The 69,512-nt window shown below is 52.6% G+C and overlaps 1 protein-coding gene across 11 annotated transcripts; it reads left to right on the top strand.

Moving 5' to 3' along the window:
- The first annotated feature begins 14,921 nt into the window (after positions 1–14,921).
- Positions 14,922–68,654, top strand: BRD1 (bromodomain containing 1). Of its 11 annotated transcripts, none has more exons than XM_063663100.1 (14): positions 14,927–15,304; positions 18,430–19,810; positions 33,032–33,154; positions 38,231–38,387; positions 42,922–43,053; positions 43,354–43,482; positions 43,923–44,235; positions 47,758–48,018; positions 54,320–54,817; positions 64,165–64,300; positions 64,822–64,943; positions 65,807–65,916; positions 66,206–66,360; positions 67,521–68,654. In XM_063663100.1, the coding sequence occupies exons 2-14, from the start codon at positions 18,444–18,446 to the stop codon at positions 67,702–67,704; spliced, it is 3,687 nt and encodes a 1,228-aa protein (XP_063519170.1). In that variant the 5' UTR covers positions 14,927–15,304; positions 18,430–18,443; the 3' UTR covers positions 67,705–68,654. The 11 variants fall into 11 exon arrangements, with proteins under 11 accessions (XP_063519177.1, XP_054325691.1, XP_063519170.1 ...); XM_063663099.1 differs by having other exon boundaries at positions 14,929–15,304; positions 64,816–64,943; XM_063663102.1 differs by having other exon boundaries at positions 14,930–15,304; positions 54,713–54,817.
- The last annotated feature ends 858 nt before the right edge of the window (positions 68,655–69,512 follow it).

Below are 69,512 nucleotides of genomic sequence, written 5' to 3'. Positions count from 1 at the left end.
GTCAGACAGGGGGTGTGCAAATGATTTTTCTCAGGCTGTAGCTTGTCTTTTCATCCTCTGAACAGGGTCTTTCACAGAGCAAAAGTTTTTAGTTTTAATGAGGTTCCATTTATCGATATTTTATTTTATGGCTCACGCTTTTGGTATCAAACCTAAGAACTTTTTGCCTAGCCCAAGATCCCAAAGATTTTCTCCTGTGTTTTTCCTAAAAGTTTTATAGTTTCACATTTTAGATCTATGGTCAATTTTGGGTGATTTTTTTTCCTTTTTTTTTTTTTTTTTTTTTGAGACAGAGTCGTGTTCTATCGCCCGGGCTGGAGTGCAGTGGCGTGATCTCGGCTCACTGCAACCTCCGCCTCCTGGGATCAAGCGATTCTCCTGCCTCAGCCTCCTGAATAGCTGAGATTACAGGCACCTGCCGCCATGCCCGGCTTATTTTTGTATTTTTAGTAGAGATGGGGTTTCACCATGTTGGCCAGGCTGGTCTTGAACTCCTGACCTCAAGTGATCCACCCACCTCAGCCTCCCAAAGTGCTGGGATTACAGGCGTGAGCCACCACACTTGGGAAACTGGCACTTTTTCTATTTGAGCTTTCCAATCTGTGAAGATGGTTTATCTCTCCACTTATTTGGATCTTTGATTACTTTCATCAGCATTTCATAGTTTTTAGCATGTTCTATACATCTTTTGTTAAATTTACACCTAGCTGGCTGGGTGCGGTGGCTCATGCCTATAATCCTAGCACTCTGGGAGGCTGAGGTGGGTGGATCATTTGAGGTCAGGAGTTCAAGATCAGCCTGGCCAACATGGTGAAACCCCATCTCTACTAAAAATACAAAAATGAGCCAGGTGAGATGTTGGGCACCTGTAATTCCAGCTACTTGGGAGGCTGAGGCAGGAGAATCGCTTGAACCTGGGAGGTGGAGGTTGAGGTGAGCCGAGATTGTGCCACTGCACTCCAGTCTGGGTGACAGAGTGAGACCCTGTCCCAAAAAGAAAAAAAAAATTTACACCTAGCATTTTATTTTGAGCCATTGTAAATTGTGTTGCATTTGTAATCTCAGTGTCTCTGTGTTCATTGCTAGTAAGTAGAAATACAATTAATTTTTTTAAAAAGTTTTTCTTGGCTGGGCGTGATGGCTCGTATCTGTAATCCCAGCACTCTGGGAAACCAAGATGGGCGGATCACTTGAGATCAGGAGTTCGAGACCAGCCTGACCAACATGGTGAAACCCTGTCTCTACTAAAAATACAAAAATTAGCCAGGTGTGGTGGCGGGCATCTGTAATCCCAGCTACTTGGGAGGCTGAGGCAGGAGAATTGCTTGAACCTAGGACGCGAGGTTGCAGTGAGCTGAGATCAAGCCATTGCACTCCAGCCTGGGCGACAGAGCGAGACTCCATCTCAAAAATAAATAAATAAATAAAATAATAATGGTAAAAATAAAAATAAATTAAAAAATCATGGAATTGTCTATTTTCTATATATACTTAGTGCCACATCAGAGAGTGTTATAATTTTGCTTCAACCATCCAACATGATTTTAAAAACTTATGAGAAGCCAACCTAGTGTCTTTACCCATGCTTACTCATTCTAACACCTTGTTTCCTCCCTGAACATTCGTTTGTTGTCATTTCTTTTTTTTTTTGGAGACAGAGTCTCGCTCTGTTGCCCAGGCTGGAGTACAATGGTGCAATCTCAGATCACTGCAGCCTCCCTCCACCTCCCAGGTTCAAACAATTCTCCCTGCCTCAGCCTCCCAAGTACCTGGGATTACAAGCACACGCACGCCACCATGCCCGGCTAATTTTTTGTATTTTAGTAGAGACAAGGTTTCACCATGTTGCCCAAGGCTGGTCTTGAACTCCTGACCTCAGGTGATCCACCCACCTCGGCCTCCCAAAGTGTTGGGATTACAGGTGTGAGCCATCACGCCCCGCCTGTTGTCTTTTCTGTTCAGAGAACTTCCCTTAGCTGTTCTTCTTCTTTCTTGAGACAGAGTCTCACTCTATCACCCAGGCTGGAGTGCAATGGCGCAATCTCCGCTCACTGCAACCTCTGCCTCCCGGGTTGAAGAGATTCTCCTGCCTCAGCCTCCCGAGTAGCTGGGATTACAGGCGCCCACCACCACACCTGGCTAATTTTTGTATTTTTAGTGAAGATGGGGTTTCACCATGTTGGCCAGGCTGGTCTCAAACTCCTGGTCTCATGTGATCCACCCGCCTCGGCCTCCCAAAGTGCTGGTATGAAGGCATGAGCCACAGCGCCCAGCCCCCCTTTAGCTGTTCTTTAAGGGTAGTTCTGCTAGTGACAAATTCTTTTCATGTGCCTTGGTCTGTGAATATTTTTATTTCTCTTCGTTCCCGAGGGACATTTTCACTCCACGTAGAATCCGTGGCTGAAAGTTCTTTCAGCATGTGAGAAACACCAGGCCGTTTCTTTCTGGCCTCCGCGGTTTCCAATACGAAGCTATGTTCTTCCCCATAGGCAATGTGTTGTTTCTCTGTCAACTTTCAAGGGTTTTTTTCTTTGTCATTAGTTCCCAGAAGTTTAATCATGATGTGTGCAGCATAGATTTCTTCGGATTTCTCTTATTTGGGTTTTCTGAGTTTCTTGAATTTAGAGGTTTATGTCTTTGGCCAAATTTGGGAAGATTTTGCTGTTCATTCTTCACATATTTTTTTCAGCTCCATGCTCTTTCTCCTCTCTGTCTTAGACATCAATGACACAAAATTTAGATTTTTATTTATTTATTTATTTTCGAGACAGAGTCTTGCTCTGTCACCTAGACTGGAGTGCAGTGGCGCAATCTTGGCTCACTGCAACCTCTGCCTCCCGGGTTCAAGCGACTCTCCTGCCTCAGCCTCCCAAGTAGTAGGGATTACAGGCGCCTGCCACCACGCCCGGCTAATTTTTGCATTTTTAGTAGAGATGGGGTTTTGCCATGTTGATCGGGCTGGTCTCGAACTCCTGACCTCAAGTGATCTGTCCACCTTGGCCTCCCAAAGTGCTGGGATTACAGGCAAGAGCCACTGTGCCCAGCTAATTTTTGTATTTTTAGTAGAGACAGGGTTTCACCATGTTGGTCAGGCTGGTCTGGAACTCCTGACCTCAGGTGATCTGCCCTCCTCAGCTTCCCAAAGTGCTGGGATTACAGGCGTGAGCCACCACACCTGGCCTAGATTTTTAAAAATAGTCCCACAGGTCCCTGAGGCTATGTTTCATCAGTTTTTTTCAGTCTATTTTCCATCTTTTTTTCAGATTGGGTTACTTCTATTGTTCTGTCTTCCAGTTCATGCATTCTTTCCTCCGTCATATTCATGCTGCTATTGAGCCCATTCAGTGAGTTTTTTAATTTGGCTTATTGTACTTTTCAACTCTACAATTTCCATCTGGTTCGTTTTTCTTTTTTCTTTTCTTTTCTTTCTTTCTTTATTTCTGAGACAGAGTCTCTCACTGTCACCCAGGCTGGGGTACAGCGGTGCGATCATAACTCACTGCAGCCTCAGCCTCCCAGGCTCAAGCGATCCTCTTGCCTCAGCCGCCTGCCCCCATTCCCCACACCCCGATTTCATTAAAAAAAAAAAGCAAAAACTTTTTTTCTCTATTTTTTCAGTTGTTCAAGATAGTTTGTAATTGCTCGTTGAAGCATTTTTGTGACGGGTGCTTTACAATCATTTTCGGATAATCCGATATCTGATTTATCTCAGTGTTGGCATCGTTATTTGTCTTTTCTTAGTCAAATTATGAGTCTCCCGGCTCTTGGTGTGATGCATGATTGTGGAATTGTAATCTGGACAGTTTGCATAGTAGCAGACTCTGAATCCTACTTAAACCTGCTATTTTAGCAGGCAGTCACCCTGTTGAGGTGCAGCACATCCTGGCCTACTTTTGTGGGTTGTGGTTCGTACGATAATTTAGTTTATCTACTAGATCTGCTATTTAGGCGTCTACGTAATTAGGCTTGTGCTGCGGGTGGCGGGAGGGGGGGGCGTGGTTAGAGGCGCCTCTCCAGGCTTCTCCGAGCTGTTAGGTGGGGAGTGGGCTGACCTGGTGCCAGCAAGTTCCAGCTCCGCCTCTGCTGATTCCCCTATGGGAGGGCTGTGGGGCGTCCCCCAGCTACTGGGGAGGCGTGGGGAGAGGCCGGGGAGGAGAGGAGGCCCTAGGCCTGGACCCCCTTCCACCACTTGGGGTCAGGAGATACTGGACCTGGACTGCCTTCCACTGCCGGGCGGGGATGGGAGGCTCCAGGGGGCCGCGCTTTTTCCAGTCCGCGGTCCCCACCGGCCAGTTCCCCTCTTCCCACCGCTTCGAGGCCTGCAACTGTCTGCTGTACTGGCTCCCAGTGCTGAAAAGTGTGTGTAGCTGGAGGAGCACGGAAAGATGAGTCCGTTCCATCTCCTCTTGAACTAGAAGTCTCTGGTTTTACTTTTAATTTTTATTTATGTACTTTTTTTTTTTTTTTTTTTTTTTTGAGATGGCGTCTGGCTCTGTCGCCCAGGCTGGAGTACAGTGGCGCAATCTCGGCTCATTGCAAGCTCCACCTCCCGGGTTCACGCCATTCTCCTGCCTCAGCCTCCTGAGTAGCTGGGACTACAGGCGCCCGCCACCACGCCCGGCTAATTTTTTCTTTTTTTTTTTTTTAGTAGAGACGGGGTTTCAGCGTGTTAGCCAGGATGGTCTCGATCTCCTGACCTCGTGATCTGCCTGCCTCGGCCTCCCAAAGTGCTGGGATTACAGGCGTGAGCCACCGAGCCCGGCCTATTTATGTAATTATTTATTCTATGGATTTTAAAATAGCTTCATTGATAAGGAATTCACAGACATACCATGCGGTTTACTGTATATTTAAAATGGACAGTCCAGGTGCAGTGGCCCGTGCCTATAATCTCAGCACTTTGGGAGGCTGAGGAGAGCGAAGTGCTTGAGTCCAGGAGTTTGAGACCAGCCTGGGCAACAAAGCGAGACCCTGTCTCTACAAAAAAATTAAAAAAAAAAAAAAAGTTTAGCCGGGTGTGGTGGTGTGCATCTTTAGTCCCAGCTACTCAGGAGGCTGATATGGGAGGATTCCTTGAGCCCAGGAGTTCAAGGTTGCAGTGAGCTGTGATTACAGCAGCTGTGATTTACTCCAGCCTGGGTACCAGAGCAAGTCCCTGTCTCAAAAACAAGTTCAATGAAATGTTTTTAGTATATTCACAGGGCTGTGCAGCCCTAACCATAGTCAATTTTAGAACATTTTCATCATCCCCAAAAGAAACCTCATACCCATTAGCATTCACTCCCTGTTTCCCCTCCCTGAGACCCCGGCAACCTATTTGCTTATTCTGGGCATTTCATGTAAACGGAATCATTACAATATGTGATCTTTTGTGGCTGCATCATGTTTTCAAGGGTTCTTCATGATGCAGCACATGTCAATACTTGGTTTTTACTGCCAAATTATATACCATTTATGTGTATGCCAGATTTATCCATTCATGACCTGTTTTCACTTTTCAGCTATTATGAGAAATACCACTGCGATGAGTCTTCACATACAAGTGTCTATGTGGACACATATTTTCATTTCTTGGGGATATGCCTCAGAGTGGACTTGCTGGGACCTATGGCCGCTCTGTGTTCAGCATTTTGAGGAATTGCCCGACCGTTTTCTAAAGCAGGTGCACCATCTGACAGTCCCACCAGCAGCACGAGAGAGTTCTGGTGTCTCCATATCCTTGTCAACACTCACTACCTGACTTTTTGGGTCTAGCTCTCCAGGTGGGTGTGCAGTAGGATGTCATTGTGGTTTTGATTGGCAGTTCCCTGAGAACTAATGATGATCATCTTTCAATGTGCTTATTGGTTATTTGTAGTTGTCTATTCAAGTCCTTTGTCCATTTTAAAATCAGGTTCTAGCTGAGCGCAGTGGCTCACACCTGTAATACTAGCACTTTGGGAGGCCAAGGCAGGCGGATCATCTGAGGTCAGAGGTTCAAGACCAGCCTGGCCAACATGGCGAAACCCTGTCTCTACTAAAAATACAGAAATTAGCCGGGCGTGATGGTGTGCGCCTGTAATCCCAGCTACTTGGGAGGCTGAGGCAGGAGAACCACTTGAAGCCAGGAGGCAGAGGTTGTAGTGAGCCAAGATCGCGCCATGGCACTCCAGCCTGGGCGACAGAGTGAGACTCCGTCTCAAAAAAAAAAAAAAAAAAAATCAGGTTCTGTGTTTTTTGTTGTGGAGTTGAGGACTGTGGCTTTTATTCCGAGGGAGATGGGAATCCAGTGGAAGGTGTTAAACACAGGAGATGCTGTCACTTGGGCTGCTGTAGAGAGGAAGAGGCAGAGGGGTACAAGGGTGAAGCAGAGAGGTGGGTCAGGCTACTGGGATAATCCAGGTGAGAGGTGTTGAGGGAACAGAGGAGGCGGTGACACAGGGCTGGCTCTGGACTTATTTTGAAAGGGGAGCCGACAGGCTTTGCCAGCGGGTCAGACATGAGCAGTGAAGGACTGCCTCTCACCTAGGAAGCCTGGAGTTGCCTTAGCTGAGAAAGTGGATTCATGTCCTATGGCTGCTATGACAAAGCACCACAGCCTGGGGGGCTGAGAATGGCAGCAACTCACTCTCCCACCGTTCTGGAGGTCAGAAGCCTGAAGTCCAGGCATCAGCAGGACTGTGTTCCCTCTGAAACCCATAAAGAGGGGTCTTTCCTGCCTCTTTCAGCTTCTGGTGGCCATCAATACTTTGCATTCTTTGGCTTGTGGCCACATCACTCCACTCTGTCTCCATTGTCACATAGCTGTCTTTGCTCTGTGTGTCTGCGTGCCAATTTCTCTTCTTATAAGAATACCATGTGCTTGCTTCACTAGCACATATACTAAAATTGAAATGATACAGAGAAGGTTAGCAGATTGTAATTTAGAAAGGGATACCAGTCATTAGATTAGGGCCCAACTCAATGACCTCATCCTAACTTAATTATTATTATTATTATTTATTCTTTTTTTCTTATGTCCTTTTTTTTTTTTTTTTTTTGAGATGGAGTCTTGCTCTGTCGCCCAGGCTGGAGTGCAGTGGCGCGATCTCAGCTCACTGCAAGCTCCGCCTCCTGGGTTCACGCCATTCTCCTGCCTCAGCCTCCCAAGTAGCTGGGACTACAGGTGCCCACCACCACGTCTGGCTATATTTTTGTATTTTTAGTACAGACAGGTTTTCACCGTGTTAGCCAGGATGGTCTCCATCTGCTGACCTCGTGATCTGCCTGCCTCGGTCTCCCAAAGTGCTGGGATTACAGGCGTGAGCCACCACACGCAGCCTATTATTTATTCTTATTTATTTATTTTTTGAGATGGAGTCTTACTCTGTCGCCCAGGCTGGAGTGCAGTGGCTCAATCTCTGCTCACTGCAACCTCCGCCTCCCAGGTTCAAGCGATCCTCTTGCCTCAGCCTTGTGAGCAGCTGGGACTACAGGCATGCGCTACCATGCCCGGCTAATTTTTGTATTTTTAGTAGAGACGGGGTTTCACCACCTTGGTCAGGCTGGTCTTGAACTCCTGACCTCAGGTGATCCACCCGCCTCAGCCTCCCAAAGTGCTGGGATTACATGCGTGAGCCACTGCGCCTGGCCTCATCCTAACTTTATATCTGCAAAGACCCTATTTCCAAATTATCTCATATTCCCAGGTACTGTGCTTAGGACTTCACCATACCTTTTGCGGGGGGACACAATTCAACCCATAACCGAGGAGGGAGACAGCAGAGAAGTTTGGGGATGAAGGCCAAAAGCTGAGTGCCAGACACGTTGAGTTCGAGATGCCTACAGGAGATCCTGGAGGAGAGGCTGAGAAGGCAGCTAGATGTTGGAGCTGTCAAAGCGTACTTTTTAAAAAGTTAAAAACAGGGCCAGGCGCGGTGGCTCACGTGTGTAATCCCAGCACTTCGGCAGGCCGAGGTGGGCAGATCACGAGGTCAGGAGGTGGAGACCATTCTGGCTAACATGGTGAAACCCTGTCTCTACTAAAAATACAAAAAAAAAAAAAAAAAAAAATTAGCTGGGCATGGTGGTGGGCGCCTGTAGTCCCAGCTACTTGGGAGGCTGAGGCAGGAGAACGGCGTGAACCTGGGAGGTGGAGTTTGCTGTGAGCTGAGATCGCGCCACTGCACTCCAGCCTGGGTGACAAAGCCAGACTCCGTCTCAAAAAAAAAAAAAAAAAAAAAAGTTAAAAACATGACTCATACAACTCTAAAGTGAAGACGTGTCAAAGATTTATTTTAATCATTAATGAGGAAACCAGCACGATGGTGAGGCTGATTCAAAAGATTGGAGAGAGGGAAGTATTTGTAGTGACTTAAAAAAAGTTTGAGTAATTCTGCTTATTTAGATTTTTTTAAAAAACTAGTTAATGTTCTACAGGGCCATAAACCTCAACTCTTTTCTTTTTTTCTGAGATGGAGTCTTATTCTGTCGCCCAGGCTGGAGTGCACTGGTGCGATCTCAGCTCACTGCAACCTCCGCCTCCCAGGTTCAAGCAATTCTCCTGCCTTAGCCTCCTGAGTAGCTGGGATTACAGGCACCCGCTACCATGCCCGGCTAATTTTTGTATTTTTAGTAGAGACAAGGGTTCACCATGTTGGCCAGGCTGGTCTCGAACTCCTGACCTCAGGTGATCCACCCACCTTGGCCTCCCAAAGTGCTGGGATTACAGGCGTGAGCCACTGCGCCCAGTCAAACTGCAACCTTTTTTACTGTAATCTTTTCCACTGGACAGAAATAATTTCTATCTCTCACTACTGGGCAAAATTTATTTGCATTGCTGTCAGACAGGAATAATTTTACTTAGCCATCTGTCTTCAACAAATTAAAATCTACCCTTGCTGAGTTGTAAAATATCATAATCAATAGTATGTAGCAAGTTAAACAGGTGCTAGCTCCAGAGGATCCAAAAATCTGCCTGGCAGGCTTGCTCAGGAACACAGCCTGCCACTGAATGGACACACTCATTTTGGGGTGTCTAATCCTCAATTTGGGACAGTTTTATTAGCTCCCTCTTGGGATGATAAATAATCTCCGAAGGTTATTCTTGACCACAGAAAGCTAGTCTTGCATTCTGACCTAATTCATCTACACAGGCGCTGCAAGAGGTGGTAATTACCACGCACGAGTATCCTTGTTAGGTGACACATCTAAACCAGATGGCGTTATGCAATGACCAAGCCAGAAAATCAACTTCTGTCTGGAGGTGTCATCATAAGGAACGTAGGACTGAGCCTACATTACACCTGAGATTTTTCGTTTTTTAATTTCTCTTATTTGCTCTTCTCTTCCTAGGCCAGGAAGCTGAACCAAGTCGACCTCCCTCAGGTGTGCCTGCAGGACCTGTGCATGTGCAAGTTTCTATCTTCCAGAAGGTTCCAGTGTCTGCCACGGCTCTTGGCCTGCCAGGAAGTGTCCTTCTTACTACTTGTGATGCTGAGGCCTTGTGTGCCAGAGTACAGGTGCCTGGCCAGTATGGGTCTGAGGGTTGTGTGGGCATTGGTTCAGCACACAAGCCACAACCCTTGTTCCTTAATGGTGGGCGTGTTGTGGAAGCACAGGAAAGTTATTCTCAAATATGACACCCATGTAAGGCCTGGGCTCCACTATTAATTTGTCTGATTATATCCTGGTGACAAGGAGGACAAATTTCTATTGCAACAATGCAAATTACTACATTTTTTTTAAAAGTAAATGTCAGTAAAACTATTTTCCCTGAATTCTGAAGTGAGAAAAACACCATTTAAAGAACGTTTTATTTGTTTGTGAAAGGATAGTCTCCTAAATTAAAGTTGATCGTTGCAGACACCGGGTAAAAATAAAAATTAAATAAATTAAAGGTGAGATAGATCAAAGAAAAAGGGTTTTGTCTTATTCCTGCCAGAAACAGAATATCAGAAACAACATGAGCATCCTCCTCCTTGCCTTTTATTGGGCTGTGCTTTCAGCCTGCAGACATAACCATTCTGGAGAGCAGGGATGCCCCCAGAACTGTTTTTGGCTGGTGCAAAATGGGGGGCAGTGGTTGTGTCTGGGCCAAGTTTCTGTCCTGTATAGCCTAGAGATTGTTATGTAGCGGGGGACTGAGCTACTAAGTGAAGGCATAGATAGTTATGTAGAAACAGAGAAGGGTAAAATCAACTCCATGCTAGATTGTAACTGGAGGTACAGGTATCAGTATGAACTCAAGGTTTGCTAAGAGGTATCAGAAAAGATATGGGTGTGTGTGTGTGTGTGTGTGTGTGTGTGTACATATTTACATATTTCCTAGCTCTGTCTGCTGAGTGTAAATGGAATCATATTCTGTAATCTTTTGAGATTTCTTTCTTCCATTTAAAATTATGTGTTTGAGATTTGGCCACGTTGGTGATGGAATTCATTCATTTCTGTTGCTGTGTGCTATTCCATTGCGTGGATACACCTCACTTTGTCCATTTTACTGTCCTTTGATATTTAAGATTTCCCCCAGTATTTGCTATTAAAACAGTGTTAAAATAAAAAAAAAAAAACACCAAAAACAGTGTCGCTCTGAACATTCATGCACATGCCTCCTGATGAAGAAGTTTCTTTTTTTTTTTTTTTTTTTTTTTTGAGATGGAGTCTTGCTCTGTTGCCCAGGCTGGAGTGCAGTGGCGCAATCTCCGCTCACTGCAAACTCTGCCTCCTGGGTTCACGCCATTCTCCTGCCTCAGCCTCCTGGCTAATTTTTTGTATTTTTAGTAGAGATGGAGTTTCGCCATGTTAGCCAGGATGGTCTCGATCTCCTGACCTCATGATCTGCCCGCCTCAGCCTCCCAAACTGCTGGGATTACAGACGTGAGCCACAGCGCCCGGCCCTGATGAACAGGTTTCTTAGGCACACACCCAGGCATGGAATGCACCTAGGAATACAAATTGACTTAACCCTACAGCCAGGAATGGGTATGCACACTGGGGGAGCTTCCATCTTCTCAAAGTGGCCACAACAACTTCTCCCATACAGCATGCCTCTCTTAAAATGTGATGATGACACATGTCCCAAGAGGTGGGGTCTGTATTCTCCCTAACTCTTGAATCTGGACAGGCTTGTCACTATGGCAGAAGTGATGCGTGTGACTTCAGAAGCTAGGATGTGAAAAGTGATACAGGTCCCACCTGCTTCTCTTGAGACCCTTGCTACTGGAGCATGGCTACTGTTCCATGAGGATGTTCCCAAGGCCCTCAGCCCAGAGCCTGGATCAAGGTCCCAGCCACGTGAGTGCACCATCTTGGAAGTGGCTCCTCCAGCCCCTAGTGGAGATGCCCCAGATAAGGATGCAGGAAGTAGTCTAGTTGTGCCTGCTGAATCCTGCCCAAATAGCAGATGTGTGAACAAAAGGAATGACTGTTGTTTTCAGCTACAAAGTTTTGGGGGTGGTTTGTTTTGCAGCAAGAGGTAACTGATAAACATGTCCACTTTCACTGGGTAATGCCATACGGCCAAGATATTTACCAAATAATTGTCCCACTTGACATTCTGGCCAGCAGGGTATTGCTCTGCCATCTTGCCATCGCTGAGTATTGCCACATATGAACGCTGGTGCCTATTTGGTGTGGTTTTAGTTTGCATTTCCAAATTTACTAGTAAGATGATTGGCCTTTCCATGTTCTCTGCAAGAAGCCTGATTATGACACGGGTTTGTCGATTTGGGTTTTGTGCATCATTTTATTGGCTTGTTTGTCTCTTTCTAATGGATCTGAAGGGGTTCTCTATATATTCTAAATACTAATCATTTGCAAGGTGTACATATCTTTTAGTTTTTCATTCTTGTCTCTTTATGGTGCTCTTTGAGGAACAAATATATGATAATTTCCATCCTTTTATTTACGAAATGGAGTCTTGCTCTGTCACCCAGGCTGGAGTGCAGTGGAGCAATCTTGCCTCACTGCAACCTCAGCCTCCTGGGTTCAAGTGATTCTGCCTCAGCCTCCCGAGTAGCTGGGATTACAGGCACGTGCCTCCATGCCTGGCTAATTTTTCTATTTTTAGTAGAGATGGGGTTTCACTATGTTGGTCAGGTGTTGAACTCCTGACCTCAGGTGATGCACCTGCCTCAGTCTCCCAAAGTGTTGGGATTACAGGCATGAGCCACTGTGCCTGGCCCCATCGTTTTATTTTTCAGGTGAATTTCTTGTAAGAGTATTTCACCATATTTATATTCCATTCAGAGAGGTTGTCTTTTAATAGATGCATTTAATCCAATCACATTCCTCTGATTACTCAAATGTTTGAACTTAGTTCTGCCAACTCATATTATGTTCTGTATTTATCATGGTTTTATCTTTTACTCATTCCTGTTTTTTTTGTTGTTGTTGTTGCTGTCATTTTTCATTTTGCTTTTTCCTCAGCTGTTCTGAAAGTGGTAAATTCTTTTTCCACCATTCTTGTGGAAACTTTCTGATAGTTAAAATTTTTTTTTTGTTTTTTTGAGATGGAGTTTTGCTCTTGTTGTCCAGGCTGGAGTGCAATGGCGCCATCTCAGCTCACTGCAACCGCCACCTCCAGGTTTCAACCAATTCTCCTGCCTCAGCCTCCCAAGTAGTGAGATTACAGGCATGCGCCGCCACACCCGGCTAATTTTTTTTTTTTGTATTTTTAGTAGAGATGGGGTGTCTCCATGTTGATCAGGCTGGTCTTGAACTCCCGACCTCAGGTGATCTGCCCACCTTGGCCTCCCAAAGTGCCGGGATTACAGGTGTGAGCCACTGCGCCCAGCTAAAGTTTTTAACCTTTTTTTCTATCGATTCTAAAATCCTCGAACCAAACAATACAAGAGCTTTCGTGCACTTTCACTTCCTTCTGCGCCCCGCCTTGCCATGTGTCACGTTGAGTTCATCTGGGATTTCTCTCAGGTTGATTTTCTTTTAACAGACCAGACTGATCTATTTGCTGGCATCCACGTCTTACTCTTGGGTCCACTTTTCACTTTGTTAAGGTATTTCTTCTAGTACTTTTACAGACTGCATGTGTGGGAAACGTGGATGTTCACTGGCCGTGAAGACACCTTTATTTTGCTGTCTCACTGGAACGCTAGTTTCGCTGTGTATGAGTTACGGTTCAGTTCTCTTAGTATTTTGGCAACCCCTCCTCTGTAGGATCAGTCTGAACTCTAAAGAAGATCCTCTCTGAAGGCCTTCCTGAGTATCCCTGTAACACGCCTACGTTCGAGGCTTTGTTCTTCACTCCTCTGAGCATCACCTCCATTGTCTGAGAGGCCACTGTCCCCATCTCCTGTTCTGTGAAGGGTTTCGTGTCTTTTCATCTTCTCTTTCATGAGACTGTGTCTTACTTTTGCTCTGTGTTGTGGAGAACCTCCAGCTTGGTTTCCATCTGGCTTCCCTGAGGTGGAGGAGAGAAGGGTTCGGGCTCAGCTTGCTTGTTTGGCCATAGGTAAACAGACATCTGTAGAATGGAGGTGACACGAAGCTCCTGAGTCTGGTGCAGAAGAGGTCAGGGCCCCAGTGGCCTGCACCCCCTCAGCTCAAGGGTGTATCTGCAGGGAGTCCCAGATCAGGACTGACCACCCGGGCCTTGGCTGAGGTCCTACCTGCCCTTGAGTCTTCACATCACAACCCACACACTGGGTGCCATGGGCACGAGGACTGGCCAGGAAAAGGCCTGTGGGGCTTTGCCTCTATCAGGGACACTTGGGTGGACAAGGCCACCCCACTCCCAATAAGGTGTTTGGTGCAGTGCCCCGAGCAGTGGGGCCGCTCTGCTGCCCCCGTGGGGAAGGTCTGTCCCAGGGTGGACAGCTGCTCTTCCTGAGGGGCCTGCCTGGATGCCACAGGCTGGGCTACTGGAACCCAGGGATTCCACAGCACCATCGTCCTGATCGCAAATTCTCAAGGAGAGCAAGGAGCTCCTGCCTCACCTTAAAACATTTGGGATTTAATCTTGGAGTGAAAATTGTTATGACCCCACTGAATTTTAGAGTTCACACAAAAGGCCAAAGTGAAGAAAGAGACTCAAGCCTCTCAACTCCCACCCGCAGGGGCCTTTTCTTGCAACCTTAAAGGGCGTCTGCTTCACGCCGGCCTCGGCAGGGCCCTCACACTGGCAGGGCTACTTGCACACCGGGCCTGACACTCACTACGGGAGGCTCCCCAGCCCGGCTGCACCACCCACCTCTACCTAGTCGCGTGCCCCGGCCAGTGCCCCTTCCACTCCCACCCAGTGCCCCCGCAGGGCCCCCTCTGTCCTCTTAGGGACCTCCACTCCCGGACCAATCGCCTCCTGCCTCAGGGCCCCCCCCACTCATGGGCCAATCGCCCCCTGCCTCAGGGCCCCCCATTCCTGGGCCAATGGCCTTCTGCCTCAGGGACTCCCACTCCCAGCTGGTCCCCCCCTGCCTCAGGGACCCCCACTCCTGGCCGTTCCGTCAGGGCCCCAGACTCGCGGCTGCTCCCCCGCTCCTGCCTCTGGGCCCCCCACTCCCGGCCTGTGGTAGCCCCTGTCTCAGGGCCGCCCACTCCCGGGCCGTCTCCCCTGCCTCAGCGACCCCACTCCTGGGCCAATGCCCTTCTGCCTCAGGGACCCCCACTCCCAGCCGGTACCCCCCTGCCTCAAGGCCCCCGACTCCCGGCTGCTCCCCACCTGCCTCGGGGCCCCCCACTCCTAGGCCTACGTCCCCCTGCCTCAGGGCCCCTCATTCTCCATCCTCCTGACCCCCTCAGGGATCTTCCGGACCGGTCCCCCCTAACTCAAGGGCCCCCACTCTTCATCCTCCCGACCCCGCACTCCCAGCCCCGTCCCCGCCGCCCCAGGGCCCCCTTTGGCCCCGGCTCCTCGCGGCGCCCCCTCCCCCGCGCGCGGCCGAGGCGGCGGAGTCCGCGCGTCATGGCGGCGGCGGGCGGGGCGCGTCTCGCACGCAGCGCGCCGGGCGGAGCGCTCGCCGCATTGTTTGCTTCGCTGGGGAGCGAGCGAGCGACCCGGCCCTGGCGTCCGAGCCAGCCCCGCGTCCCGCGCCCGCCGCCCGCCGCCCGCCGCCCGCGCCCGCGCCCGCCGGCCGGGCCCCCCGAGCCGGGCCTCCAGCCGGGCCCCGAGCCCGAGCCCGCGCCGCGCGAGCCGCTGCCCGAGAGTCCGCGGCCGCCGCTGCCGGGCCCGGAGCCGCCGCGGCCGAGAAGAGCCCGCGCCCAGGAGCGGCGGCGGGGCCCGGCCTGCGCGGCCGTTGGCGGAGGAGCCGCGGGCGCCATTAGCGCCGCCTCGGCCGCGCCGGCCCCCGCGCCCGCCCGCTTGCCGGGCTCCCGCGGCCGCGGCGCCCCGAAGGTGAGTGGGCGGGGGCCTGGCCGGGGAGGCCTCCCCGCCGCCTCGCGGGCCGGCCGGTCGCCGCCGCCGCCTCGGCCCGGCCTCTCGGGGTTGTGGTGCCGACGCCATGTTTGGCGGCGGCGGCGGCGGCGGCGGCTCCGCATTGTCTGTGGGCCGGGAGCCCGGGATGCCGGGGAGGCCGGGCGGGGAGACCGGGGAGGTCGGGCCGGGCGGCCGGGGAGACGGGCGGGAAGACGGGGAGGCCGGGCGGGGAGACCGGGTAGGTCAGGCCGGGGAGTCGAGGGAGGCCGAGTCGGGCTGTGGGTCTCGGCGGCCTGGGCCGCGGCGCCTGCCCGGAGTCCGCGCTCGAGTCGGGTCGGGCCTCGGGCAGCCGCCGAGCCGGCCGGGCCGCCCCTTATGTAACAGACAGGCCCGCCGAGCTCTGCCAAGACGGGAACTCCCTGAGAGCAGGGACGCGCCCCGAGATCGCCCAGGAGCCGCGCGGCCTGCGGCGGCCGGGCTTGGGAACCGGCACCGCGGCCTCCCCGGGCGTTTGCAGGGAGACGCCTCGCGACGAACGCGAGGCTTCCCCGGGTCTTTTAAACGAGTGACACGATTGAGGCGCAGTTCACGGGAAACGCGGCTCTTGTGAGCGGACGCGGGAGTTCTGAGAATCCGTAGCAGCGGGAGCCCCTGCCCCGCGGGTGCGGCCCCGTCTCCCCAGAAAGCGCGGCCGCCCGTGTCTGTTTCTGAGGGTCTGTCGCCAGGTGGTTGTGTAGTTAGTGGAATCGGCGGATGTTTTTGTTTGGCTGGCCCAGCGCCGTCCCGAGTGCTGTGTGTTTCACACAACTTCGCACAGCTCAGCGGCCGCGGCTCCCGTGGCCTTTACGGAGAGGCCCGGCGCGTGGCCGGCTTCTCCCTGGGCGGGCGGTGGGAAGATGGAAGCGGCCGTGGTGTGGGCAGCCTTCCCCGCTTTTGGCCCGCAGGGCTCTTCAGGATGTACTTAAGGGCATTATTTCTTGAGAAGCTACGTGTGTGCCCCCGCGGATCCCTCCCAGTGGAAATGCTTGTCCCAGCACGGAAGGGCCAGGGACAGAACCGGCCCAGGGGGGAAGCAGTGAAGCAGAGGAGGTCGTGGGTCGCCCTGCCCTGCTGAGGGCCTGCTTTCCCCGGGTCCCAGTTACATGTTGAGGGTATAGAGCTGCTGTGGCCGTGAAGCCTTCGGTTCAGTTCTCCCCTTGTGGAAAGTGTTGCGATGAAGAGCTTCACGGCTCCCTGGGAGAGTGGGTTTCCAGGGGCTGCTTATCGTTAGGGCGACTCAGGACTTTACTGTCGAGGGGAAAATTACAGGTTCTTTTCTGATCTGGTGAGTAACCAACTGTTGCTTCTGCCCCACCTCAGTAGTGACGCGTGTCGCCGTCCCGGGTGCACTAGGGTCGCTCTCTGCAGGCTGTGGTGTCACCTCTGCAGGGCTCACAGGGCCGGCTGGGGGGTGGCTGTGCTGACAGCTCCGCAGGAATCCAGGGTTGAGTGGGTACCTGGAGGCCCTGGAGATGCAGGGGGGCTGAGGTTTGGCCGACCACATTTTCTCTCCTATTCCTTTCTGTAGGTGATTGCAATCTAGTTTCAACATACAATGAGGATTTCTGTCTGATACAGAGAGAGATACCCAGTGTCTGGAGGGTCTGTCTTAAGAAGTGCTCTTAAAGTCTGCTGGGATTTCCTTTCGGGACTCACATAGGGAAGGCTGCTCCCTGAGGGCTTTTTCTCAGGCCCAATAGATCAGGGCAAGGCTGCTGTGGGTGCCCCTGATCCCCCTGGGCCCCGAGGCCAGGCGTCCCTGACCTGGCAGGGCGAGATGCAGAGTGGGCCTTGGGCTTCAGCTGAGAGTATTTGTTTCGCGAGTCAGTCACTGAAAAATCATTTTGCTTCCTGTCAGTGAAGTGTGGCGCTTTGGAGGGAGGCACTGCCCAGCGGGTGGTGGTCTTCACAGGAGGTGTCCACACACCAGGCACCCTGGGGACAGCTGGGAATAGACGTAGTCCGTGGTGTTTGGACAGCAGAGGCCTCTGCCACAAGGAGCTGGAGGTATGGGTGGCAGCTCACTGGTTTTGCCCACCTCTGGAAAAGCTGATTCTCTGTGGCCAAGTCTTCAGGCACCTGAGCCAGCGCTGGCGACCCTCCTGGTGAGGGTCTCTGCAAGCAGCGAGGGGTTCCTGGGGGTCACCCCTCGCTGTGGAGCCTGAGTGGAGCGTCTGCCTTCACGTGTGCTGGGGAGAACAGAGATTCCCTTTGGCGTAATGCACGTATCTGAATTCACTCAGAAAGGAGGAGGACATGGCCAGCACCATGGTCTCAGTGGGGATTGAGGAGTGCCCCTGAGGGGAAGGGGCAGGTTGGCTCAGCCTGTGGTGGTTTCCATGGTGGTCACTGCTAAGGCTCTGCAGAAGCGGGGTTGGGGCCTCCCAGGGGCGAAGACTGTCCCCTCAGACCAGTACAGGGCTCCCCTGTTGGTCCCCTGTGCTGTGGTGTGCGTGTGGAGGGCCTGTCTATAGAGGATGGACGGGCTGTGATCTGTCTCCTACACCTGGCCCCAGCAGGAATGCTGCAAGGACCGTGGTGACTCTGGGCTCATGGGAGTAGTGGGGAGGGGAAGAGTGGTTTAGGGGGAGCATCCGATAGGATCAGGTAGCCACTGAGCATGCCTGTCTCGTGGGCATAGCCTCTGTGCCTGGTGGGGTCCATCCCTGTGTGTGGACTTCCTGGGGGACTGCCTGCATGCCGGGAAAGTCCTGCAGCTGTGGGCTCTGGGCCGGACCCCTCCTCCTTGGGGAGCGTTGCTGTGGTCTCCGCAGCCTGTTGGTGTGGTCTGAGAGGGGACTGGTGCGTGGTGGTAGGGACGCAGGTGCTCAGGAGGGCTCCTCAGGCTGCCTCTCTGCCTGTTACCGCTGCTCTCTCCCTGGTCCTGGGGAGTCGCTCAGGCCTGGATGCGTGGTTTTTGACACCTTGGAAAGAGGTTAGCTGTGAGTTTTGCTTTGATTGGGCTTTGAGCTGCTGAACTAGATCTGCCCAAGCGTACTTTTGCGGCTTTCTCGAGTCTTTGGTCACCCTGCGTAGAATTAACTTTACTTTTGCCTTTATTTTAGGTAATCATTACCAAATGAGGAGGAAAGGACGATGTCATCGAGGCTCTGCAGCGAGGCATCCTTCTTCCCCATGCAGTGTTAAACACTCCCCCACGCGAGAAACGCTGACCTACGCTCAAGCTCAAAGGATGGTAGAGATAGAAATTGAAGGGCGCTTGCACAGGATCAGTATTTTTGATCCCCTGGAGATCATATTGGAAGATGACCTCACTGCTCAAGAGATGAGTGAGTGCAACAGCAATAAGGAAAACAGCGAGCGGCCCCCTGTCTGCTTAAGAACTAAGCGTCACAAAAACAACAGAGTCAAAAAGAAAAATGAGGCCCTCCCCAGCGCCCACGGCACGCCGGCCTCGGCCAGTGCCCTCCCGGAGCCCAAGGTGCGCATCGTGGAGTACAGCCCTCCGTCCGCCCCCAGGAGGCCTCCGGTGTACTACAAGTTCATCGAGAAGTCGGCTGAGGAACTGGACAACGAGGTGGAGTATGACATGGACGAGGAGGACTATGCCTGGCTGGAGATCGTCAATGAGAAGCGCAAGGGCGACTGCGTCCCCGCCGTGTCGCAGAGCATGTTTGAGTTCCTGATGGACCGCTTCGAGAAGGAGTCGCACTGCGAGAACCAGAAGCAGGGCGAGCAGCAGTCTCTGATCGATGAGGACGCCGTGTGCTGCATCTGCATGGACGGGGAGTGCCAGAACAGCAACGTGATCCTCTTCTGTGACATGTGCAACCTGGCCGTGCACCAGGAGTGCTACGGGGTGCCCTACATCCCCGAGGGCCAGTGGCTCTGCCGCCACTGCCTGCAGTCCCGGGCCCGGCCCGCCGACTGTGTGCTGTGCCCCAACAAGGGTGGTGCCTTCAAAAAGACAGATGACGACCGCTGGGGTCACGTGGTGTGTGCCCTGTGGATCCCAGAGGTCGGCTTTGCCAACACGGTGTTCATCGAGCCCATTGATGGGGTGAGGAACATCCCTCCAGCCCGGTGGAAACTGACATGCTACCTCTGTAAGCAGAAGGGCGTGGGTGCCTGCATCCAGTGCCACAAAGCAAACTGCTACACAGCATTCCATGTGACGTGTGCCCAGAAGGCTGGCCTGTACATGAAAATGGAGCCCGTGAAGGAACTGACTGGCAGTGGCACCACCTTCTCCGTCAGAAAGACCGCTTACTGTGATGTCCACACGCCTCCAGGCTGCACCCGGAGGCCTCTGAATATTTACGGGGATGTCGAAATGAAAAATGGCGTCTGTCGAAAAGAGAGCTCGGTTAAAACGGTCAGGTCCACATCCAAGGTCAGGAAGAAGGCAAAAAAGGCTAAGAAAGCTCTGGCGGAGCCCTGCGCGGTCCTGCCGACCGTGTGCGCTCCTTATATTCCCCCGCAGAGGTAAGCGTGTCCAAGGATTGAGTCCACAAGGAGCTTGCAGTGCGGGACCCTAGGAGGACGTGGGCACAGCCTGCAGGGCCCGTGCTGCGTGGTCGTGGCGTTTCCTGTTGGCGCAGCTTCCTGATATTCCCCTGAAGTGTAGTTCTGCTTGTTTACCACATCTTTTTGGGGAATAGATGTTGTAAAAGATTTTAATCTGTAGGCTTGGAATGATCTATAGTTTTCTAGTTGTTTTTTCTGGAGGTGGAGTTTTGCTTTGTCGCCCAGGCTGGAGTGTAGTGGCGCAATCTCGGCTCACTGCAACCCCCGCCTCCTGGGTTCAAGCAATTCTGCCTCAGCCTCATGAGTAGCTGGGACTGCAGGTGTGCGCCACCATGCCCAACAAATTTTTGTATTTTTTAAATAGAGATGGGGTTTCACCATGTTGGCTAGGCTGGTCTCAAACGCCTGACCTCAAGTGATCTGCCCGCTTTGGCTTCCCAAAGTGCTGGAATTACAGCACTTGCTCAGCCTTTTTTTTTTAAATAGGGTTTTGCTCTGTTGCCCAGGCTGGAGTGTAGTGGCATGATCTCAGCTCACTGCAGCCTCTGCCGCCAGGTTCCAGCAATTCCTGTGTCTCAGCCTCCGGAGTAGCTGGGACTACGGGCGTGTGCTGCCATGCCCAGCTAATTTTGTATTTTTAGTAGAGGCGGGGTTTCACCATGTTGCGCAGGGTGGTCTGGAACTCCTGAGCTCAGGCAGTCTGCCCACCTCTGCATCCCAAAGTGCTAGGACTATAGGCGTTAGCCACCATGCCCAGCCGTGAGTGAAGATTTTTAGGAATTTCAGTGACTAAACTTTAAGAAGGATGAAGCCCACGCAGGAGCTCTGTATGACTTTCAACCCGAGGGGCTCTGGCCTGGGCTTCGCAGTGACCGCCGGCATCGGGACATCCACTGCTGTGGCCTTGGCCCCGTTTCCCGTGCTGTGCCCCCCACTTGCTGCACATGCCCTGAGGAAAGGGTGGCCAAACAAGGGGAGGAGCTGTGAGCACAGATGGGGCCTGCCGGTCAACAGAGCGGGTAGAGCCAGCCTGGTGCTGAGCTTGCAGCTTGGCTGGGGGAGATGCCCGGAGCCCCAGTACCACACAGACCCTCCAGGACTGCCAGGGGTCAGTGAGCAGGGCCCTCTGAGGTGTCAGACCTGCCCCATGTGTGAGGGGAGGGCAGCACAGGTGGGACGCATGCAGGCTGAGCTGCATTGGGCGGTGAGGCTGGGAGGTTGCAGTGAGCTAAGATTGTGCTACTGCACCCCAGCCTGGGTGACAGAGTGAAACTGTGTCTCAAAAAAAAAAAAAGAAGTTTTAAGTGATTTTTGTTAATATTACTCTACTTTGCCAAAGTGAAGTCCAGTTTCTTTTCACAGAGCTGTAAATACTCAGAGAATTAGTCAATTCAGACGGAATGAACAAAAAATGCCCATAATCCTTCCCATCCAGAGAAAACCCCGTCAAAACCAAGGTGTTTGTCTTTGTAAATTAATCTGACTTTGAAAAGATGGTTTTGCTTGGATTTCTACCTATGAGTCAAAAAGTCTAGGGTTTGTATTAAGAGCTTCTGTATAAGAGGTCTAAAAATTTCAGCTTTACTGAAATTGAAGCAAAATAAACAAAATGTGATCTAACAGAATGAAGAGCCAAAAGTCTGAAGTGCTCCCTTCCCTGGCCAGTACCAGATGATGACCTGCTCTGGGAGAGGCCGGGCCTGGCCGGGCCGCATGCTCTCTGTTCTTTGGCTCCTGATGTTGGGTAGGCAGGACTGTTTGAAGGAGGCAGCGTTTGCATGCAGAGACGCAGGGGCCTGAAGTGGCCAGGGCTGATTGAGAAGAAAACTTGACCTAAATATTTGAAAGCACGTATTGGAGCTAAACTGCGTACTATGTGGTTCTGTTCTTTTCCTAACTTGGGAATAAACTATTATTTCAGCTTCGAGTAGAGAGAGAGAAACAAACCTGGATGAGTGTTCCTGGCTGCGGTCTCTGCAGTCTGGGTTTCCCAGTCTCCAGGAGATGCTGGTGCTTCAGGCCACCTTGCCACCAGTGGAGGAGCTCCCAGTGCGCCTGGCCTGTTGGCACCATGGTGCTGGACCCACCTCTGGGGTGGTTGTGAGGGGCAGGCTCTCAATACAGTACTGACTGCTGCCTGAAACCGGGTTTACAGCCTTGCTGTGGTCTGAGAGGCAGCTAATCTGGCAGCCCTGTTCTTAGGCCCTGGGCACTACCCCTGGGTGCATGTAGGAGGCCTCAGCTGTGCATTTGAATTGTGTGTAGATGAGGGTGAAGCTTCTTACTTATTTTTTATTTTATGTTTAGAGACAGGGTCTTGTTCTGTTGCCCATGTTGGAGTGCAGTGGTGTGATCATGGCTCACCGTAGCCTCAAACTCTTGGACTCATGCGATCTTCCCGCCTCAGCCTCCTCCCAGCCTCAGCGGGGAATTTAGGCATGAGCCACTGTGCCTGGCCTGTGGTGAAGCTTCTTGATGTGCAGCCGTGGGTGGGGATGCTGAGTCTAGTTGGTTAGGGTGTGCACTAACCAATGGCTCTGGTGTAGGACCCATCTAGAGCATCTGAGGATGTTATGCTTCAGGCCAGCCAGTCACACTGAAAGAGGGATGTGACCCCATCTGAGCAGCATTTTAGAGAAAGAAGGTCTTCCTTATTCCTTGTGGACAGAACAGAATCTGCCTTCAGGGACTGACTGCTTTTATAATTCTAGTGGTTTAAAAAATTAAAATTTCAAGTAAAAAAGATAGTTCTTTTTTTTTTTTCCTTTTTTTTTTGAGATGGAGTCTTGCTTTGTTTCCCAGGCTGGAGTGCAGTGCCGTGATCTTGGCTCACTGCAACCTCCGCCTCCTGGGTTCAAGTGATTCTCCTGCCTCAGCCTCCCGAGTAGCTAGGATTACAGGCACGTACCACCACACCCAGTTGATTTTTGTATTTTTAGTAGAGACGGGGTTTCACCATATTGGCCAGGCTGGTCTCAAACTGCTGACCTCAGGTAATCCACCCGCCTCGAACTCCCAAAGTGCTGGGTTTACAGGCGTGAGCCACTGCGCCGGGCTAAAAAATATAGTTTTAAGGTTATAGTCTGTTCTTTTGTAAGTTTAATATACTATGATTAAATAATAACAGCAGTAAATAAGCACTTTGAAAAACAGGCAGGGCCAGGTGCGTGGCTCACACCTGTAATGCCAGCACTTTGGGAGGCCGAGATGGGCAGATCACGAGGTCAGGAGTTCAAGACCAGCGTGGCTAACATGGTGAACACCCATCTGTACTAAAAATATAAAAATTAGCCAGGCGTGGTGGTGCGTGCCTGTAGTGCCAGCTATTTAGGAGGCTGAGGGAGGAGAATCTCCTGAACAGAGTTCTGCTCTTTTGCTCAGACTGGGATGCAGTGGCGTGATTATGGCTCACTACAGCCTCGACCTCCTGGGCTCAAGCGACTCCCCCACCTCAGCCTCCTGAGTAGCTGGGACCACAGGCGTGTGCCATGCCCTGCTAATGTTTTTATTTTTTGGTGAGATGGGGTCAAGCAATCTGCCTGCCTCCGCCTCCCAAAGTGCTGAGATTACAGGCGTGAACTACCATGCCTGGCCTTACATTGATTCATTGTTATTTTTTCTTTTCTGTTCTTTTTTTTTTTTTTTCTTGAGATGGAGCCTCGCTCTGTTGCCCAAGCTGGAGTGCAATGGCATGATCTCAGCTCACTGCAGCCTCCACCTCCCAGGTTCAAGTGATCCTCGTGCCTCAGCCTTCTGAGTAGCTGGGACTACAGGTGTGTGCCATGGTGTCTGGCTAATTTTTGTATTTTTAGTAGAGATGAGGTTTCACCATGTTGTCCAGGATGGTCTCGAACTCATGACTTCAGGTGATCTGCCTGCCTCGGCCTCCCAGAGTGCTGAGATTACAGGCGTGAACCACTGCACCCAGCCGTATTTTTTCTTTTCACTTCCTCTCTCCAGCATACATCAGTTTTTATTAACGGATTGAGTTGCACCTATGTAGAATGACATATTTTTTTTGAGACGGAGTCTTGCTCTGTCACCCAGGCTGGAGCGCAGTGGCATGATCTCGGTTCACTACAAGCTCCGCCTCCGGGGTTCATGCCATTCTCCTGCCTCAGCCTCCTGAGTAGCTGGGGTCACAGGTGCCCACCACCACACCTGCTAATTTTTTGTATTTTTAGTAGAGAGGGGGTTTCACCATGTTAGCCAAGATGGTCTTGATCTCCTGACCTCGTGATCTGCCTGCCTCAGCCTCCCAAAGTGCTGGGATTACAGGTGTGAGCCACCGAGCCGGGCCAGGAGGACATTTTGTCTTTAGTCTTAAAGGAAAAGGGAAAGTCTTTTCCATTTGCACCAGTTTGAAATTAGGGCTCCCTTAACATGGATTACTGCAGGACTCATTCACATGAGAGTTCATACATGGAGTGAAAAGACAAACAGGGTTTCCTGATAACTCTTTTTGGTTAATTGCATGAAATGAGGGATAAATACACGCATAATCTGTTTAACAAAACTCCTAGGTTCATCAGAATGCAAAGTAGAAAGTGTCTTAAAAGAGACTGATCAGCAGGCAGACGGCCTGTGTTGGTTTGGTTCCTTTGACTGCTTCAGATCTTCTAGGAGGAGCTCCTCTACTATGAGAGCCTGGACTTCGACCTCATGGACAGGAACCTCGGATAGGCAAGGCTTTCTGATGGGTGCTCCTCCTACCTTCATTCGAATGAGGTGTTCCTCCTGCTTTCACCCTGATAGGGTGCTCCTCCCCCCTTCGCTGGGGTCATTTTATTTTGAGTTTAAAAGGATCAACTGGTCTTGGTCAGCCTTAGGAAGGGAAGCATCAGTCAGATGAAAATGCGTGGCGAACTTTAAATACCTGGCTACTTCTCTTCATGCATTTAAATTAGATTGACCTGAGCTGTTAGAAAAGTTGACTGGGTGCGGTGGCTCAGGCTAGTAATCCTAGCACTGGAAGGCTGAGGTGGGTGGATTGCTTGAGCCCAGGAGATCCAGGCTGCAGTGAGTTGTGATCGCACCTTTGTATTCCAGCCTGGGTGACAGAGTGAGACCCTGTCTCTAAAGGGTTTTGCATGGTTATCCAGAGCATTCTCTTGAGTTTTGGTTCTCTTTGACACAGCTGTATCTGGAGATCCTCTGTGTGAGGCATGTTTAGAGAAAGAGGAACATTGACCCCTGGAATTGATATTCTTCCAAGAAATCTTTTAGTCTTGTTGGTAAAGGCAGTCCTCAGATGGTACCAGTCCCTTTGTTAGTGGTGAGCCTACAGAGATGGTGCCTGGTGTGCAGAGCAATGTGGTTGGATGGAGGTGAACAGAGCAGTCTAGGGACCCTGGGCTGCCTGCTTGTCCTAGCCCATCACAGCACAGTCATTCAGCAGACATGCTGCACCAGCTGATTGTTTGAGCTTGGACTTGGTGCACATGATGGAGTTCGTCTGGATCTCCTGTCTTGATATTCGATATGAAGATTAGTTGGTCCAGCCCATGTCCTAATAGATGTTGTTAGCAGGTAGTCTGAACTTGAACTATCTCACATGAAGAAAGTTCCTTCTGCTGCCTCTTTTAATTTCTCTCTGGCTTCATGAACAGTCATGCACCCCCAGTGCCATCCTTTTGAGCTCCCAAAGGCCTCTGCCAGACACATCGCCTCCAGGGGTGACTCCTTGACCCACCGTGCCATCACCACTGGCTCTGCACCCCTTCTGAGCCATTCCTGGAGCTTGAGGCACTGTGAGGTCAGGGGAAAAGGGTCAGCGTGGCAAGGACAGATGGTCACCCAAGCTGGGGTCATAGAGCGGCTTATGGACTTCCTGGAAGTCAGTGGGAGCTCATTTGGGAACCCCCAAGATGAGGCCCTGTGGGGTGTCTGAAATGGTGGCAGAAGGGGCAGGAATGGGGTCCGGCAGTTGTCTTCCCTCAGGTCCTGGCGGATGGATAGCAAAGTCCTGTGTAGACACGGTCACCCACTGGTGGTGTATGCCGGCTGCTAAGGGCCTTGGGTGGCGGGCCTCGGCCCCCACAGTCCAGAGAGTGTCTGTCTGCTATTGCCTGCAGGGTAGGCACCTTGGGCCCCGGAATTCGGAAGGCACTTTTTTCCTACCCGGACTCACTTCTCACACTGTTGGAGGCTACCTGGCCCTAGTCTATTTTATAGAGACAGGGTCTCACTCTGTTGTCCAGGCTGATCTTGAATGCCTGGGCTTAAGCAATCCTCCTGCCTAGGCCTCCCAAAGTGTTGAGATTACAGGTGTGAGCCACCTCGCCCAGCCCCAGCCTTAGTCTGTAGTCTAATGCTGGAGGGTAGTATGTTGACTCTGGAATAAAGATGCCACTATTCTAGAACTTTTTCTGGGGTCACTGTTGGGAGGCGTTGTCTCCCTTGGGCACTTGCTGCAGCCCCCGGCTGTTGAGCTGCACAGCTGTGGTCAGAGGGTGGGGAAGCTGTTCTGTCTTGGGGGTGTTGAGTCCACTAGGTAGGCCCCGTGAGGACCCCAGCTGTCACCTGGTGGGCACCTGCAGAGGTTTTGTTTTGTTCTTTTAATTGAGGCGGGGTCTTGCTCTGTCGCCCAGGCAGGAGTGAAGTGGCGCAATCCTAGCTCACTGCAGCCTTGGACTCCTGGGCCCAAGTGGTCCTCAGCCTCCCAAAGTGCTAGGGTTACAGATTAGAGCCACCGGCCGCGGCCCCCTTTGGCTTGTGTTTTTAAGTCTTTTTTTCCCTCCATGTTTCTGGCTGTTAATTTTGTTTTATAAAAGTTTGTATCTGGCATGGATTGAAGCAGGAGACACTGGCTCAGTGCCCAATGGGGGGAGCCCTGTGTGGGTACCTCCCAGGCGGTATGGGTGCATGAGTTGGCTGCTGCAGGTGGCACTGGGAGGCATGGCAGGGCCTTGAGGCCACAGGTGGCAGCTCCCTGTGCTTGACCTGCATCGGGTCTAGAGTGGTGGGCACTCGGGAAGGAAGCACCAAGATGACACATTGGAAGGAGGAGCTGCAGGGCAGGTCCAGCCAGTGCCTGGGAGCTCGAGAGGGCTCCTGGGTCGACGCAGCCTGCGGGAGTGCCTGCTCTCCTGCGTGAGGAACGGACCTTAATGCCGTTTGAAACACTGACTCATTCCTGCCCTCCTGTGACTTTGTTGGTTTTCTGGGTTTTAGTGCAGATTGTATCTGGCAGCTCACAACGAAGCCCTTCCCAGTGCAGGCTGACAGACAGGAGGGATTCTCCTCTTCAGAAATGGACATTACTACATCTGGAAACAGATTTTTTTTTTCTTTTTTTTCTTTTTTTTGAGATGGAGTCTTGCTCTGTCGCCCAGGCTGGAGTGAATTGGCGTGATCTAGGCTCACTGCAACCTCTGCCCTCCGGGTTCAAGCGATTCTCCTGCCGCAGCCTCCCGAGTAGCCGGGATTACAGGTGCATGTCACCACGCCCAGCTAATTTTTGTATTTTTAGTGGAGATGGGGTTTCGTCACGTTGGCCAGGCTGGTCTCGATCTCCTGACTGACCTAAGGTAATCCGCCTGCCTTAGCTTCCCCAAGTGTTGGGATTACAGGCATAAGCCACTGTGCCCGGCCTAGGTTTGTTTTGATTGAAAAAGCTGAAGCAAATAAAAATTGTGCTGGGGAAAACTCTGAGTGCTCACAGGATGGGCTGTGTTTCTCACTGGCCTCACCGCACCTTCCTCTGCCCTCAGACTCTCCAAGATGCTGGCGTTTACTGAACTAAAGCTAACATTTCACAGAGCAGGGCCATGGGCCATGAACCACAGTCGTCTGGCCATTTAGACAGCTCTGCCCTGCCCCCGGCGATTTGGGTACCCAACCATGTCATTCCCACCCCTAGCTTTGTGGGGCACCGTTCCGCTAGGCCTGGTTCTCTTCCCTGAAGCACCCCAGGCATGTAGAAGATGTTCTCAGCAGAGGGGAGACACCACAGTGTAGCTGACTTCTGTCTCTCTTCACTTTCACCATATTTACTTACTTTTGGCAGAAGTGGGGTTGAAAATTTATGTGAAGTTTTCTTTACTACTGGCGACAGTGGGGCAGATTACTGCCACACATTCTCACCTCTGCTCCAGCCTAGGTGCTACCTGCTGGAGGCGGTGGTGGCTTTCCTGAGAGCACCTCCCGGGCTCGGGTTGGTGGGGAGCTTGGTTTTACCTTTTTATGTGGAAATAACTTCAAATTTACAAAATATTCGCAAAAATAAAGAGAGCAGGGACTACCCAGGTGCTCTACATAGAGTTGCCTGTTGCTGGGGCTGCGTCCTCTCGTGCACACCCTGCCCCGTCGGAGAGGATCCCAGATGTGGCCCTTGCCAACGCACGTCAGGCAAGTGAAAAGAGCAGGTGTCCCCTGGCGATGGGCAGCAGGCTTCATGGTGCCCCAGCCTTGGTGCAGGAGTCCCCTGGGGTGAGATTCAGGGCTCTGGCCGGCTGGTCTCGTGTTTCCTGAGCGATGGATGTGGGCACGGCGTCCTCCACCTCGCACCACCCGGCATGAGGTCTGCGTGTGTGTCATGCCAGGGCTCTGGGCCCGCACTGGGAGCTCCTGCCCTGCCTGTGCACTGTTTGTCGTGCGCTTGTGCCCGTGGGTGGGTGTATCTTTTCATTTTTAGTGATGTCTTTAAAAAATTCTTTTTTAATTTTGAAATCTTTAGAGAGAGCCCCCTGTTCTTTCACTCAGCTTCAGAAGTTATACGCACCTGGCCAGCCTCCCCTCTCCCATTCCTTCCATTCCATTGTTTTGAAGCAAGTCCTGGTCATGAAATTCCATTCATGCACCTGTCAGTGTGTAAAGGTTCTTAAAAGCAACCATAATTTTATAGTGTCTGATGAACCGAAGTTTGTTAATTTCATCGTACTCCTCAAATTTATCACCCTTTCCGTATGTGGTATGTGCATGCTGGGTCTGCTTTAAGAAACTCGTCCCTGCTCTGCAGCCGTGAAGCTGTTCCCTGTATTTCCTCTAGGGGTCTTTAAAAATTTTTGTGTTTTTTTTTTTTTTTTTTTTGAAATGGAGTCTGACTCTGTCACCCAGGCTGGAGTGCAGTGGCGCAGTCTCGGCTCACTGCAACCTTTGCTTCCTGGGCTCAAGCGATTCTGCCTCAGCTTCCCAAGTAACTGGGATTACAGGCGCCTACCACCACGCCTGGCTAATTTTTGTATTTTTAGTAGAGATGGGGTTTCGCCGTGTTGGCCAGGCTGGTCTCGAACTCTTGACCTCAAGTGATCCGCCCACCTCGGCCTCTCAAAGTGCTGGGATTATAGGCATGAGCCATTAATGGCTCCTGGCCAAAAATTTTTTTAATAAAAATAAAAGGCCGGGTGCGGTGGCTCACGCCTGTAATCCCAGCACTTTGGGAGGCCAAGGTGGGCGGATCACGAGGTCAAGAGATTGAGATCATCCTGGCCAACATGGTGAAACCCCATCTCTACTAAAAATACAAAAATTAGCTGGCCGTGGTGGTGGGCACCTGTAGTCCCAGCTACTAGGGAGGCTGAGAGGCAGGAGAATTGCTTGAACCCAGGAGGCGGAGGTTGCAGTGAGCTGAGATCATGCCACTGCACTCCAGCCTAGTGACAGAGCGAGACTTCATCTCAAAAAAACAAAAAATAGAGATGGGGTCTCACTATGTTGCCTAGGCTGGTCTTGAACTCCTGAGCTCAAATGATCCACTCACGTCAGCCTCTGAAAGTGCTGGGATTGTAGGGGTGAGCCATAGCGCCTGGCCACCTCGAGGAGTCTTGAGCCCTCCTGGAATTGCTGTTTGGTGTGAGGCTGGGTTAGGCCTGGTGAGTCGTCTGGGTTGTGAGCCAGCCTGCTTGGCCTCCTGGTCTCAGGCCAGCTGTGACCTGGACCTTGGGCCACCCAGCAGCTTTGTGTTGAACCTCAGTCTGTGGTTGGGTGGGCACCCCTTGTCTCCAGAATGGTCCTGGTGTGTGAGGTCCTTGGTGCGTCTGTGCAGCGGGCAGTAGCTTTAAAGTTCCTGCTTCACCTTGTCGGACTTCTGGTTAGAGTCCTTCCGACATTAGTGTTCATTTGGGAAGCTTGGACTCTTTACACCATTAATTACACTGTTAATTTCACTTAAACATGGAGGTGGGCCAGTTTGCTGCCCATGTAAGACTTCTTTTACTTTTTTGAGACAAGGTCTTGCTCTGTTGCCCAGGCTGGAGTTCAGTGGCATGATCTCAGTTCACTGCAGCCTCCACCTCCAGAGTTCAAGTGAGTCTTGTGCCTCAGCCTCCTGAGTAGCTGGGATTATAGGCATGTGCCACCACTCCTGGCTCTCTCTAGGAGTTCTTTAATGTCATAATAAAAATTCATGGTTTTCTCCATAAAAATCTATTAGATTTATTTCTAGGCACTTGTTAATACAGTACTTCTTAAAATTAGCATTTTTTTTTTTTAGTTATGTGTTGTAGATTGATACAACATGTTGTAGGATTCTTTTGGATTGTCTTTGTGGACAGTATCTGTGAAGAATGACTCCTGCCTCAGTCTCCCACTTGAACCCAGGAGGCGGAGCTTGCAGTGAGCTGAGATCGTGCCATTGCACTCCAGCCTGGGTGACAGAGCAAGACTATCTCAAAAAAAAAAAAAGAAGTGGACTGTGCTGCTTGCTGTAGGATTTTATCCATGTTCTTTTATTTCTGCCTCTCAAATATTGTTTAATCTTAATGTATTTTTAAATTTTGAGTGATTTTTCTGTTTTTGGGAGGAATTTTTGATATGTTAATACTATAGATCTTAGTATATTTTGAAAACTGATGATGTTTGATACATACCAAATAATGTGTGGACCATAAATGTAAATAGCAGTGCCCACAAACCCACTCATAGCCTAGGAATTGGGAGACTCAGCACCGCCGGCCGAATGCGCCTGTGCGGTGTGTCCCATTCCATCCCTGTTGTGCCGCCTGTGGGAGAATTCTGTCAGCTTCACTGAGACACTTAGTACCCTCCCTTTACCTGTGGTTTTGCTTTCCATGGTGTCAGTTGCCCATGGTCAGCCATAGTCTGAAAGTATTAAATGGGAAATTCCAGCAGTAAGCAGTTCATAAGTTTTCAGTTGTGCACCATTCTGAGCAGCGTGATCACAGTCTCACTGTCCTGTCCTGCCTGCCGGGAGCGTGAATCTTCCCTTTGTCCAGCGCACCCATGCCGTGCAGCTGCCTGCCCCTTACCCGCTTAGTAGCAGGTACCAAGATCCAGGCTGGCGCTTGGTCCTGTTCCAAGTTTCAGGCAGCCGCTGGAGGTCTTGGAACTATCCCCCTTGGTTAAGGGGGGACTCTTGTCATTCACACACCATGAAATTTACCCATGTGAAGTGTACAGTTGAGTGGATTTTAGTTCACAGAGTTGTGCATTTATCACCACAACCAATTTTAGAACATTTTCATCACCTCCAAAGGAAACCCTGTGCCTCTTAGCCATTACCCCAACTTCCCACCTTCTCATCCCCCCCAACCCCTGGCAGCCACCCATCTGCATCCTTTCTCCGTGGATTTGCCTGTTGTGGGCATTTCATAGAAATGTGTTTTTTTGTTCTTTTATGACTGGTGTCTTTGACTGAGCATCACGTTTTCAAGGTCCATCCATCATGTCCCCTGGGTCCATCGTGCCCCCTGGGTCCATAGTGCCCCTTGGGTCAGTGTGGCATTCCTTTTCATGGCTGCGTAATGTTCGTTGTATGGATAGGCCACGTTTAAAAAATCTATTCATCTTTTGATGGATGTTTGTTTTTTTCCTACTTTGGAGCTATTACGAACAATGCTGCTCTGAACATTTGTGTAACAGTTTTTAGGTCGTGTGTTTTTATTTCTCTTGGGTATATTCTAGGAGTGGAGTTGCTGGGTCACATGGTAACGCTGTTTAGTATTTTGAGGAAGTGCCAGATTGTTTTCCAAGGCAGCTATACCACTGTATATTCTCAGGCTGCTGTCTTTTTGATGGCACCCATTCCATGGTGCAGGGGCATCGATCGCTCAGGGGGGTTTTGCTTTGCAGTTCCACAGTGGCTGAAGATGTTGCCTGGCCATTTGCGTATTTTCTTTGGAGAAATGTCTGTTCAGGTCTTTGCCATGTTTTGATTGGTTAGCTGACTTCTTACTGTTATAAGAGTTCTCTGTCTGTTCTGGATACTAGACTCCCTATTAGCTACATGACTTGCAAATACCTTCTTTTCATTCTGTGGGTCATCGTATTGTTTTATTCAGTGTTCTTTGAAGCACAAACATTACAAGTTTGATGGAGTCCAGTTTATCTGTTTTCGGTTGCTTGTGCTTTTGGTATCACACGAAAGAAGGCTTTGCCTAACCAAGGGTCATTTAATAGGAGTTTTATTTATTTTTATATATGCACATATGTATATATTGTAAGAGATGGGTCTCACTATGTTGCCCAGGCTGTTCTGAAACTCCTGGGCTCAAGCGATCTTCTCGCCTTGGCGTCCCAAAGTGCTGGGATTGCAGGTGTGAGTCACCACGTCTGGCCACCGTTTTCCTATATATGATTTCTGCCTTTGCCTGTTAGCAGTCTAGAAGCATGTGGGGCTGGCTGGCTGGCTTTCTTTCTTAGCCAAATTAATTTTTTAAACTCTTGATATCCATTGCTTGTGCTGTGGGCAAAGGACGTGGCCTGCATGGTACGCATTCATTCTTTGATGCTTGTTGAGACTTTATGGCCCAATAGGTTATATATTTTTTGTAAATAGTCCATCTGTGCTTGTGAATATGTGTGTTCTTCTTTCTTTGATGCAATATTCTCTATGAGCTTGTTGGGTCAAATGTATAAATCATGCTTACATTTTTAATATCCTTAATTTGTTTTTGCGTGAATTGGTTTCATTAGGCTTGTAGGTTTAACAGTTCTCATTGTAGCTCCTGGAGGTTTTGCATTTGATATTTTCAAGATGTCCCGTTAGGCAGTGTGTACGCATTTGGAATTTGGTTACTTCCTTCGATCATGGTGCAGTAGCCCTCGTAGCCCTCTTTACTCCAGTCATGGTGTTTCTCTGGCCTCAGTTCAGCCGATCAGTCAGCAGTACCCACTTCTGCTCCTTAGTGTATATACCTGGACATTTTCCTTATGTCCGGCTTCAGCCTTGCTGTGGTATTTTAAAACTGGAATTAAATTTTTTTTTTTTTTTTTTTGGAGACGGAGTCTCATTCTGTCGCCCAGGCTGGAGTGCAGTGGCATGATCTCAGCTCACTACAACTTCCGCCTCCCGTGTTCAAGCGATTCTCCTGCCTCAAGCCTCCCAAGTAGCTGGGATTACAGGTACCTGTCACCATGCCTGGCTAATTTTTGTATTTTTAGTAGAGACGAGGTTTCACTATCTTGGCCAGGCTGATCTTGAACTCCTGACCTCATGATCCACCTGCCTCGGCCTCCCAAAGTGCTGGGATTACAGGCGTGAGCCATTGCACCTGGCCTAAAACTGGAATTTTAAATTTTTAACCAGATTGACAACCTCTTCATTAGCAAGTTTGGACTGTTGACTTATGTTGGATTACTGATCTATTTTGGATTTGTTTCCATGATCCTTTTTTTCCCTTTTTCTTTATTTTTCCTCTGAGACTGAGTCTTGCTATGTTGCCCAGGCTGGAGTGCAGTGGCGTGATCTTGGCTCACTGTAACATCTGTCTCCCGGGTTCAAGCAGTTCTCCTGCCTCAGTCTCCTGAATAGCTAGGATTACGAGCGTGTGCCACCACGCCTGGCTAATTTTTTTGTGTTTTTAGTAGGGATGGGGTTTCACCATGTTGGCCAGGCTGGTCTCGAACACCTGACCTCATGATCCGCCCGCTTTGGCTTCCAAAAGTGCTGGGATTACAGGCGGAAGCCACCGCGCCCGGCTCCCTTTTTCTTCTGATGTATTGACTTAGATGGTTTTGCTGTTTCGGAGTGGGGGGCATTTTTCCTCCTCTTCTCATTTGGAAGGTGTACATTCCATTTAACTCTCTGTATTCAAATTTTTTCAGTATTTTACTGTGGTCACGTACACATAACATAAAATGTACCATCTTGACCGTTGTAAGTGTATAGCTCAGGGGCATGAAGCACTTCAATATTGCTGTGCAGCCATCACCACCGTCTATCTTCAGAGCTTTTTGTCTTCCCAGTCTGAAACTCTGTCCCAGTTAAACAGGAACTCCCCATTCCTCCCTCCCCGGCTGCGGGTGTCCACCGTTCTACTCCCTGTCTCCATGAATTTGACTCGTCTTCAGTCCCTCACATAAGTGCCATCAGGCAGTATTTGTCTTTTTGTGTCTGGCTTATTGCACTGAGCACGTTTTCAAGGTTTTTCCATGTCATTGCATGCATTGGAACTTCCTTGCCTTTTAAGGCTGAATAAGCAAAAGTATGTGGAGATAAACTTTTGCTTACCCATTCCTTCCTCCATGGGCTCTTGGGTTGCTTCCGTGTTTTAGCCATTGTGTATAATGCTGTGAAGAACATGGGTGATAAGTATCTGAACCCGTTTTCAGTTCTTTTGGGCATATACCCGGAAGTGGGATTGCCAGGTCACACGGGCGTTTCTGTCTTTAAGTTTAGTTTTTGAGGAGCCACAACACTTGTTTTCCACAGCGGCTGCACCTTTTTACATTCTTGCCGGCGGTGCGCAAGGGTTCGGGGTTTCCACATCCTCGCCAACATTTTTTTTTGTTTTTTGTTAGTATTTTTTGATAGCCATTCTAATGGGCGTGAAGGTGACATCATAGTTTGGTTTGCATTTCTGTGTTTATTGAGCATTTGTACTTTTGAAGAATTGTCTATTTGAGTATTTTAACCAGTTTTCAATTGGGTTATTTTTTGTTGAGTTTTAGGAGTTTCTGGTTATTAATCGCATATCAGATATGTGATTTGAAAATATCTCCTCCCATTCACTCTGCTGTGTGTTTTTTTTAATGCACACATTTTAACATTTTTCATGAAGCCCAGTTTATTTTTTCTTTTGTTTCCTGTGCCTTTGGTGTCTTATTCAAGAAATCATTGCCAAATCCAGTATCATGAAGCTTTTCCCTTCTGTTTTAAGAGATTTATAGTTTTAGGTCTTATGTCTAGGTCTTTGATTGATTTTGAGTTAATTTTTGTGTGTGAAATGAGGCAAGGTCCAACTTCACATTCTTTTGCATGGCCATATCCACTTGTCCTGGTGCCATTCTGCTGAAAAGACTGTCTTTTCCCCTCTGAATGGTCTTGGCACCCTTGTCAACAGTCTATGCTGGATACGGGAAGGTTTGCTTCAGGGTTCTCTGCTATTCCCATGGTCTATATGTCTGTCCTTTCGTCAGCACCACACTGTTTTGATGACCGTAGCTTTGTGGTAAGTTCTGAAGTCAGGAAGCGTGACTTTTACAGCTTTTTCAAGGTGATTTGGCTGTTGGGTGTTCCTTGAGTTTCCATATGAATTTTAAGGTGGATTTTCCTATTTCTGCAAGAGACATCATTGGTATTTTGACAGGAAGTGCATTGGATCTGTAGATCACTTTCAGTGGTATTGACATCTTAACAATATTGGTCCTCCTATCCATACATTCCCTAGTGCATTTGGTGGGTCCCATGGTAAAGTATTTATGTGTCAGCATGTAGACTTGGCTTAACAAAAATCCAAGGAATACTTGATGTTGGAACTCTGGTGACCTCCCTCATTTCCGGGGTTCTTTTCCCTAGTGTGGGTTCTTTTTTTTTTTTGAGACGAAGTCTCGCTCTTGTTCCCCAGGCTGGAGTGCAATGGTGCGATCTTGGCTCATTGCAACGTCTGCTTCCCGGGCTCAAGCGATTCTCCCGCCTCAGCCTCCCGAGTAGCTGGGATTGTAGGCACGCACCACCATGCCCGGCTAATTTTTGTATTTTTAGTAGAGACGGGGTTTCACCATGTTGGCCAGGCTGGTCTCGAACTCCTGACCTCAGGTGATCCGCCCGCCTCGGCCTCTCAAAGTGCTGGGATTACAGGCGTGAGCCAGCATGCCCGGCCCCTAGTGTGGGTTCTGACTTGTCTGCAATCATCCCTGAGGTAGGCATTGCGGCTGCTGCCTCCAGGCCTCCCTCATCTCGCCCACTCTGCCGGCATCTCAGTCCAGCCAGCCCTCAGGGACCGCTTTCTGTGGTTGTCATATGTATGTCTTTGCTTAGTTTTCTTATCTGAGGTCTGTTTCCCCTTAACTCTTCTGTCCGAGTTGAGTGGGGGGGGCTCATCGTCTCAGCTGGAAAGCTGCTCTTCCATGCTCTTCTCACTCTTAATTTTGGGTTTTTCAGCCTCTTGCTCACATGAGCTCCCTCAGCCTCCCAAGTAGCTGGGGTCACAGACGCACACCCCTGCATCTGGCTCTTAAGTTTTTAAAGCATTTTCATTAAAGTCTTTTTGCTCACAACTTGTGGGCTGTTCACATTTCCAGAAGCCCTGACTCTGGTGAGAAGGTGGTGGCTTGTTTATGAGGTCAGAATCTTTTCTCACATCTTACGGGTCAGAAGAAATAAAAACAAACAGAATCTTTCTTTCTTTCTTTTCTAAGAGATAGGGCTGGCTGGGTGTGGTGGCTCATGTCTGTAATCCCAGTACTTTGGGAGGCTGAGGCGGGTGGATCACTTGAGGCCAGGAGTTCGAGACCAGCCTGGCCAACATAACAAAACCCCATCTCTACTGAAAATATAAAAATTAGCTGGGTGTGGGCCGGGAGCGGTGGCTTACGCCTGTCATCCCAGCACTTGGGACGCCGAGGTGGACAGAACACCTGAGGTCAGGAGTTTTGAGACCAGCCTGGCCAGCATGGTGAAACCTTGTCTCTGCTAAAAATACAAAAATTAGCTGGGTGTGGTGATGGGCGCCTGTAGTCCCAGCTACTAGGGAGGCTGAGGCAGGAGAATCGCTTGAACCCAGGAGGCGGAGGTTGCAGTGAGCTGAAATTGTGCCACTGCACTCTAGCCTGGGCAATAGAGTGAGACTCCATCTCAAAAAAGAAGACTCACTGAACCAGAAGAGTTAAGGGTTGTGCTATTTACTGCACATGGTTTGCCTCAGTCCAAAGTGGTAAAAACAAACTGCTCCCAAAACAGCAGGCCATGAGGTGACCAGGTCCAGCCCAGCCCAGCCTGCAGAGGAGGAGCCATGTGGGGCTGTGATCAGAGCCCAGCGTCCCAGTGCACCTGCTGACGCCCTCTCCGGCCTCTGGCTTCCTTCCGTTGGCTGTCCTTGGAGGGTTGTGCTTCGTGGGCAGGCGTTTGGTGTCCTGAGCATGTAGACTGCCCTTGGAGTGGTGGGCAGGATTGTTTTAGCCTAAAGGGGTTCCACATCTGCACGGGAGCTCTTGGTGATGGGTCACTCTGGCAAAGTTCCCCCAGCGGGTTCTCTGTGAGGAGGCACCTCACGGTCAGTTCTGGGTCTGGTGAGTGTTCTCCTGCAGGCTCCACACTTGAGCCAGGTCCTGCTGGAAGAGGCGGTGTTGGGTGTTCCCTTGGTGGATGAGAGGCACCGAGGGTCTTGGTGGCTCCATGTGCCCCCAGGGGCAGCACTTTGCATTTCTTGGGAGACTTGAAGATGACTGATGTCATTTTATTGAGCACGGTAAAACAGCACCTGTTAGCGGCTTATACCTTGAGCTCTCTCTCTCTTATTGGAGGTGACATAGGGACCAGTGCCCACCTCTCCCATGGCATCCGAGTGGACAGGGTCTAGGGTTTTGGGCCCGCTGACACAGATGTGGTTGAAGTCAGCTTGTGTGCAGATGGGGTCACATAGAAAGAATGAAAACTGTTGAAGGCTTTGCTCAGCATGTTTTCTTTTTGGATATTCAATCTGATAAATATTGTAGTGAATGAGAAGTGGATGAAATCTTTTTTTTTAGATTTTATTTTTGAGTCAGAATCTCGCTCTGTCACCCAGGCTGAAGTGCAGTGGTGCGATTTCGGCTCACTGCAACCTCCACCTCCCAGGTTTAAGCAATTCTCCTGCCTCAGCCTCCCAAGTAGCCGGGACTACAGGCATGCACCACCACATTCAGCTAATATTTTTGTATTTTTGGTAGAGATGGAGTTTCACCATGTTGGCCAGGCTGGTCTCAAACTCCTGGCCTCAAGGGATCCCCCTGCCTCGGCCTCCCAAAGTGCTGGGATTACAGGCAGGAGCCACTGTGCCCAACCTAAAAAGTGGATGAAATCTTCAAATGGTTGGAGATAGTGGATTTTGTTTTAGCAGCACTAGGATAGTAGAAATTACAGGTGTCATTGCTTAGGGAGAAAAAGTATGAACACATGGTTTTATTAGCAGTAATACTGTCATTTCTAGTTTATGTGATGAAACATCTTAACGTACTGCTTCAAAGATATGTATCTTCAAAGATACGTTTGTGTTTTAGGTTAAATAGGATTGCGAATCAGGTGGCCATTCAGCGGAAGAAGCAGTTTGTGGAGCGAGCCCACAGCTACTGGCTGCTCAAGCGGCTGTCCAGGAATGGTGCCCCCCTGCTGCGGCGGCTGCAGTCCAGCCTGCAGTCTCAGCGAAGCTCACAGCAGGTACGTGGCTCGTGGCTCCCACAGCCTTTCTGCGTCTCTCACCCCCATCCTCCTGGGAGAGGGCACCTGGTTCAGGCTGGTCGTGGTGCTGCCCCCTGGGCTCAGGTTCCCCATTGGGAAGCCTCGGTCTCGTCCAGCCCTGGAGCTGTAGGAGGAGTTAGGTGTGCCCTGGGCTCTGGATCTGCGACTGGGGGGGTGATTCTTATCCATGCCTGTCACTGGGTGTTTCTTCCATTTTGAGTTGCACTCCCCCGCCCTGCCCTGCCCGCACACATGCTGATGGGCAGTGGCCAGCTCTGGGGACTGGGGATGCTCAGGGATGTGTTACGCTGTGGCTGCATGAGCGTCCAGGCTGGGGACACCAGGAGTGGGACCCAGTGAGCACACCCGGGCCATGTGGGTGGGGGTCTGTGTGCTGGGCCTGGAGTGTGGGTTTTGGAAATATGTGAGGAGTGGTTTATTTCGAGGGGCTTGCTCTGAAGGTTGGTTTAGCTGGGACTGTGGTGGGGTGGGGAGGGCTCGAGAGAGCTGAGAGAGTGGGAGGGAAGGAGCAGGACTTTTCCGTTTTAAAAGAACAAACCCAAACTCTTACATTTTGATAGTAGGTTTGAGTTTATAGACTCATCTGATACTGTGAAACAGTTCTGAAAAAATGGGTTTACAGAGTGAAGTAGCTTCTGTGAGATGCACAAAAGTAAATTGAAAACACAAGTGGCTCTGCACACGGCCCAGGACCTGCGGCCGGTGCCCTCTGCCCACGCTGCCTATTGAGGAGCCGCTGGTCTTTTGGAAGAGCTGTCTGCTGCTGGCGTCGCGTGGCCTGAGTGCCTCTTGGAATTTCCTCATGGTGCTTTTCACTGCCATCCTGGGCACGAAGCGAAACCATCCTGCTCTGCTGTGAGGTGGCGACTTGCTCACAGGAAGCTTGAGTCTACAGGGTTCACGGTTGGTCCCCGTGCAGTGGTGTAGTGGCTGGTGCTGTCTCTGCCTCGCAGACTCTGCCCCTGCAGCGTGAGCCCTGTTCAGTCACCTGCCGTGGCTGCCTTGTGCTCCAGGGAACTACAGAGTCTGGCACTCTGGTCTGGCAGGTGGTGGTTTGTGGGTCTGATTTGGTGTGGTGGGGTCCAAAGTTTTCTGACCACCTTGGTGCGTCTTGGCTGTGGAGTGTTCCGGGCCTCCCGTGCCGTCCACCTGGGTTGCCCCACTGTGTGTCTGTCCGTGGAACTTGGGGCTTCCCGGGCAGGTCTGAGAGCCAGCGCCTCTCCAAGTGAGATCCTCACATGGCCACAGAATTGAGGCTTCAGTGAATGTCTTTCGGCTGTTGAATGAGTTAACTGCATCTTCCGTTCCACGATGTGACTTTGCTTTCCATCTCTCCTCTGTCCTCACCTCGTAGCCTCCAGGGCTCCCGGAAAGGACAGCACGGTTTAGGGGGCTCTTAAGAGGCAGAGTCAGGAAGTGGCTGAGCGGCGGGAAGCTCTGGGGGCTGGAGGCATTGGTCTCGGCCCCCGCGATGTTGGGGAAAGGAAGAGAGGCTTTGTTGGGAGGAAGTTGAGGTTCAGATCTTGGGTCTTATCTCGGGGCTGGACAGAACTCCAGATAAGCCGCAGAGGAGCTGTGAAGGGCGGATTCCATGGAAAGTGGGCGTGGATGTGGCCAGACGGGACGTCCAGCGGTGGGAATCATCATTTCTACTTTCATAAGCTGGGACACGAGGGCCAGGATCCCTGCAGTAGCAGGACACGTGGGCCAGTGGGCAGGGGCCACGGGGACCCAGGCAGCTGGGGGTGGCCTGGGGCGTGGTGGAGCCAGGCAAGGGAAGGGGGAGGGTTGCAAGGAAGAGGTGACCCGCTGGAACCTGCCAGCTGGGCCCCCTCTGCTTCATCGCTGCCTGTTAGGCCTCATGTCCTGTTGTGTGCAGAATATGTTTGTAAGGAGAGAACATCCCCACAGCACGGCCAGAGCAGCTCTTCTGGCAGAGGGGGCAGCTTCGCGAAGACACCTGGGAAAGAGCAGCAGGAGCTGCCTGGACTTGAGCCGCAGCACAGCAGTTGGTGTGGAGAGCCTGGAAACCTGCCTCTGTGTGAACGGGCTGTTGGGAGAGACTGTGCTTCTGCCTTCTCCTGGCCAGGGATGGCCACGGCTTGGTGTGGTTTCATGGTTTTGAAGCTTTGGAAGTACCTGATGCATTTGATTCCTCTGCGTCTCTGTGTACCTGCCCCAGCCTGACCCTGGGAGAGGACCTTGTGGTGGGGGCAGGTGGACAAACTGGACGGGGTCTCTGAGAGGCCAGCAGGCGCCAAGGGTGCTGCAGCGATGGCGGGTCTGTGCTGGCCGCGCATACAGGGCCCTGGTTTTTGTTCTGGTGTGTGTGGCCATTGAAGGCCGCAGGGAGAACAGGGGCGGCGGCTTAGCTTTAGGGTGAGCAGCGATTTGTGCGTATGCTGGTGGCGTCCCACTGTGTCTCCTGCTCCCGTGGCCCATCCTTCTTGTCCTGGGAGCACATCCTCCAGCTTTCCCAGTGTCTGTTCTGTGGCATGCTGGGCGCTGCTGCCCACATTGTCCTTGCTGTGCTGCGTGTGTGGCCTCTGCCAGTACCACGCACCTGCTGGCAGCATTGGGCCCAGTGGCAGGAGCTGGGTGCTGTTGCCAGGAGGCCTGGGGTCGGCCACTCTGTGACACTGTGGGCCCTCACCCCAGGAGCTGGCCTGTGCCTTCCAGCAGAGGCGATTTTAACCTGACTGTCCCCTAGTCTTGCCCTGTGTCTCCCCTGTGTGTCTGGAATGGATGCAGAGGCGCTCAACGCTTCTTCCCGGCAGTGGGGACGCCTGAGTGCTTCTCCTTCACTTCTGTCCTTTCTCGTGGAGCCTCCCACTGTTGATTTTTACATGGGAAATATCGAGCACTTCAGAGCCGAGTAAGGAACCTTGATCCTTCTGAGTGGATGAGGCTGCGTGTGTCATGGGACCTTGGGCCCAGGTGCTGTCAATGGGGCCCCTGCCACTGCGGATGGCGTTTGTTAAACCAGGTTGGGAAGCAGACTAGTAAGTTTGCTTAGCAGCCAGTGCGTGATAAAGGGCTTCCTGGTGATGAGGAGATTTCTTCCGCTTCGTAACAGATTCCCAGGCCAAATGTCCTTTTGGCCGAGGTTTTCAGAAGTGTCGATTGCAAGCTGAGGGACAGGCGATACTCAGATGCTCCAGGGAGCTTGGTTTTTGGAGCCCACGTTTTCCTGCCTTTGCTTGAGTTGATGTGGATCTTGTTACTCTTAGCCTGGATTTCCTGCCTGAGGGTGTTCAGCAACATTGAGGAAAACCCAGTGATCCTCAGTTCAGGGGACACCAGCGCAGCAACGCTCCACCTCGCCGTGGAGAGGCCTGGCCTTGGGGGTGGGGGTGTGGGGCTCGGCCTCCTCCTTAAGCCTCCTTTTTTGAGCAGTTTGGAGTCCAGGGTCCTTGCATCTTGTAGTCCAGCAGTCTTTGCCTTCACACCCTCGGTCCTTTAAAAGCTATGACGGAACCCTGAGGAGGGCAAGTGGGAACTCGGGGACAGAGGCGTGGGGGGAGAGGAGGGTCTCAGGGCTGTGGAGCATGTGCCAGAAACTGAAGGCCACAGCTGTCCTGAGGCTGGCAGGGCGCGCGTGTCCTGCAGCTGTGGAGGATGACAGGCGTTGGGGGCCTGCTCAGGCCCACTCACTTGTTGACTTCCTCTCCCCTTTGAGGTAGGGTCAGGGTGCCCCGGCACTGTGACGAGCAGGCCTCATGCGGCCAGGCCTGGGGGACATGGTGAGGACGGGGCTGAGGGCAGACCCGGTGGCCTCCTCTCCTGCGACCATCTGTGTCATGGCCTTTGCAGGGCTCTGATTTTCTTCTGATCACCCTGGCGTGGATGTTGGCTGGGTTGAGGCTGGCGGCCTGTGCTGTCTGGCGCACCCTTCTGTCCACTGAGAAGGGAGCAGCTGCTGTTGATGGAGATGGGACTCTGGCTGTGGGGGAACGTGTGTCGGGATGGAGGCGCTGTGCAGGGCAGGGCAGCAGGTCAGCTGTGTGCCAGGCCCCCGTCATGCTCCGTCCAAGCCAGGATGGGCCCAGCATGTTGTTTTCTGTGCACCTGGTTTCTTTCCAGCAGCTCCCTCCATTCCCAGCTGTCCTGGAGGTGGGTCCTCGAGGGTCCCCCATGCTGTCCTGGTCCCACCTCTGTGGGCCTTTCTGGTTCTGTGAAGGACCCCCTTGCCTCCAGCTTGCGGAGGACTCTGTCCTCTCTGGAGGGTGGAACCTGTGCACCGGAGCTAGCCCCCTGCTCACCTTGGCCTGGCGGTCCCCTCTGTCCCCTCCATCCCCTCTGTCTCCTCTGTCCCCTCTGTCCCGGTGCTGTCCTGGGGCTCTCTAGTGAGGGTGGGTCTGTTGCCCTCCCCAGGATGGGCCTTCAGGACCCCTGCCGTGGATGCCTCCTGGGGTCTTACCTGCACGGTATCTGAGGCCTTTTGCAGAAGGAGCCTCTGGGTTTGACTGACGGAAGTGTTCACTGTTCTCAGAGAGAAAACGATGAGGAGATGAAGGCTGCCAAAGAGAAGCTGAAGTACTGGCAGCGGCTGCGGCACGACCTGGAGCGCGCTCGCCTGCTGATCGAGCTGCTACGCAAGCGGGAGAAGCTCAAGCGTGAGCAGGTGGGGCTGGGCCCGTCCCGCGTGGAGTGCACCACTGGCCACGGGGCGTGGGTGGGACACTGGCAGCTCCTGCAGAGGGTGGGCTGCACCTGGTGGGTCCTGGCCTACGGCAGTGCCTTGCTCAGCCCAGCCGGGTGCCTGGCTGCCATGGGTTGCAGGGCCCTAAGTGGAGGCTGCATTGTCCTATGCCTTGACGGAAGCACAGGAGCCTGTGGGGGCTGCTTGTGGCTGTGGGGCGCGTGGTGGGGCTGAGACGCATGTGCGGCTCCCTAAAGCTGAGGCTCTGCTGGGCCCCTCCAGGTGAAGGTGGAGCAGGTCGCCATGGAGCTGCGGCTGACCCCGCTGACGGTGCTGCTGCGCTCAGTGCTGGACCAGCTGCAGGACAAGGACCCCGCCAGGATATTTGCGCAGCCCGTGAGTCTGAAGGAGGTGGGTGTTTGCGACGCTCGTCTGTCCTGCTGCATGTGTGACTGTGGATTTGTGCTGCCATTTGACCGGGAAACGTGTGACTGGCTAGAGTACAGCCCTTGTGTTCTTAATTCTTGTTTTTATTTAACGTATTTGTTTTTAAATTATAAAAGTGATGCATTTCATTGTAAAATACTGAAAGTGCAGTGGGCGAGAGGCCCTGTGCAGACAGTACCCTGAGCTGTGGCGGCATCCGCCCAGCACCCTCCAGTGCACTTTAGCTGAAGGAGCTGGGGTCGGGAAGGTCCCTGCAGTGCTTGGGTCTTATGTCTGTACCGTGTGTGTGTCTGTGTGTGGCTCTCAGATAGGATGGGCTTGTGGGTTATATGGAATAATAAATACAGAGTCAACTAATATCCTGTTTTAGTTTGTAAATTATTCTTTTTCCTCCCTAAAATTAGGTACCAGATTATTTGGATCACATTAAACATCCCATGGACTTTGCCACGATGAGGAAACGGTTAGAAGCTCAAGGGTATAAAAACCTCCATGAGTTTGAGGAGGATTTTGATCTCATTATAGATAACTGCATGAAGTACAATGCCAGGGACACCGTGTTCTATAGAGCCGCGGTGAGGCTGCGCGATCAGGGAGGTGTTGTTCTGAGGCAGGCCCGGCGCGAGGTGGACAGCATCGGCTTGGAAGAGGCCTCAGGGATGCACCTGCCTGAGCGGCCTGCTGCGGCGCCGCGGCGGCCTTTCTCCTGGGAAGACGGTAAGAACTGGCGCCGTGTCCGGAGGAGCTGGAAGACGCTCTTTCTAGCAGACTCTGTCCTGCTCTGTGTTGCCAGCTCCCTATCAGCACGGTCTGGGAGGACTAGCACGCAACCGCATACATCATTTACGTTTTCTAGTAGCCTCACTGAAAAATGGAAAAGAAGCAGGTGGAAGTTATTTTAATAATGTATCTTATTTTACTCAGTATATGGAAGAGTTGATTTCAACATGGGATCAGTAAACGTTACTGAGGATATATAAGGTTTTCACCTTCTTTGCCATCTGATGTGTATTTTACACTCAGCACCTGTCACTTCAGACTGGCTGCGTTTTGGGTGCCCACCAAGAGGACCATGTGGCTGTGGCTCCTATGGGGTGGCCGGTCTCGATGATGCAGACCCAGAAAGCAGCTTAGTTGGGGGTTTGCATCCAGAGTGGGCCTCGGCTAACTTCTGAGGGTGGCGTGAAGCCGGAGGAACTCTGGCTTTGCCTCCAGCCCTTTAACTTTGTGGTGTGCGCATGTTGTAGAAAGGGCTCTGGGAGCGTGTCCACGGACCAGCCTGGGCCTGTGCTTCTCGGTTACCCAGGCACGTGTTGCAGCCGTGTGCAGTCACCTGCACCTTTCTCTAGACCAGTCCTCGGAAACCAGGGCTATCCCCTGCACCCTGCTTGTTGGTCGCACCTCTGGGATTGTCTGTCGAAGGGTGTGTCCTGCCCACATGGGTTGTCAAAGCACCTAGAGCTCTAGCACCTCAGCTCCAGCTCTGAGCCACAAACTGAGCAGAAATCACGGTGTGTTTGGCTCATTTATCTAAAGGTCCCATATCCCTGATTTCTTGGCCTACCCTTTCTCCTGATGAATCACTGACCCGTGCCAGGTCGCTGCTTCTGGGATGAGGCCTGGCCCTCTTCCTCTCTTCCACGTTCCCGTCATCGCGGGGTCCACGTTCCCACCATCGTGGGGTCCACTTCCCGCCATCATGGGATTCAGCCAAGCTGGGCCATCGTTGCTTCGCCCTCTGTTCCCCTCATGGCAGCAGTGCTGGGCTCCCTGCTTCCTGTGGGGTCCCGCAGCACTCGGCACCTGTGAGGGTTGGAGGATGGGCTGTACTCTTTTAAAGAATGAGGATAGGGCCAGGCTCTGTGGCTCATGCCTGTAATCCCAGCACTGTGGGAGACCGAGGCAGGTGGATCACTTGAGGTCAGGAGAATAAGACCAGCCTGGCCAACATGCAGAAACCCCGTTTCTACTGCAAATACAAAAAATTAGCCGGGCGTGGTGGCGCATGCCTGTAATCCCAGCTATTTCGGAGGCTGAAGCAGGAGAATCGCTTGAACCTGGGAGGCGGAGGCTGCAGTGAGCGGAGATTGCGCCATTGCACTCCAGCCTGGGTGACAGAGTGAGACCCTATCTCCAAAAAAAAAGAAAAAAGAGAGAGGCCGAGGTGGGTGGATCATGAAGTCAGGAGGTCGAGACCATCCTGGCTAACACGGTGAAACCCTGTCTGTACTAAAAATACAAAAACAAAATTAGCCAGGCACGGTGGCGGGCGCCTGTAGTCCTAGCTACTCAGGAGGCTGAGGCAGGAGAATGGTGTGAATCCGGGAGGCAGAGCTTGCAGTGAGCTGAGATTGCGCCACTACACTCCAGCCTGGGCGACAGAGCAAGACTCCGTCTCAAAAAAAAAAAAAAAAAAAAAAAAAAAGAAAACAGAATGGAAATATATTTTTATTCTTTGTCTCTGATTTTCTAAGAGTAACACGTTTTTCTTGGAGAAATTTAGAAAATAAACACAGGCTCCAAACAGTGCTGCTGGCTCTTGGTGAACCCGGGTGGAGCTTTAACCCCTCTCTGAAGCTGTGCTCTCCAGGCTGATCAGACCAGCTATCCTTTTCCGAAACATTCCTTTGGGGATCTGAGAGGAGCCAGGGCTGAGCCGCCTCAGAGTGAGCCCAGGGCTCCATGGGCTCATGCTTGTCCTGGAAGGTCCTTCTCTAGCCTCTGGTGACTGTGGGAAAGCTTCCCCTTACCCGCCCCCCACAGCCTTCATGCTCTGGCTTGGATGCCTTGCCTGCCATCAGCTCTCAGATGCCCACCTGGTGCCTGGTGCCGGCTGCTCAGGACGCATGCTGGTTACCTGCCCTTAAAAGCAGGAAGATCCATCACTCTTGGACTCCCTGTCTTCTGAGCAGCCCGGAGCCTCCTTTGCCCCTAGGGCTCTGATCCTGTGCTCCCCCACACCGTGCTCCCAGCACCATGCCACCTCCCTTGAACGGAGCAGGTGTGGAGGCCTCTGAGTGTCAGCGCCTTTCAGATCATGGTCTTGCAAGTTGTTAAGTGAATTTCTACACCCGGGTTTTTTTGCTAAGGAGAAAATGAAGGATGAGAAGTCCTGGTTTCTTTCTTTCTCAGTATTTGGGAGTGCACAGGTGAGCCAGTGGCCATGGTGTGCCTTGAGGGTGCACCTGCTGCTCTTCTCAGCACAGCCGACACCTCCCATTGCCTGGAGCCTGAGCCACAGACCTGGAGGCCGTGGGTCTCTGTTTTAAAAGAAACAGACATTTCGAGGCTTTCTTCTTGGGGTTTCAAAGGATGTGTTTTTTTGTATGAACATTTTTGAGTATTATCTATGACATTTGTTGAAAGTGATGTTATGGATACAAGTCTTGAAGGACTGATTTGTTTCTCTCTACTACTACTTTATTTATTCAGCCAAAAAGACAGATGCTTTCAGTAAAACACCTGTTTCTAGACGAAGAGAATTCATGTGTTTTTGGGCAGTCTTACTTTGTTTTTTGTCTTGTCTCTTCTTCTCGCTCTGGTTTTATCTTCAGATAGCTCTGAGGAACAGTTTCTTTTCTTGGCCATCTCTTACTTATTTAAGGTAATTTGTGCTTTATAAATTTTGGTGTTTTTGAAAGTGAAGTTTCTAGGGACTTTGTAGTAAATATGTCTGAAATTCAGAATGATCTGTGAATTTTACAACCCGTTTAATAAAGCCACACAATGATCAGCGTCTGAAGACTTCAGCTAGGACACCACTTAGGACGTGCAGTGGCCCTAACTTAACACATTTGCCAGTCGTCACCTCTGTTTGCAGAGCCAGCGCAGGTCCAACTGAGTTGTGCCGGGTTGGTGGAGCGTGCGCCTCTCTCTGGGGTTTGTGTGCTATGCCCTTACCCAGGCAGCCAGGCTGTCTGCACAGGGAGCCTCAGTGGGTCCTGGTCCAGGAGAGGTTGCGATGTTACCTGGACGCTGCCCTTTCTGTGGTGACAGTGTCATGGGAGTAGAAATTCTCCATCAGGAGCATCCCAGTGTGTTCCTGTAGCAGCAGCTACTCGTGGGTTCAGAGTGCAAGGGAGGGGCGTCTTGGGGCCTCTGGTGACCAGGGCCTGGGCCTCGTTGCTAACAGCCACTCTCAGGGCCTTGGCCGAAGGTGATTTGAAAGACGGGACCGGTGATGTGTTCCCAGAAGGTGTGTGGGACCTGATGACTGACAGCATGTGTCCTTTGGTTCAGTGGACAGGTTGCTGGATCCCGCCAACAGAGCCCACCTGGGCCTGGAGGAGCAGCTGAGAGAGCTGCTGGACATGCTCGACCTCACCTGCGCTATGAAGTCCAGCGGCTCCCGGAGCAAGCGGGCAAAGCTGCTCAAAAAGGAAATTGCCCTCCTCCGAAACAAGCTGAGCCAGCAGCACAGCCAGCCCCTGCCCGCGGGGCCAGGCTCGGAAGGCTTCGAAGAGGACGGAGCTGCGCTGGGGCTGGAGGCGGGCGAGGAAGGTAAGCCACGGTGAGGGCTACCCCGCTTTCTTGCCGTCAGGGCTCAGGCACAGGCACAGACCCAGACACGGGCAGCAGCGTTGGTGTGCACGGAGGCTCGGGTTAGCGTCAGTTCCGTAAAATTCACAAAGCCCAGAACACTTGATTTTCCCACTGGGTTGTTGTTTCCTTTTAAAGAGACTTTATAATTTGTGCTGTCTGTGTTTTTTCACATAATTAGTTGATAAAATTTAAGGCACAGAATAAAATTTTTCTCTTTAACTTGGGCCTGAAAAACTATTTGAAAAGAATGGTTTAGATCTTACGCTATGTTGAAGAGTAAAGGTAGCTTGAATGGTGAGAGAGAGAAATGTTTTTGTTGTATTTTGTAAATTGACGGGGAGCCATTTAATTGTGCGCTAGGCTATCAAATGCAGCATTTTGAAAGGGCTGTTTTAGATTATTGGCACTTAAACACTTCTCCCTGATGTTGTGAAGGGAGGGACGGGACCCGCAGAGGCCTTGTCTGCCCCGAGGGTCCCCGGCCAGCTCCTCTGCAGAGTTGGTAGGTAGCAGCTGTGATCGTTGCCAAAGAATGTCTGGGGAAATGTCCAGGCAACAAAGATGTTTTTATGACTAAGAAATAAATGTAGGGGAAGAAATCGGCCTATCCAGAAGGAGAACTAGCAAAACCCAGGGCAAATGTAGGCTTGGCGTGGTGAGGAGGGAGTTTACGAGCGATGGTCTGTGTACATCTAGGTTGGCACGGTGAGGAGGTAGAGCTGGTGTGTCCCATATTTGGTGAAAGAGGAATTTTAAAACTAAATTGGATTTGGAGACGTTGATAGAAAGTCATTGCCGCTGTGTTTTGCCCTGTGTCTCTGTAGTTGACCTTGACACGCTCCGGTTACACGAAGCAGACAGTAGAGTCAGACCCTCTTGCCACAGCATTAGCAGCTGGTTCTTGGCCTTCTTGCCCTTCCCCTGCACATCCAAGTCAGAACAGCAGACAATTGAAATAAGACACAGAATTGTTGTACAATTTTCTTTTAAAACAAAGACGTTCATCTCTTATGGACGTCTGTGCTCTGAGTGACGCAGGGTCTTCATGATGCCACACAGGTCAGCGGGTCCCCACGGTCTCAGGGCCCTTTTCATCCCCTGAACTTCTGGTGGCTCCTGTCTGCAGAGCTTCGCCCCTTTTATCCTGTTTTACATTTGGGCAACTTGAATGAGAGCCATTACGCTTTTCTTTCTCTTAGAAACTTACTCCTGTGCACAGAGCTGAGAATTTCTTATGCATCCTTTTCCTCATTCTGTGCCTGTTTGTTTTTCTGTTTTGGGATTCTTCTGTTTAGTTCACCATAGTATAGTACCCAGACTCTAGAATGTCTCTTTTGGGGCTGGCGTCAGTTACGTTAGGTCCATAGAATAAAGGCTTTTCTATTTCAAGGTGAGCGCTTGGTTTTCTCTTCTCCCAAAGGCTGTTATTGTTGGCACATGATCCCTCCTCTGCTTTGGGGGCCTCGTGTTTTTTCTGAGGAACGTTTGCCTACAGGACCCTCTGGCAGCCATACCTGTCCGGGCCCTGGGCTGCCCCGTTGTGCTCAGGAGTCCAGGCTGGTGCCTGGTCCCGCAGCCTTTGCTTCCGTGCAGCCCACCGAGGCATCCTCTGGCTGTGCCGGCCTCCCTCTAGGTGGACTGCCCTTCCGTCCTTGCCTTCTGTGCCCTGAGGGCTGAGTCGTGAGGAGGTTGCCGGCAGGTCCACTCACCATTCTCAAAATAGCTTCCAGCGCTTCTCTTCCCACACAGTTGTACCATTTTCACTGTAGAGCAGTAAGTTACCTTTTTAGCTTTTTTTTATCAGTGGCTTCCTCCATTGCCATTGGGTCACAGGGCTGAGGACCCTGCATGGTTGAGGACCTCGCATGGTTGGAGCTGCTTGGCCCTCCCCTGTGGTGAGCGTAGCTCCTCATAACCCCCAACGCTTAGCAGGAGCCTTTGGAGACCATTTTTGTTGCTGTGCAGCTCTGGAATCATTTTATTTTTATTTATGTTTTTTCTGGGGCCATTGTAAGGAAAACACATACAGTGTGACTGAGACACAGGTGGCCTCGGATCACCTGTTACACCCAGTGTTCACAATGACTCAGTTGATGAAAAGGGTGTTTCCTGTGAGCTGATGGGAAGGTGGGTGGAGAAGCAAGTGGCCTGAAAGTCCACTCCGAGGCGAGGCAGGCGGGGTCCTGCCCCTCAGAGAAGACGGGGGTCTCTGGAGAGGCGGGGCGGGCGGGGTCCTGCCCCTCAGAGAAGACGGGGGTCTCTGGAGAGGCGGGGTGGGCAGGGTCCTGCCCCTCAGAGAAGACGGGGGTCTCTGGAGAGGCGGGGTGGGCAGGGTCCTGCCCCTCAGAGAAGACGGGGGTCTCTGGAGGGGCGGGGTGGGCGGGGTCCTGCCCCTCAGAGAAGATGGCGGTCTGTAGAGAGGTGGGGCGGGCGGAATCTTGCCTCTTAGAGAAGATGGGGGTCTCTGGAGAGGCGAGTGCCAGACTGGAATGGGGAAATCATTAGGGAAGACAGCCATAAGCAAGCTTGTTAGTTGGTATAGAAATGTGAACTTACAATACTTATAATAGGATGAAAACCAAGAATCAGACATTTAAAAATCCAGCATGAACGTTCTCATCAGTAAAGCCTCTCCATCATTTTTCTTAAATATAACCACATTATTTTCACGCCTGAAAAGATAGTAATTCCTCAATGGCAAATATACAGTCTCACTTAAATTGTAATTTAACAGTACGTATGTTGTATTTATATTGCTTCCATTTGAAGCAGCTTGAACAAGGCTGTAGCCGTTGAGTGCCAGGCCCCTGAGACTCTAGTGTCTGAAGGAAGGAGACGCCTCCTGGGCTGCACAGGTTGGCCCCGGTCTGCCCCCTTGTACAGGCCCTCCTGCAGGCTCTGCCGTAGCCGCGACTCAGTCTGCCGAGTGCAGAGGTTCGGGCTGTTGCTGTGTGCTGGCCCTGCCAGGGCTGACTTCCCCGGGGCTGCGTGTCAGCTGGGTGGGGGCCATGCCACAGCTGGGATTCCAGCCTGTCTGATGAGCCTGTGGGACAGATCTGCAGCTCGCAGAGGGCTTGTCTCCACCCTGTGCTGAGGTTGGTGTCTGCTGACATGGTGAGGCAGGTCAGTGCAGTCAGGAGGAGCAGGGTCCGCACCGTGAGCTGGTGAAAGGGGCTTGCATTTCGAGTCCTTGGGATTTCCAGTCACAGTGATGCCCTTGCCAGAGGCTCCGGGGTGTCCCCTTTAGTCCAGGGCAGCTGTGGGCCCTTGAAGTGCATGCGTGGAGGTCCTCCTGCTGTGCATGGGCGCTGAGCACGTGGAGCACCGTGGCCCTCAGGAAAGGATGCGTGTTCCTCCGGGTAGAAGGTGCGGAGTATGCAGCTTTGTCCCTTCAGGATTGCAGAGGACGGAGGCTTGAGGCCGGGTTGTTGGAGGGACAGTGTGGTTGCTGCTCGTGAGTTAAAATGTCTGCCTGTGTTATGCTGTGATTTTCCAAAGCGTCTTCTGGCTTCAATACAGAAGCCTTTGATTGACATAACAGGTGGCCGGGTGGGCAAAATATTGCGGAATTGTTCTTGCAGACTTAACTAGGTCTTTTAATTTCTCAGAGTAGCTGGTTTGGGTTAGATAACCATTTTGCCTTTTGGAATAGGTGACAAGTTCCAGGGACTGGAATTCTAGGATCCTGACTGATGCATTGACGGGGTCTGAGAGGCTTGTGCCGAGTTGTATTGAGCATGTTCCGAGCTTTTCTCATATGCAGTTCAGTGGTAGCCTGAGATGGCCCAGAGTCAGCTTTGAGTGGACCTTTCCTTCTCGTACGCCAGCTTCCAGTCACATTTCCAGTCGAGGGACGGGTTGGGCTTGCCTGTTGTGTCGTGGAGCCTGGAGGCTCAGGTCCTGTTTTTTCTGATTTTATGGATGAGGAACTGAGGCACTGAATGGTCCGGGGGCCTCTGTGGTCCCGACTGGGGGAGGGGCCTGTGTGGTCCCTGCTGGGCAGGTGGTTGAGCACCCAGACACCGGCGACCTCTGTTCCTGACCACGGCCTCCTTTGTGCCTCTGGTCAGTGCCGCAGGCGCGCGTCCTTTAGCCTGCGTGCTGGCGGCTGGAGCCCGGCCTGCATGTGGAGCTGCGGCAGAGAGGCCGGGGGCACGTGGGGCACGTGGGGCGCATGCATGGCTGAGACAGGGCCACAGGGGCCCGCTTTGGGATAGACCAGGGGTTGGGGAAGTCCCTGCAGCGTGGAGATGGTTATGAGTCCCACATTGGGCGTCCTAGCTGGGCCGAGAGCTGGAGGTGTGGAGGAGGGGTTGTGGACCATGGTTGGGAAGGGCCTGCTGCAAGGCAGGGATGTCTGCATGTCTCGGGGCTGCTGCCAGACAGGAGTGGTGGTTCTGAGGGTTGCACCAGAAGCAGGAGATGGGGGTTTACGGTGCCCGTTAGATAGCTATGGAGAAGGTGGGCTGGAGGTGGTCGGGGGAAGGGGGGTCTCCCGGAGGTGCTGGGAGGAGACTCCTTCAGGTTCCATCTCTGCTGGCCTGGTGCTGTTGCAGCCATAGAGGCCAAGACTGGGGTTGACCACTGGCCGTGGCCCTGCAGAGGCCGTTGGGATTGCAGTGAGCAGTTGAATGTCGTGATCAGGACGAGAGCTCGCGGGGGAGGCCAGGACGTGGAAGGGGAGGCAGGAAGTGAAGTGAGGCCCCAGGCCCCACGCCCCAGACACCAGCTGCAATCAGGACGCTGCAGGCTCAGTGCTGAAGCCCCTCCTGCTGCTGCACAGGCACCAGGGATGCTGGAGCAGTAGATGCTCATGAGCAGCCTTTCAGCAGCCCTTCTCCGCAGCCCAGTTCCCTCCGGCCATGTTCCCAGGTGTTTCACAAACACCTTTTCCTTAAGCCTGTTGGCGACGTTGAACAGGAGGGAGGGAGTTTTGTCACCTCGCGTGTGCCCCTGCCTTGGGATCCAGCGTTCCCACATGACAGCTGTGCTCCCGGCGGCTGGCACGGGAGGCTTTTTGTTGAGGTGAGGCTTTCCCCCTTGTATTTGAATCAGCTGTGAGATGCTCTAAGGCGCTGAGTGTCATTTGAAATCTGAGACACCTTGCAGCCAAAAGCACTGCTGCCTGGCGTCGTGGCCCAGCCTTGGGAGAACTTTCTTCTGTCAGTCTCAAAACATTGCTCTGAGTCTTGTTAAGTTGTGTAGTTTTGTATTTTCAAAACAACTTTTTGAATTACAATAGTAACCATACATACTTCAAACGGTTTTAGGAAAGTTTGCAGGTTTAACGAAATGAAAACTGTACCCAGTGATAATATATACTAAGGATTATTTAAAGTGTCACTCTTGGTTTTATGTCACACTTCCTGTTGTCAGTACCAGTCCTGCTTGGAAGGAAGCCTCAGTGGCTCGGCTTGGCTTGGTGTGGCATCGCCTTGCCCTGTCAGCCTCGTGCCAGAGCCTGTCCGGCCCCCTGGACTCGGGACAGTGCACAGAGCCCCACAGACCAGCCCCAGGCCGTCCTCCTGACCTCGGGCTTTTTACCATTTCACACTTCTGGGTTTTAGGATGTCAAAAAGACTTTAAAAAGAGGTTAAAGCAGTCTTTTTCCAAAGACTTTTTATTTTTAAAAGTCAGATTTTTTTTTTTTTTTCCTGAAAGCTCCCATCACAATATTTGGGAACGTGGCACGGACGTCTGTGCTGTGGTGAGCGGGGCTTTTTTTCCCTGCCTTTCTTGAGAATCATCTACAGCCACTCACCACTCCCTGTTTTTTTTGTTTGTTTGTTTTTGCATTTTTGACTCAAGACCTTGACCAGAGATCAGATTTAATGTTTCTTTCCTTTTATGTGCTAACTTTGTGGCCCAATAGAGCTCTGTGGGAATGCCCGTTAAAGGCCCCTTTAGTTATGTGAGATCCTTTTCTTCCTCAAGGTAAGTGAATTAGTGATTGCAGAAATTGTCATGAACTCGAGTGATGTGTTTAATATTGGCACATGTGAAATAATCTTTCACAGTTTTTTCAGAGAGTAGCTGTGTGCCTGGGCACCGCACCCAGGGCCGCAGCCTTTGGCGTTAGGGAGGCACACGCAGTGTGGCCCGAGCCCACGGGGCCCACACTGCCGAGCAGACAGTACGTGCAATGCGTTGTTTCCTTAACTGAATTAGTATTTTGGTGGACTTCACATTTATAGTAAGTTTTATAATAGATTTTATAATCTTCAGTTTTCAAAAATCACTTTATTTATAATTTTTTCAGGAGATAAATCTCCCCCTAAACTTGAACCATCAGATGCATTACCTCTTCCTTCAAACTCGGAGACTAATTCAGAACCACCAACCCTCAAACCAGTAGAACTCAACCCAGAGCAGAGTAAACTTTTCAAAAGAGTCACATTTGATAATGAATCACATAGCGCTTGCACTCAGAGCGCACTGGTAAGCGGACGCCCTCCAGAGCCCACCCGCGCCAGTAGTGGCGATGTGCCGGCGGCGGCGGCCTCCGCGGTGGCGGAGCCAGCAAGCGATGTAAACAGACGCACTTCTGTTCTCTTCTGCAAATCGAAAAGTGTAAGCCCCCCAAAGTCTGCCAAGAACACTGAAACCCAGCCAACTTCTCCTCAGCTAGGGACCAAAACCTTTTTGTCTGTAGTCCTTCCGAGGTTGGAGACTCTTCTGCAGCCAAGGAAAAGGTCGCGGAGCACATGCGGAGACTCCGAGGTGGAGGAGGAGTCCCCAGGAAAGCGCCTAGATGCAGGTAAATGCCGCGGGCGGCCCTGAGAGGCGCCCTTGCCGACCGTTGCCGGGAGCGTCCTTCAGGATCATTGGTGTGACGGGGGGTGCCCAGCTTCTGTTTTGCAGCATTCTCTTAATTTCCAGAGAAGACGACAGTGCAGTGTTTTCTTTGAAAAGCCTTGAGTTGCGGGTCTGAGGCCGGCGCCTTCGTGGGGGGCCTGTTTGCCACCAGAGATTGTGCAGCCTTGCTGGGCTGCCCTGGGCCAGGGGGTCGATGGTTCTTGGCCCTGTCTTCTGCCACATACTTCCTCTCTGATTTTTTTTTTAAAGGGAGAGTCTTGCCTTGTCACCCAGGCTGGAGTGAGTGGCTCACTGCAGCCTCCAACTCCTGGGCTCAAGTGATCCTCCTGCCTCAGCCTCCTGTGTAGCTGGGACTACAGGTGCACACCACCACTCGCGGCTAATTTGAAAATTTTTGGTAGAGATGGGGTCTCGCTGTGTTGTCCTGGCTGGTCTTGAACTCCTGGCCTCTGACTCCCAAAGTGTTGGGATTAGATGTGTGAGCCACTGCACCTGGCCCCTTCTGATCTTTAAAAAAGTACTGAGAATGAATTCAGGTGTAGTTTTAATTGGTCATCTTGACTTTCCTGTGCACATCTGGATAAGCTGGTGACTGGCCGCTCCCAGCACTTGTGGGAGCTTGACTCTGCACCCCTCAGCCAGGTCTCCTGCAGCCCCACAGACCTAGGACCCGGGGTTGAGCCTGGCCCTTCCCTGGGCCTCTGAGAGGACCTGCCCTTGTGGTAAATGGAGTACTTTGCAGTTGATTTCAGCAACATTTACTCATTGTTTTATGTGGCCCTCTTAGCCACATATGTGATGAGGTATTAGGACCTGCTGAAATAGCACCGGAAAGTGCTTCTCATCTCTTGTTGCGCTTTTGTAACTGAACTCTGTTGAATTACTCGGTGAGGGTGTTGCCGTGTGTGTGTTGTGCTGAGAGCACTTTGAGGAGGCAGCTGTGTTCCTGTAGCCTCTGCTCCCCGCCCCTCAGAGGAAGCTGAGGAGTTTGTGTCCTTTAAAGAGGAGCAGCTGTCATCGGTTTGCTTGTTCGGTTCTGGCCGCGCTTCTGGAGGTGCCGGCTCAGGTTGCCAGCGGCTCCTTTCTGGAAGCGTGTCTGGAGCGTGTTTGTCATTTTGGTTTTTGTCCCGAGTCAAGGCTTGGTTCCCGTCTGTCCTGTCTGCCTGTTATACCTAGATAAGGAGACACGCATTTTCTCCTGGCTGTGCTGGTGTGCGGTGGTGCCTTGTGCACTTCAGCAGTGAGAGAAGGTGGGGCTGGGTGGGTGTTGCTTATTTCCCAGAGTGGCGGCAAGTGAGTCCTGTGTCGTGGAGCCTCGCCGGGCCGGGCGCAGACAGAAGGCTGTGGTGGGCAAGACCTGCCCAGGCCACTCCCTCATATCTTGTCCCTGCTCCTTCTGCTGGTCTCTGGCCTGAAGTGTCCGGGGAGGGGAGTGAGACCAGGCGCTGTCTTTAGGTCTTTGTGCAGAAGGAAGCACACTTCCCACCCTTGCCAGCAAGCAGTTCGTGCCTCTTGTTGCCAAAGTAATTTCTGGTAAATTTCATTTTGATTTGTGTGACAATTTTGCACATAAATGAATGTGTAGAAATTTTCTACCCATGTCCTTTTACTTTGATGGCTTGATGTTAAATTGGCATTTTAAAATAATTTGGAAAAGCTTTTTTGCTTTCTAAGTAATAGGAAGCTATTGAAATGCTTCACAGGATACCAATAAGGATAGATGCCCTTGACTCAGGACTTGGGGATGTGTCTTAACCACGTTGGTCTTTCTTAGCCACCTTTGGTGAAAGACTCTGACCTGGTTTTCCAAGCACCCCAGAAGTCCTGCAATGCATCGGGTCAGGGTGCTGTGCACTGGGTACTAGAGGTTGGTTCAGTGCAATTGTGGGCATCCCCTCTGCACGCAGAACTTGGAGTTCGGCTGATGCTCCGCTTCCTCGGGGTTTCACGTCTGTCGGCGGCAGAGGTATGGGGCTGTGTGCATGGAGGCCCTGCCGGCTGTGGGGCTGGGGTTTGAGGCGGCCTCCCCTCGACACTCAGCAGGATGCTCACGTGGTGGCTTCCACCAGGTGGCCCCAGCTGACTGGGCCCTGCCCCAGCTGTGGGCTCCCACCGTGGACAGTTTTGCTGGCTGGCGGCCACGTCCTCAGCAACCTCTCAGGCTCGTTCATCAGATGTCCCTTGTAGAAGAGCATGTGTCCCCTCCAGGCCACTGTCTTACATTGGAGTGGAGTGTTTTGCGGGCTTCCCGTGGTGACAGTGGTGTAGAGCAGTCTTACTGCAGACCTTCAGTGAGCGTGGCCCATGGTGACTTTTGAGAATCATGGTGCCCTCTGATCCTGACTGAAGTGGAGATTTCTGCGCTCTCATTCCCGAGTGACAGTGGATTTCCGTGGAAGTACGGTGAGTTCCTGAGCTCTTTCCTGAGCAGCCGGGAGCCTCAGCAGCATTAAGACCAGGCCTTCGGGAGCGGGAGGCATTTCACTGCTGTGGCTGAGGCGCCCAGGGAAGGGCTGGGCATGCTCTGAATGGTACCAGTCCCGCCATCTGCCCTCGCTTTGGTTTCACCGGAACCTTCTGGTGCTCTGCACATGGGGGATTTCTTGCCCTGAGCTGCAGTTCTTCGCAGTCTTAGGAATTATCCGGAACCTTCTGACGTTTTCCAAACATTTATCTGTGTGCTCTGAACTTTAGGGAGTTATCTGGCATTTTCCAGCACACGCACAATTCTGAGTTAGGCTGAACAGGGTCGCTGGTCCTGAGGCGACGCACTCACTGTGGGCCTCCTGCCTGTGTCGCTGCGCCCGCGGGCCGGCTGTGCTGTGCGCCAGGCTTCTGTTCCTGCGATGGCCCAGCCCCCGAGGCTCGTGGCTTCCTTCCTCCGCGACTGCACGCTCACCAGCAGTGAACCATCACCTGAAGCGGCCTTCCACTCACCGCCGTTTCGGAGACCCCTGCCGCGAGTCTCCGTGTGCACGTGCTGGGGCCTGAGAGCGCAGGGGTGTCTTTGTCCACTCGCCGCCATTTCGGAGACCCCTGCCGCGAGTCTCCCTGTGCACGTGCGAGTCTCCCTGTGCACGTGCTGGGGCGTGAGAGCGCGGGGGTGTCTTTGTCCACTCGCCGCTGTTGTGGAGACCCCTGCCGCGAGTCTCTGTGTGCACGTGCTGGGGCGTGAGAGAGCGGGGGTGTCTTCAGTGTCCTTCGGCTGTTCAGGGAGTAGGCTGAGCTGTCCTGCCCTTTCATTCAGACTAAATGGCTTTTTCACTGTTTTCCAGGTTCTCACTTTAACCACTAATGTGCTGGGTAGTTCACTCTTTGGACCCTAATCATTTTCTCTTACCTCAACTTGGACTGGAGTTCTGCTAAGCGGCCGTTTTGGAATGCACAAAGATCACTGCATCTTGCCTTTCACTTAATTCTTGCGGATCACATTGGAATCATCAGCTCAAACATCCTCTAAACAAAATCACAAACAGCAGCCCTGGAGGAGCTCTCCCCCACCCCAGCCCACCCCCTCTGTAAGTCAGAGCCCGGCAGTGGGAATGGTGCTGGCGCCCGGTGCACGCCTGGAGCTGGCGGGATGTTGTGGCACCTCAGCCTTCCCTCTGGACAGTCACGAAGGACGCAGAGGAGAGCCCGGCACCAGCTGGGAGCCTGCTGCAGCTGACGACACAGTGGACAGCATTCTGAGGCTGTCCTGAGCATGTGCGGAGCCGTCCCATAGTGACTGGTGGTTCGGGTACAACGGCCATGCTCAGGCGCGTTGTGCTGTGTCGGTGCCACGGGGTATGGAGGAACTTGGCTCGGCACTGTCTGAGGATGTGGCATGGACAGTGCGTGCTCACTCACTCGCTAGCATCTTCTGTGTTTCTGGGTTTTCTATCTGATTTCCTTCTCCCCTTACTTCCCCTTCTTCTGTTTTTTCCCCACAATCCCCAGTGGATTCTTGAGCAGTGCTGCTGTTTGTCTCTTGCTGGTCGCCATGCTGAGTGCCCCTGCGGCCAACTGAGAAGTCCTGCTCGTGGGGTGGGGCATCCGTGCCTGGGATCTTGTGCAGGCATCTGGCCTGGGCCTTGGGTCTGTCTCTGACCATCCCAGCTGCATTGTCATGGAGCAGGTCCCAGCAAGTCTTGTGCATGCATTTGACTTGGGCCTTGGGTCTGTCTCTGACCATCCCCAGCTGCATTGTCATGGAGCAGGTCCCAGCAAGAGGAGGTCTTGTGCAGGCGTCTGGCCTGGGCCTTGGTTCTGTCTCTGACTATCCCGGCTGCATTGTCACAGAGCGGGTCCCAGCAAGATGGGCCTTGGGTCTGTCTCTGACCATCCCAGCTGCATTGTCACGGAGCAGGTCCCAGCAAGATGGGCCTTGAGTCTGTCTCTGACCGTCCCCAGCTGCATTGTCACGGAGCAGGTCCCAGCAAGAGCAGGTCTTGTGCAGGTATCTGGCCTGGGCCTTGGTTCTGTCTCTGACTATCCCGGCTGCATTGTCACGGAGCGGGTCCCAGCAAGATGGGCCTTGGGTCTGTCTCTGACCATCCCAGCTGCATCGTCACGGAGCAGGTCCCAGCAAGATGGGCCTTGAGTCTGTCTCTGACTGTCCCCAGCTGCATTGTCACGGAGCGGGTCCCAGCAAGATGGGCCTTGAGTCTGTCTCTGACTGTCCCCAGCTGCATTGTCACGGAGCAGGTTCCAGCAAGTCTTGTGCAGGCGTCTGACCTGGGCCTTTGGTCTGTCTCTGACTGTCCTGGCTGCATTGTCATGGAGCAGGTCCTAGCAAGATGGGCCTTGGGTCTGTCTCTGACCGTCCCCAGCTGCATTGTCACGGAGCAGGTCCCAGCAAGAGCAGGTCTTGTGCAGGCGTCTGGCCTGGGCCTTGGTTCTATCTCTGACCATTCCGGCTGCATTGTCACGGAGCGGGTCCCAACAAGATGGGCCTTGGGTCTGTCTCTGACCATCCCAGCTGCATTGTCATGGAGCAGGTCCCAGCAAGATGGGCCTTGGGTCTGTCTCTGACCATCCCCAGCGGCATTGTCACGGAGCGGGTCCCAGCAAGTCTTGTGCAGGCATCTGGCCTGGGCCTTGGGTGTGTCTCGGACTGTCCCGGCTGCATTGTCACGGAGCAGGTCCCAGCAACATGGGCCTTGGGTCTGTCTCTGACCGTCCCGGCTGCATTGTTACGGAGTGGGTCCCAGCAAGAGCAGGGTGCTGTTGGAATCTTCTTCCGTGTGCGTTTTTGTTGAGAGGTTGAAAAATGCACCAAAACTGCTCTCCTTTTAACGATGGTAAAAGTGAAACTGAAAACAGGAGATAGTGGGCTCTCCTTTGCCACTGCGTGGGGCTCTCAGGGCTCTGGTCTTAAGGGCGCAGGCTCAGCCCACCTGCTTCATACGGCCAAGCTTCCCATGAGCCGGAGAAGCCGAGGCGGCAGCTTGGGTGCCGGCGGCAGGGGCGGGCAGGCTCGGGCTTGTATCCGCGCCGTGGGGTTGCGTCGTTCCCATGGTTCCCTGCCCTCAGGCGTCTCGGTAGCCACTGATCAGGGCCTGGTGTTCTTGCACCTGTGGCCTGGAGGATTTGTGGTGTCCACATGGGTTGGGGGCTGGGAGCCTGGGACCAGAGGAGACTACGGCCCATTAGTCAGACATGCCTCCGCCTCCTGGTGGGCCCTGGGGCTTCTCTTCCGTGTGGGGAGGGGCGATGTCTCAGCCGCTGTGGCCTTCAGTCTCTCAGAAGACCCTTTGGGGACCTCCCAGGACAGTTGCAGGTGTGCTGTGGACGTACCTGGTGATGGGCAGGCTTCCGAGGACCGCGCTTGGCTGGGCTGTGAGACACCTTTGCACCATCTCCTTTGGGAGCAGAGAGGGACATTTCTGTGTTCAGTCTTTGGCCTCCTAGGAGGTCACTGGGAAGGCCCTTGAGGGTGGGTGGACCCTGGCTGTTGTGGGAATTCCGTGCAGCTCCTGTGTTGAGGGGGCAGCGGCTCTTTCCTGGCAGCCGCCGCCTCTTTTAATGTATTTCTCACAGTCACCAGCTTTACTTTCAGCATTAAAAAAAAAACCTCGTGCTGAAAAAGTTGCTGAAAGTTGCCCCCTGCTATTTACATGATTTAGAGGCTTGGGCTCGGCCTCAGTGCCTGCTGTTTGCAAATGCCTCATGGACCGGGCACCCATCTCTGCAGACCTTAGGCCCTGGGTTCCCCACGTTGGGCCCCACCTCAAGGCTGGCCTGGGCTTCAGAATGTTCTGGGCTGAGGTCCTTGCAGGGTTGCTGAGGTGCGGGTTATGGTGGACATCTCCCAGCTGGCCAGAAGAGCCTCCCAGGGCGGGAGTTGGCAGGGCCGAGATGGAGAGATCTCAGAACCATAGCCGTCTAGATTATTTTCTGGTGGTCCAGGTGGAGGCTGGGAGGGTCCAGGCAGCGCAGGCCACCTCGCAGCTCCCTCGAGGTTCTGGGGACTTCAGGCGGTGGCCGCAGAGCCTCCCGGGACGTGTCTGTGGCCTTGTCTGGCCTCTTGGGTGACCCTGCACTGCCGCAGCCCCCAGACCGCCTGTTAGCAGGCCCTGCAGCTGTCCCACCCCCGCCAGGCCTCCTGCTGGGTGGTGTCTCGGTTGGGCTGGGTTTGTCTGTGCTGCCCACGTCTTCCCGGGTGCTGTCACATTTTCATGGGTGACACGCGGAACCTCTGTGTGTTCTTGCATCATACGCGCACTCACTGAATGCTCAGGAAAATTAAGAGGGGCATTTTCTCATTCTCCTCTTTCTGAGAATTAAGGACTTGCCTTGTGTTTTAATTCCCTTCCTGGCCCCACCCCATGTGGTGGTGCACATGGAGCCGTCATGGGCTGTCATGGGTCGTCATGGGCCGTCATGCGCCGTCATGGGTCGTCATGGCTGGTGAGTGGCCTGTGCATGGCTTGGCTGTGTTGGTGCCGGCACAGCTGCGGGTGCTCTGGTGCTGGGGCCCTCAGTCTGGCATCACTGGGCAGTCTTGTGAAGGCTGCACTGGTCGTTGTCTTCCCCCAAGTGGCCGTTGCTCGGCTGACCAGTAACTACTAAAAGCCTCCCCACCCAGGCCCTGGGCCGCGTCTGCTCAGCCTGGAGCGGGTTCACCCTGCACCTGGGGTCTGGAGTGCGCTGGGGGCCTGGCTGTGGGGTGTGGGTCGCCAGGCTGGTGGCTGCTCTCTGGAGATGGCTCACATGCATTGGCAGACCCCTCCCTGGGCCTGTGGGCTGAATGCTGGCAGGGGTGCTGGGCTCCATCCGTCCACTGCTGATGCGAGCTGGGTGGGCTTCCCCTGCCTTCACCCACTCAGGTTGGAGTAGGGATGGAGTCCCTGCTCCTGAGGGGTTCTCGGGGGCCAGGACAGGACTTTTAACTCCCTCTTGAGACATCTTCAGGGCCTGAGTGTGCAGGGTCTGAGCCCGCTGTCTGATGAGTGTGGGGAGGATGTGGAGCCCCAGGGCAGCTCAGCATGTGGCTCAAGGCCTTCTCCTGTAGGTTCTTACATTTATTTGTTCCCTTGCTAGAAATGAGTATGACATTCCTAACTGGCCACAGTTCCTGCCTTAAAATGACTGAGGTTAAAATGAGAAACACAGAGCTTCCCTTGGAGCTCACGGTACATTCCAGTCCAGCAGAGATGGAGCTGGTGTCTGACTTGAGTCTGTGGAGGGCAGCAGGGCACCCGCCCAGTCTGTGCATTCCCTTCTGAGCTTGATTTAGCCCCTCTGTTTAAGTCAGTCATGCTCATTGAGAACAGACAGAAAGTGTATGAAGCAGGTGGACGTTGATTCAGCCCCTGTATTGAAAAGTCGGTCGTGCTCATTGAGAACAGACGGGAAGCGTATGAAGCGGGTGGAAAATCCTGCAGTCCAGCCGTTCCCTTCAAAACACGTCTCCCAGCCACTCGGGAGGCTGAGGCAGGAGGATCACTTGAACCCAGGAGGCAGAGGTTGCAGTGAGCCATGGAGTCCATTGCACTCCATCCTGGGTGACAGAGCGAGACGTCGTTTCCAAAAAAAATTCTACAGAAATGCTCTGTTTACAAATTTACATAATTTCCTTTGGAAATAGATTTAAAAATTTTTTAAGGATGAGGTAGGTAGGCAGGAAAATGGGGTTCTTTTTGTATAAAAAAATTCACACGGCTGGGCGCGGTGGCTCACGCCTGTAACCCCAGCACTTTGGGAGGCTGAGGCAGGCGGATCACAAGGTCAGGAGATGAGACCGTCCTGGCTAACACGGTGAAACCCCGTCTCTACTAAACAAAATACAAAAAATTAGCCGGGCGTGGTGGCGGGCGCCTGTAGTCCCAGCTACTTGGGAGGCTGAGGCAGAAGAATGGCGTGAACCCGGGAGGCGGAGCTTGCAGTGAGCCGAGATCGTGCCCCTGCACTCCAGCCTGGGTGACAGAGGGAGACTCCGTCTCAAAAAAGAAAAGAAAAAAAAAAATCACACACCCCTTCAGCTCTCATACCCAGAGGGCCCCCCCGGTGGGAACATTGTCCCCCTGTTGTGACTCCTGTGGGGACCTCATTGGGGGGCCTTGGGCAGATGTGTTGTTTCCTGTTGACTGACAAAGTCAGGACTTTTTAGGGAGAAAATACTGACATTTGCCTTATTTTTTAAACATTGAGGTGATGGAATTGTGAGTGGTGTTTTGTTTAGCTGTGTACAATACTTGCAGCTTCATGGTGAGCGAGGCCAGACACATTCAGACACGGCGATGGCCCCGGATTCTGTGTTTTAAAGTGTTTCATCAGCATTTTTGGCTTCATGTTAACACTTGTCTTTTGAACCAAGGTTTTTTCTTTTTAAAACCTGATTTGCTATTCCCTGGAGCTCTGCTCCTGTGAACACGTTTTTGTGTCTTTGGTGGCCCCTTCGGCCTGGTGAAGGTTCCGTTCCAATGCGGCCTGAGCCGCGTGGACAGGCTGCCCCCATGTTTGCACTCACAGGTTGCACAGCTGCCCCCGTGGCAGGCTCACAACATCCTTTCTTTGCCCTCACAGAGCCTGTTTAAAGACCCGGGCTTGTCAGGAGGAGCATCTTCATGGTGCTCAGCAAACTACTATGATCGGAGCTGACTGCAGTTTGTTAAGTTGATTTCATTTAACGAGTAACTTTGGTGTCTGCTTACTGTAAGGACTATGCTCGGGAACTCGGGAGTGAAAAGGAAGATGCTGTCTTACCTGTCTGTGAAATGTTCTTTGTAAGATGTGTTCCAAGTGTAACGTAGTTGAGTGTGCCCTGGTTGTGCTGAGCTCAGGGCCTGCCTGCCTGTGTTCTAGGTCTCACCAACGGCTTTGGGGGTGCGAGGAGCGAGCAGGAGCCGGGCGGCGGCCTGGGGAGGAAAGCCACACCCCGACGACGCTGCGCCTCCGAGTCCAGCATCTCCTCCAGCAACAGCCCGCTCTGCGACTCGAGGTGGGCACTGCGGCCCCGCGCATCCCGCCATGCAGCTCCCAGCACCGCCCGCCCTGCCTGGCTGTCCTGGAAACCGGGACATTCCAGCTCCCATCTTAGTGTCCTCTGAAAAATTCTGGCCCAGGATTCATGCGTGCTCTGCCCTTATGGACAGTTTCCCATGCTGCATATTAATCTGCTTTATAGAATTCAAGCAGAAGTAGGAAAAACACTGTGTGAAATAGGAACACAATTTTAGAATCTGCAGTGAAGTTTTACACTTGATCTTTTCCTCCCAGAATCTGGCAGTGAGCACAGCCTGCCTGTCTGCCCTGTGGAGGCCACTTTGGCCTCCTGAGTACCCCCTGCCACAGGCTCACTTCCTCCAGACCTGCGCACCCACAGGCCTGCCTGTCCACGGGGGTGTCAGGCAGGATGCGTGGCCAGCTTGGTGGCGGACAGCCCACGGGACGAAGCCCGAGTGAGGCTGAAGGCAGGGGCGGGGCGCCTGACTCCCTCTACTCTTCCTCCCGAAGCTTTAGTGCGCCCAAATGTGGGCGGGGCAAACCGGCTCTTGTGCGAAGGCACACGCTGGAGGACCGCAGTGAGCTGATCTCCTGCATCGAGAATGGGAACTACGCCAAGGCGGCCAGGATCGCAGCCGGTGAGTCGCCCGGACCTGCGTCCATGGCTCTCCACACCTCCTGGTTAGCATCTTAGGGCTCGACTGCTGGGGACTGGACTCCGGCTCAGGGAGCACGGTGCCCTGTGTGGAGCCCCACCCTGGCCAACCTCCCGGGGAAGGGTTCATCACACACTGAGGGGCTCTGGGCTGCGGCCCTGCCGGTGTGCCTGCGGAGGTGGCGCCTCCTCCATCCTGCCTTCGTTTCCCTGTGGAACGTCCAGCTCTGTGTGGCTCCTGGTTGCCAGGCACTGTCAAGGCTGTCTGGGGTTGTTTAGGTTCAGTGGTCATTTGCAGCTGCACAGGGGACTGACTGCAGGGTGGGTGCCCTCAACTTCAGGCCCCTGGGGGAGGGGGAGGCCCCAGGGTTTGGGGTCGCACAGCCCTCACTGTGGAAGGCAGCCATGCTGTGAGGGGGCATCAGGATGGAGACCCCCAGGTGGGAGGGACAGCAGGGAGCTGGTCTGGCGGAGGGGGAGCCAGGACTTTGGTTTCCGATTTGGGGTGTCAGTTGTGTAAATGAGGCAGGAGCACGCTGGGAGCCCTGTCCTTGGGGCAAGGAGGGCTCAGAAGGGACTGTGCTGGGCACCTGGAGTCAGAGCCTTGTAGCCCGGAGGGCAGGAGCTTCTCTGGGTCCGTGGGAGGCTGGTGGCCCCAGGTGGGCTGCAGGGACAGTGTGGGTACAAGGGCCTGGACTCCACAGGGGAGGCAGTGGTGCCGCCGGAGTGGGTGAGAAACGCCTGGGAGCTGGGCTGTGCTCGGGGGACCCACCCTGTTGCTACACCTTTTGTGGGGGGGCGGGGCGTGCCCCCTCTGTCCTGCTGACACCGTGCCTCTCCCCGCAGAAGTCGGCCAGAACAGCATGTGGATCTCCACTGATGCCGCCGCCTCGGTGCTGGAGCCCCTGAAGGTGGTGTGGGCCAAGTGCAGCGGCTACCCCTCCTACCCGGCACTGGTGAGGGCGGCTCTCGTGGCGCCTGCGGGTCCTGAGGAGGCTCACACAGCTGCGGGGTGGGGGGTCCTGGGGAGGCTCACACAGCTGTGGGGCGGGGGGTCCTGAGGAGGCTCACACAGCTGGGGTGGGGGGGCGGGGGTGGTCCGAGGAGGCTCACACAGCTGGTAGGGGAGCGGGGGTGGTCTGAGGAGGTTCACACAGTTGCGGGGGGCGGAGGGGTGCCAGTGACAGGTGCGGTCGTCTGTGGGTGTGAGCCTCACAGTGACCTCAGCGGGTCCTTGTTGTGCAGATCATCGACCCCAAGATGCCGCGTGTGCCTGGCCACCACAACGGTGTCACCATCCCGGCCCCACCCCTGGACGTGCTGAAGATTGGAGAGCACATGCAGACCAAGTCCGATGAGAAGCTCTTCCTCGTTCTCTTTTTTGATAATAAGAGAAGTTGGTGAGTTGAGAGGCCTTAGACTCCGGGGACCGGCTGGGGTGGTTGTATGGGTGCCGTGGGCTCGGTGACCTGAGTGTCCCTGTGGCGAGCAGCCTCTTTGTCTGCTGGGCCCTGGCACAGCTAAAGTCGGAGGTGAGTGCTCCGCTGTTTGCCTGGTGGAGAAGGGCACTGCCCAGCCCCCTCGCCAGGACTGTGGGACGGGCACTGAGCACAGGGTCTGTCTCTGCCTGATGGCTTCCTCTCCCTCTCGCCTGAGCCCCATTGGCCTGGACTGTCTCTTCCCTACTCCTTACCCATGTGTCCGCTGTAGTGTTGGGGGTCCCTCTGCTGTGCTCCCAGACCCCTGTGCTGCAGGACATGGCCCCCGCCTGGGCCTGGCCTCTGGCCCTGTGCTTAGAGCCTTCCGTCCCAGCATCATCCAGCTTTGCTCAGACGTCCACCCCATCACAGGAGGCTCCCCTGTGCCCTGAGCTGCATTTTCCCAGAGCATCTGGGACCCTCATGTGCCAGGGTTCAGACCCCAAGATCCCTCTGTGTAGGACACGCTGGCAGCACATGTCTCTGGGAGGAGCTGTGGCCCTGGCTGTGCCCTGCGCACGTGGCCTGGGCAGGTGCTTCCTGGTTCCCCGTGGAGCACTTGGGACCTGGTGCAGGGGCTCGGGCCACCTGCCTATGGTGTGCCTGGAGCAGGACTGGTAGCACAGGCATTCCTGCCATCTTTCTCTTCCTTGCCTCAACCTCTGCCACGTGGCCCCTGCTCCTTGTCAGGCCCTGAGCGAGGCCCACACCTTGTCCATCCAAGGGCCCCTTTGATGGGGTCTCCCCAACCACCGGCCTCTGCTCTGGGGCCCACCCTGACTCTGGGCTTGGTGTGTGCATGTCTTGTCACTCAGCAGGCACTGGGAGACGTTTTGGAGGTGGAGGAGGAGGTGATGGTTTTTATGCCTTACTTAGCTCCCCGTATCCCCAGGTTGGGGAGGGGAAAGGAGGGGTGCACTCCTGGCCTCGGGCCTGTCCCTGCATGGGGCCCAGCTGTCTTGGTGGTGCTGAGCAGGGCCCCTTTCTATCAGAGGGCAGTGAATTTGTTAGATGATTACATGGAGCATGTTGAAATACCACGTGCAAGCAATGATTTTCCCCATGTTTTTCCTTTTAAAAAGGCAGTGGCTTCCTAAGTCCAAAATGGTTCCCCTTGGTATTGATGAAACTATAGACAAGTTAAAGATGATGGAAGGGAGGAATTCCAGCATCCGGAAGGCCGTGCGGATTGCTTTTGACCGCGCCATGAACCACCTGAGCCGCGTCCACGGGGAGCCGACCAGCGACCTCAGTGACATTGACTGACGGCCCGGCCGCCAGCGCGGGTCTTGTCCATAGTGTTGATAAGCTGTACATGTTTGTATATTGTTCAAAACTTAACTTATTCTGATTTTTAGTTGTAGCTCTTTAATTCTTTTTCCCCGGGGAGGGGGGAGGTTTTATTTCCCAGTTTTCTAGGAACCCATCTCCGTCTGGGCGCTGTGAGTGGGGTGGGCGCGTCCGGGCAGTGCAGTGCGTCCGTCGCACGTCCCCGGGCCGTGCTGCTGGCGTCACTTTCTTTGATATGTAGCTTTTTCTTAAAGACTTTTGAATGTTTAATAATTTTGTAAATCATGCTCTTTACACAGAGTACCACTTATTTAATAAGACGGGATGTAAATTTACAATGACAAATGTGTATTTTAAGAAAGAAAATGACATTATTTTGAATGGTACTTTGTGGAAAGAGGGGAGAATAAAGTTATGCTGTGTACATCACTTGCAGATCACCAAAAACACTCCGCTGCCCGTGACCGCCGGCGGGTGTGTCCCCACTCCCGTCGTCCTGCCCACCTCAAACCCCGCAGGTGTGCCTCCCAGCGGATTATTTATTGTAGAAAGTGTATTCATTTGCTTTATAATGAAAAATACATTTGCAAAAGTATATTGATATGCATTTTTATACAGGCACATAAAAATTCAACTTGGCTTGGGAGCAGAATGCATTGCATTGTATAAATGACTCTGGCCTGTGTGTACTTTGATTTTATAACTTGTAATCTTTTGTTTACAATGAGGGGCTTTCTGTAACTTGTTTTAATTTAGAACACTTTGGTAGCAATAGAAACTTTGGATACATTTTTGTATGGTACATGTGATGTATATAGAATTAGTACTTTATTTTTATTTTTAAGAGGTAAAGCATTATGTTGGGGAAAGTAGGGTGGGTTTCCAAATTTGCATTTTTTATATTAAAAATAAAGTCAAGATTTGAATGGTGTGGCCATTTTATTCCTACAGCCCTGGATGGCTAGGTGAGCCCCAAGGATGGGTGGGGTGCTGGCTGCAAAGGGCGGGGACACGCCTTTATCTTAAAAATTATCATGGGATGGCATTATTTGTTATTTTACCTGATCATATTTTTATTTTAAAACTTTAGTTACATAAAAGCTCTAAATGCTTTTTAAGCCTACACCATTTGTAACATCTCCATAGAAACTTGGAAATCAAGTCTTCCTTAGATAGTTTCTGGCCTGCATCTGGCAGGTGCTTCCTATCTGTCGTGGCTCTCCTTCCCACAGCCAGCCCTGCCCGGCAGGCCCCTCCCCACCATGAGCAGCTGGTGGCCCCCAGGATCACCCACTGCCCACGCAGAAAGGAAGTGGGTGCAGGAGCCAGGTGAGGACAGGCCGTGGAGCACTCAGGGCTACCACCGAGAAGCCCAGCTAATGGCGGGTGCAGTTTGCACCCCTTCTCTTTGCCACCCACAGCCTGATCGTACTGTTGATGAGAGGAATCTGCTCTAAGTGGGTCTGAGCGGAGGGAGATGCTGAAGCTTTGAGCTTTTTGTTTCTGGCTTAACCTTGGTGGATTTTCACCCTCTGGGCATTACCTCTTGTCCAGGGGAGGGGCTGGGGTGGGGGAGTGCCTGGAGCTGTAGGGACAGAGGGCTGAGTGGGGGGTACTGCCTGGGCTGACCACATAATCTGCTGCATATTTTTTTTTTTTTTGAGACAGTCTTTCTCTGTTGCCCAGGCTGGAGTGCAATAGCTCAATAGCTCACTGCCACCTCTGCCTCCTGGGTTCAAGTGATTCTCCTGCCTCAGCTTCCGGAGTAGCTGGGACTGCAGGTG

Source organism: Pongo pygmaeus, chromosome 23 (assembly GCF_028885625.2).
Source record: "Pongo pygmaeus isolate AG05252 chromosome 23, NHGRI_mPonPyg2-v2.0_pri, whole genome shotgun sequence".
Taxonomy (NCBI): Eukaryota; Metazoa; Chordata; class Mammalia; order Primates; family Hominidae; genus Pongo; species Pongo pygmaeus.
Note: the sequence above shows the minus strand (reverse complement) of the source record. Positions and strands in the feature narration are given on the sequence as shown.

Excerpts from the sequence above, each read along its gene's own strand:
- BRD1 (XM_063663099.1), top strand. The coding sequence starts at position 18,444 with ATGAGGAGGAAAGGACGATGTCATCGAGGCTCTGCAGCGAGGCATCCT. Across the intron at positions 38,388-42,921 it reads CTCAGCGAAGCTCACAGCAG|AGAGAAAACGATGAGGAGAT; the intron begins GTACGTGGCTCG and ends CACTGTTCTCAG. Across the intron at positions 48,019-54,319 it reads GCTGGAGGCGGGCGAGGAAG|GAGATAAATCTCCCCCTAAA; the intron begins GTAAGCCACGGT and ends TAATTTTTTCAG.